Source organism: Trichosurus vulpecula, chromosome 7 (genome assembly GCF_011100635.1).
Source record: "Trichosurus vulpecula isolate mTriVul1 chromosome 7, mTriVul1.pri, whole genome shotgun sequence".
NCBI classification, from domain to species: Eukaryota; Metazoa; Chordata; class Mammalia; order Diprotodontia; family Phalangeridae; genus Trichosurus; species Trichosurus vulpecula.
Genome location: NC_050579.1, coordinates 192,866,195 through 192,938,283, shown reverse-complemented (window position 1 = coordinate 192,938,283; position 72,089 = coordinate 192,866,195). Strand labels below are relative to the sequence as shown.

Genomic DNA, 72,089 nt, shown 5'->3' with positions numbered 1-72,089 from the left:
TTATGTCAAACACCAGGTGCAAGAGATTGGAGAAATTCCTAGGTCATGACAAGTGAGTTAAAAGAATACTTAAGAGAGAGTGGAATATGGGTGTCCCAAAAAGTCTTAGTGCAATTTAAACTGTTAGTAGTGGTCATATGTATGTATGTTTATATACATATACATACACATATACATGCATATGTAATGTGCATGTACATATGCATATTTCTGTATACATGTGTATGTGCTATGTATTTCTTGCTCATTAAGACTTTTGAATACCCCATGTGAATGGGCATATACGTACATATACTCATATATCTAAACACACATATATATACATTTAAATCTATGTAATTATAGATGTCAGTATATATGTATGTATATGTATATGTATATGTGTGTGCATATATTTCTTGCTTATTAAGACTTTTGAGACACTTTGGGTATAGGCAATTGTTGTTTGTCGTTTAGTCATTTTTCATTTTTGTATGGTTGTGACCCCATTTGAGGTTTTCTTGGCAAGGATACTAGAGTGGTTCGCCATTTCTTTCTCCAGCTCATTTTGCAAATGAGGAAACTGAGGCCCAGAGAGGTGAGATGACTTGACTGAGATCACAAAGGAAGTAAATCGCAGAGTTAGCACTACAACCTAGTTCCTCTGGCTCCAAGTACAAGACTTTCCCCACCATGCCACATAACCTCAGAGCCTAACAGAATACGGAATAGAGCAATCATCTATCACCACAAATTTTCTTAAGTGTTTATTGCTTATCTAAACAGTTGATGGATAGACACAAGTAAAAAGTATGAAAAATCAGCAAGCTAATTATTTTTATTTGTGCTCTTTCTTAATAGTCCATTTCTTACTGTCTTCCGCCTTATAGAATTCAGAAGGTGAGTTGAACAAGTCCATGGTGCAACTGGGGAGAAGATTTGATGAGCTTTTCCTATTAGGCAGCATTAGTAACTCTATTGAGTTATATGAAAAGTACACTGAATTGGCTTTTGTGTTTTGATCCCTCCCATGCTTCCATGGGTCATTCCACTCTAACACATCCGGTGCTTTTTCTTAATAAAAATTTCAATGCCCCCTGTATTTCCTTATTAACTGGTTGTGAGGAAAGGAAATTGCTTTGTACATGTGCATGATGAATGATGAAGCCCTTGTCACATCAAGTTAGAAATTTTCAATATGACATTCTCAGCTGTCCATTATTAGATATCCTTCATGAGTGTTTCAGAGCATTCATAATGTATCTGAATACACCAAGAGTAATTCCTGATCCATAAAGCTTTATTTTTTTTAAATGGTGCTTGTTATTTTTTGTAAAGGGAAATGTCAAGTTGTTGGAGATGTTGCCACACACCCCACCCTGACAGTGTGTACTTTGTTTAAAATGGAAACCTCAAATCAAATAAGGAAATTTTAGTTTTGATTGGTGACTAGGGAAAAAAGATGGAATTGATTTGTTAATCTTGCATAAACAGACACTGTAGTGTTGTCAGTCATTTTGATACATGGGCTCATAGTTATTTTACATGCAAATTATTTGTTTTATGTGATTTTCAATTTCTGTCTTCCTGTACTTTGAGGTACTATAGGTCATTGTATACATAAAATGTTTATTTCCCAAATAATTTTGTGTTTGGGAATTTATAGAAAATAGGTTTGCAAAGAAAAACTAATAAAAGTAGCATTGCACATAAGTGAAATCAATATTCATGTCTCAGAGGATCATAAATTTTGAGCAAGAAGAGACTTTTGAGGTCTTCTAGTCCAGAGGGGCCAAACACATGATCTACCAGCAGCAATGCTACTGGCAACACTCCAGAATGTCACAAAAACCAGATTAAAATGTAATTGGGAAACATTTCAAAAAATAAATAAAAATACAATAGAACACAGATAATGTTAGTTTTCTAAATCGGTGTAGAGCTATGTGGATCCTTGTGTACATGTTAGTGGTCCCATTTCTTCTTAAGTTTGACACCACTGATTTAGCCCATCCCTTTCATTTTACAGATTCAGAGACTGAGATCCTCTGAAGTCAAATGACTTCCTAAGGACTCCTGGGTAGCAAAGAGCAGAGTTGGCATTTAAACAAAGTCTGCTTATTTCAGATCCTGCTGCTGTTAACATGGGAGCCTAGGCCATATGCTATAATTTATGTTTCAAAATATATTTCTACAAATGTTGAAATACTTTCCTTCTCTTTCTGTAATCAATCAGTAAGCATTAAATGAAGACCTACTATGTTTCGAGCTGTGAATGAATGATAAAAGTATTTATTAAATATTTACCATATTCCAAGCACTGCACACTAAGCACAGGAAATGCAAAGACAAAAGCTGAGACATGGCTGCCCTCAAGAAACTTATATTATAATGGAGGGGTGGTGAGTGGGGGGGAACCATGAATAAAGATGAGTAGTGGCCAGAGAGGTGTATTTTGATTTGGAAAGTTTCAGGGATGGCAATTGGAACTATTTATGGCTGTGTAGATTGACAGAGCTTTTCCAGTAGCAAAGGTAGTATGTATTTGGACATGATTCCAGAAATGAAAGGGGTTAGGAAGAGAGTGGAAGAATGTTGGAGAACCCATATGGTGTCAAGACAACTTGTGAAAAGCTGACCAGAGTGTAAAGTGAAGCTTAGATATAATGAGCTGTATGAGCCACTAACCTGTCAGAACCAGAGTCTCAGAGCTGAAATTAATTCCTCCATGGTCTCTGACCTGAGGGTACAGTGGCAGAGTTGTTGGTAGGAAGATGGGTGGAATGTAAGGGAAAGTACGGCTGGTGATGCCTATATATAGTAAGTCATATTAAGTACTCACCAATCTAAAGATATAAAAACAAAACTGAGATAATCATTGCCCCCGAGGTACTCTTGTTCTGTATTAAATCTGTTTTGATGTTTAATGAGGTACACGTGCTTCTTTTTACAATCTGTATGATTATTCAACATCATATTCTTTTTCTTTCCACTCACCTACCTACCCCCTGCCACCCTATGATTATAGAGCAAGTTTTGAGCAAGTCCCCAATGACTTCATGAGATGAGTAGAAAGAGAAGGAATCATCTAGTCTTGTATTTGTGTAATCCCTGGACTGTGGTAGCTAGATGGAACAGAGGAAAGAATGCCAGGCCTACAGTTGGAAAGACTCATCTTCCTGCTTTCTTTTGTTTCTTTTTATTTTTTATTTTTATTTTTTTTTCCTTTTTGGAGGGGGGAAAGCAGGGCAATTAGGGTTAAGTGACTTGCCCAAGGTCTCACAACTAGTAAGGGTGTCAAGTGTCTGAGGCCAGATTTGAACTCAGGTCCTTCTGACTTCAGGGCCAACTTACTAGTTGTGTGATCCTGAACAAGTCACTTAACCCTATTTGCCTCCATTCCTCACCTATAAAATGAACCAGAGAAGGAAAAGACAACCACTCAAGTATCTTTGCCAAGAAAATCCCAGATAGAGTCACAAGGAGTCTGACACGCCTGAAATGACCGAACAACATTTCCTCTACTATGCCATATTGAACAAAACATTAAGGTCCTATATCACAGTTTGCAGTAGATCACATAAAAGGCAAGGTGTGCGCGTGTGGGGAGGGGGGCGGGGAATATGGTGGTGGGTAACATGTGAGGAATCTTTATTCAGAATAAGGTAAAGGATGTCACCAAAGAAAAGAAAAGCAGGTGGGCTGGTCATGAATCAAGAGGGTAGGAGAAGCATTGGACAACCCCATGTTCAGTTGAATCCAGAAACGTCAAGAGAACTAGGGAAAGGCCTCAACTACATTGGACATACGGAACCCAGGCTTTGCCAGATTTTGAGGAAGAAATAGACAAGAATGACATGAGAAGAGCAGGTCCTGGTGGGTTGAAGTCTTCAGTGTTGAAGGAAGCATCCAAATTAATGAGGTTAGAAACCCATTGGAGTATTGGAACGCCACTTTCTATAATATAATAGGAAAGAGAAGGGAAAGAAACAAACATTTATTAAGTGCCTACTGCATGCATGCCAGGCACTGCTCTATGAGCTTGATAAATAATACCACATTTAAGCCTCAGGAAAATCCTGTGAGATGAGGGCTATTATATCTCTCATTTTACAGCTGAGGAAACTGAAGTAGACAGAGGTTAAGTGGCTTGGCCAGAGTCCCGTAGCTAGTAAGTTTCTTAGTCTGCATTTGAACTCAGATCTTCTTGACTCTAGGCCGAGCACCCTATCCAATGCATCACCTAGCTGCTTGGTATCCTCCTACATGATAAGAACATGTTAAAGATTTTTAATAGGTATTAAAATGTTATTGGACTGCCACAACTTTTGAAAATTTGAGACATGAAAAACAGTAATTTAGGGTCTTTCCCTCTCCCTTCTTTTCCTCTCTCCTCTCCTCTCTCCTCCTCTCTTCACTCATCAACTTCCTATGTTTCTCTCCCTAGAGATAACTCCCAGATCTACATATTGAGTCCTAGTCTCTTTTTTGAGCTCTGTTAGCACATCACCAACTGCCTAGTAGATGGTTTGAGCTGGATACCCTGAAGGTATTGCAAAACAGTTCCTTATCTCTCCCTCCTTTGTGGCCATAATACATCTACTAGGTCCCTACTACATAGGCTGAGCTAGCACTTTTTTAAAAGGTAGAGAAACCATCCCTGAGACTTGACTAGTCTAGGAGACTAGGGCTTCAGTGGTTAATTCACTTTCCTAGTTGCACAGGGCATAAAAAAGATAGCCTCTTAAGGAATCCCTCAGACATAACAAATTTCTTCATAACCCGAAACACCATCCTGACCAGCTACGCTTCCATATGAATGAGGGGGTGGAGGCTGAGGCCACCTGAATAGCTCTATTCTTGCTCACTATCCTTTCCAAATTATAGTAAACTTATTCTGGTAATTATTTCATGATGTACAGCTGTCACATTTTGTTCCAAACCCAAGCCTAAACCATCAAATGAGCTTTAATATTCGCTCTTCTCTCAAATGCCTATTTCTGTCAAGGACATCATCTTTCTAGTGACCCAAGTTCACAACTTTGATGTCATATTCTTCTCCTCTCTCTCTCTCTCTCTCTCTCTCTCTCTCTCCCTTCCTACATGTCCGATTTGTTACTAAGTTTTTTGTTTTCTACTTCCCAAACATTTCTTATGTGTCACCTTCCCTCTACTTCAGTTCAGGTTCTCATCACCTCTCCACTATACTGATTGGTTTCAGATTCCAAGTCACTCCCCAATATCAGTCTATCTTCCACAGAGCTGCAAAAGTGATTTTCCTAAGCACAGGTCTAACCTGCTCCCTCCTCACACCACCCCCACATACCACCATATACTCAATAAACTCTAGTGACTCTGTATGGCCTCAAGGATCAAGTATAATCTCTATCTGACATTTAAAACACTTCATACCTTTCCAACCTTATTACTCTTACTCTCCATCACCTAATCTAAAAGGCCAAGGTCTCCCACTGCACCGGGGACCATCTCCACTCATCCCGATCTATATCATGTCACTAGTCCCAAATGGCTCAGGAAGAGAGAGTGAGGCCGTGACTGCACAGCCCTGCCTCACTTAAATCCAACTCATTTGTAAGTCATGACATCACCTTCCTGATGTCATGGTCCTCTTTGAGAATGAAGTACAAACAACAATAATATGGTACATTGAAAATGTCTTTATTGCTTCTTATAATTGGCTGTCTATCTCTGCTTAGAATGTACTTCTTTCTCACTTGGTCTTCTTAATATCCTTTGTTTCCTTCAAAACACAGTGCAAGTAGTATTTTCTCCTTAAATTCCTTCTTAAGTTCTGTCTCCTCCAAAATGACTGTGTATCTATATTGTATAATCCTATATACATGTAATAATACCAGCTACTTCAGAGAAAGAATTGTTTCACTTTTGCTTTTGCATCCCCCAGTGCCTAGCACAATGCCTGGCCCATAGAATAGGGAGCCTATGATTTCGTTGTTATAGGGAACTCCCAGTGAGGAAAATCCATTACCAAAGTAGATTAGCACCTTCTCTGCAACAATTCCCTGGGGCACTGACAAATGATATGTTTTGCCCGAGGTCACAGAACCTGTATGTGTCTGAAGCAAGGCTTTAACCAATGTCTTCCTGACTCTGAGGCTGCTTCTTTAGCCACTACTACTAGGAGTTTAATAAAAGCTTGTTCATTAGGGAAAAGAAAAAAAAACAGAAAAAGAAAAAAATAAGATAATAACTTACATTATTAAAGGATTTGTGGCAGTTTTCCCTATTACAATTCCCACATTTTGGATTTTAGATCTGTGTGGAACATATTGTTATTGTAAGGGGTCCATGGAGGCACATAAACACCAACTATCATATTAAGTGACTGAGGATAATAATTAAAAAAACATTCCTTCTATAGACTGAATAATGATTTCCACATGAATATGTATGTATGTATGTATGTATGGATGGATGGATGGATGTATATGTTTCTATACACACATATGTATATAAATATTTTCTTTTTTAATTAAATTTTATTTTTAAGCAACAAAAATATTCTTTCTCTTCCCCATTCATCTCCCAATACAAAATGAAAGAAAAATGAAACTCTTATTACAAATATCTATAGTATAACAAAGCAGATTTCTTCATTGACTATGTCCAAATACAAAATGATAGCTAGGTAGATAGATAGATAGACAGATAGATAAGTGATAGGTGATAGATAGATAGATTTTTATGAACATTTTCAAGTGTATGTATATGCTGTTGTGATTAATAAAATACTAATTCATTTAAAAACAGGATTGAATTCATACCAATTTTTTGTCATCAGGCTTTCTAATATTATGTGTGAGCTTGTGACATTTTTAACATTAAAAAGGTATCTTTCTACCCAAAATGGTTGAAGCTCTGTTTTAGTGAATTTGAAATATTATTTGATTTATTAAACATTAATTTACATGAATTTACTGCACAAAACAACCCTTCCTGAGTTTGCAGCCAGAGAGGCCATATTGGATCCTTCAAGTCTCCAACTTGTTTTTGGAATATTGGCCATTGGTCCCTGAGGCTTTTTTCTTTAAGGTAACTTTATTTCTCGTTTTGCTTTTTGAAGTTTGAGGTAAGAGGAGGGGAAAAGTTTCTTTATTTCATTGGTTTTGATCTGTTTTTACCTTGGAAGACTCCTGAAAAATACTTATCTCCCCTTTTTTAAAGACTTCTGGGACTGTTTGGGTTATTTGGGCTAGGAACAAATCCAAACAACTAAAAAGAGACTTCGATATCTCTGGCCTTACAAGTTATTCTCAATGAAACTCTAAACAAAACCAAAAGAAACACAAAAGAAAGAGATGGGACATTTAGCTTTAAAAACTAAATAAATAAAAAGCAGAAATGCCTTGCCCCCTAGTAAGCACATTATGGATGAAAATTTTAGAGTGGATAGAGACCTCAAAGCCCATCTAGTCTAACCCTTTCATTTTACAAATAAGATAACTGAGACTCAGTGAAATTAAGTGATTTATGTAGGGTAGTAAGTAGTAGAACCAGAATTCAAACCCCACCTGACTTTAACTAAAATATCCTTTTTCACTATATGCCAGGCATGGTCACTTCACTATGGCCATTTCACAGTATTCTAAAATAACTGATGGCTTTAGTCTGGCGTATATCCATCAGAGTGAGCATCCAGGCTATCTCCTGGAGCTCAAGAAAGCAAAGTTGTCTAAGTTTCTACCATGATGGACAAAACAACTTCGGGGAAAATAATTCCCTGCAACTTTCTAATGGAGACTGAGCCCATGTAAATATGAGCATCCTTATTCTAACTGCCATTCCCACTCTCACTGATGAGTTGGGTCCCGAAAGATTGTCTATATCTCACATTCAAACTTCTAGTTAAAACTTTGGGCTAAATCGATAATGTCACAGGCTGAAGTCCCCACCAGTGTGCATTACCCCCAAGATCATCTGTTCAAAGTCTATTTAGGTAGCATTAAGCAGCCTTTAAAAAAGGATATTACTAAAGTGGAATAATAAAAATAGTTGCCACAATACAGTTGACCCTAAAATATTTGTGATATATTCTCCCACTAGTACATATGGAATCTAGAGGAAAGCAGGCTCAAGCTTAGAGAGTACATGTGGCCAAGTGGTAGCACACAGCTTCTGTTTGCTGGAGTCCTTCTTTCCCATTTGTGGGATGCTCAAGCAGTTCTTCCTAAGAGTGTGATAGTCTATTTAAGAGGATCCTTATAGATCCATGAGTCCACTGAAGCCTTGATTCGCTGTAACTAGTTGATCCAGAAAGGTCATTTAGGACACTGATAGAAAGCCCAATATGCTCTAGACCATTTGAAGCTAAAAGGTGGGAGGAAAAGACCTAGTCAAAGGTGAAGGCTCTTCTTTCCTCTTCCCTGCCCCCAGGAAATTCCTCCTTGCTGGTATGCTGGAAAACCATACACTCCAATTTCTTGAAAAGTTTCCAATTCTAAATAATGATGCTTTTAGTCAGGACCAGAAATCAGAGAGTCCATTGGAGCAGATCTCCTGTCTGGCAGTATTTCACTTCGTCAAATGGCTTTCAAAGAACTTTCATACCTAGTCTAAGGTCTTTTGCTTGATTGACTGAAACATGTTCAGCCTAAAATGGAGTGGAGTGGTTTTGATTCCAACCTTACACATTATGGTGTTCACTGAATTGGAAAGATACCCACTGGCAAACTACCATGACTAACTAGCTGCCATAACTAACTAAGTTTTATCTTCAAGGATGTTTGTTGTGATTCCGGTATGCTATTTCCACAGTTGAGTCCTATGAAACAGAGGGTGGATTTCCACTGAGGTTTTTTAGAGTATGTACTAATAAGACATTCCATTTAGAGGCTGATGTTGGTTGTTTCACTTGAGAGGCAGTAGATGACAAGTGTATAGAGCCAGACTTAGGGTCAGGAAAGACCTAATTTCAAATACTGTCTCAGATACTTGCTAGCTGTTTGAGTCACTAGCTAGGCAAGTAACTTAATGTCTCTCAGCCTCAGTGTCCTTATCTGTAAAATGAGAATGATAATAACATCTATTTCACAGGATTGTTGTAAGGATTAAATCATATTGTAAATATGATAAATTATTATAAATTATAAAGCTTTTTGAAAATATTAAAGAGGAATATTAATTTTAGCTATTATTATTTTACTTGAGATTTTAAATTCAGGCTTTACTAAGCTTAAGAAAACTTTTATGTGCAAGAAGGTGCTTTGAGAATTCTGCCTGAAGCCTGATGATTTCCATAGGCTATTTTAAAAAAAAGAAAGAAAGGTATTTGTTACTCGCTAATGGATTTCACCTGAAGAACATACAAATTGAGCATTTTAAATGGAACATTTTCCCATGGAGTTATCACAGGGGCATCGCTTCATTAACTGCTCTGGGGAAGAGATAAGTGTCCACATTTTGTGAACCATGGGTGCATTTTTCAGTAGCACACACACTTCTCATGGATATGATTTTGAATCTGGTGTATTTTTTCCTTCTCAAGACAATGCCCAACAATTAAGCAGATAAAAACAGCTTTTTTTTTTTCCTGAACTCGCACAGCTACTCCCAGGGTACAAAAAGTTTTTCAAGGATAGAAAATTTATCAGATGCAATAAACCTAAGAATTAGAAAAGCTGGCTTTGCAGAAACAAATACAGAGCTTTATTTGACCCACTAGTTCCTGGGAACCATTAGTAAACAACTTTCTGACTCATCTGAGTAAAACAAAGCACACTTTGGAAAGATTGCATGCATTTGTTGTTAAGTTTCAAGGAATGAACCTAGCAAAACAACAGTACAGATTGGATACAGAATTAAGAATATTGAGGTGTTTATTTTTTCCATTATGTCATGAACAAAGCAAACGCGATCACAGTACAGTCAAAAAGAAAATATCTACTAGGATAGCATTTAAGAAACATAAAATGCACTTAAGCAGGTAAATGAAAATGAATAATCCCTACCAAGCATTTCTTTCTAGAATTCTCAATCAGGACCTTGGCTTCTTCTCATTAACAATTACTCAATTAAATCCTTATGAAAGTTGTCAAATTTGAGTGGAAATAATTGTAAGTGTATTCATAAAATTATTGATGTGATTTTGAATCTGATGTATTTTTCCTTCTAGAGGCAATATCCAACAGTTTAAGCAGAAGAAAACAGTGACTAAACAATGTTGCAAGTTCTTCACAAGAATAGCAGTTTGACAATTCATTTAAAGGTACACAGTCAAATTAATAATATTAAATATGTCTATAAAATATTATATTCAAGTCATTTTAAAATAGTTTTAGGAGTCATCGCAATATAGTAAAAAAAAAAATGCTTTGTTTGAAGCTGGATGTCCTGAGTTCAAAACCTAATTCTTGTCATACCAAAGCATAGATTTAGAGTTAGAAGGAACTTCCATGCTCATCTAGTCAACTCCTCTTTTTACAGGTGAAAAAAGTGAGACTCATGGAGGTAAATAACTCACTCAAGGTCAAATAGGGAATAACTATCATCAGTGGAATTTGAAGCCAAGTCCTCTCACTCCAGAGTCAGTGTGCTTGCCACTATACCCTTTATTAGATATGTGATTTAGAATAAGATCTTTAACTTCCTTTAGTCTTAGTTCTTTCATATGTAAAATGAAAGGGAAGTATAATTCTAGGGGGGAGCCATAGTTCCTGCCAACTCCAATTCTATGATGCTAAATCCCGGATAAGTAGATTTTTGAAGAAATGGTCGAGGTACTATTTACTCAGGTGGGAAACCATTAGAGTTTAAGTAGATTCTGATTAAATATTTCCATTGTGTATCTGCTGCCCTGTCTGCAGGGAACAAGAAGTCCCTTCCCTGATAAGGTGGTCACTTCTAATCTCTTCATTGGGCTGCTAACTCAAGCCTTGATTGACACCGCCTCCCCTTCTCCCCTCTGATTACAGAGCTGGAGGGTAGAGTACCAATTGCCTCCCAATGCCTTCCTTGATGGGAGCAGAAATGGGACTCACACCCTTTTTTCATCTGCTTACCCTCCTGGTTTCAGCTACAGAGAAGAGAAGAAGAGGAAACCCCAGGGCTTAGGTAGCCTCTGGTATCCTCTTCCCCCTGCCCTTTCCTCGTTTTCTCCTCCTTTAAATTGTAAACTCCTTGAGGGCAGGGACTGTCTTTTAATTAATTGTATCCCCAGTGCCTAACACAATGCCTATCATATAGCAGGCCTTAATAAATGTTTATTGGATTGGATAAGTATCTTAAATCCAATGCCTCATTGCAATGTGGTGGTGGCCTTAGGTTCTCAAAGACTATGCAAGTAGAATATGAGCTCTGACAAGCTCTCTGCCATGTAGAAGCTTTGAGTCTGGCTGTGGTAACATACTTAGTGTAGCTAACTACAGACAGGGAGGCCCCTGGATCATGAGCTTTTTTTTAACTGTAGCAATTCATGATACATAGCAAAATTGCAAAACGGAGCTTCATCCTGTGTGGTAACCTTCTGTTTCCACAGTGATGGCAAAATTGTAAGAAAAGATGGTAAAGAATGCTAAGAATCAAACCATTTTCAAGCTATTGATGAATTTTAATTGGACTACGGGTACTATAAATGTGAATTGTCTATCTAATGACCAAAGAGGGGACACATTGCTGGAGGAGCTGTCATATCAATTTTTACATTTTCACTATAAACTAAACCTGAGAAAGAAGGAAGCTGCAGCCAAATGGAAGGTTGACTAGCAGGTTCTTCTTGGAGAGGCAAACAAAGAAATTGGAGTGGATTTTATTGCTCATAAAACATTATTTCCTGAAATATTTGGTTATTGACTGTTGCGGAAGTAACAACAGGTGTTAACAAAAATCTACTGTGAATTTTTTTCTTTAAAACTAGCTAAAGTTCTCCTTGTCAGAATTTAAGTCCAGGGCTTGAGCAGAGGAATAGCTGGTCAACTTCTTTTTAAGGCCTTTATGCAGTAAAATCTATCTAAACTGTTAAGAATATAGCTAAGAGTCAGGTATTTTACTCACTAGGTCCAGAAAAGGTTAAGTGACTTGCACAAAATCTCATAGCTAGTTAGTGGCAAAGCTAAGATTTGACTTTAGGCCTCCTTATTCTCAGTCTAGCCCTCCTGCAGTCAGTCATTATCAGGCAGCAATCATTTATTAAGTGGCCACTAAAATCCAGGACTAAGTCATGCTGTTGGAAATTTAATACTAAAGAGCAATCTAGGTTTAAGAGAGTACCACCATATGTAGCATTACATAGACAATTTTCGCCATATTAGAACGCAAATATATTTACATGAAAATCGTAGATAACAATTTCTTCCTTCTTGGATGGTTTAGACACCATTCCAGGAGAGGTAACATGACATAATGGAAAGAGAGTTGACCTCTGAGTAAGGAAGATCTGAGTTCAAGTCCTTCTTCTGACACATATAATGTGACCCTGAACAAGTGACTTATCTTCTCAGTGTCTCCGGAGGGTCTATAAGACTATGAGTTGCAGAGATAGTGCTGCCTTGCATTAGAAGAGTTTCTTCATGCATGAGCTCCCTAAATCAGTGAAATCACAAGTCTAATCCCTAACCCTTCAGGAATTTAGAGCACCCCAGGGTCATTTTGAACATCACTTGGAATTACTAATCACTAGAACATTGAGTGTCAGAGAACTTCATACATTTTCTTGATGTACTCATTAAATCATATCCTCAAAATTCTCTTCTCTCAGGGATAAATAATTCCAATAGTTTTAACTTTCCACATGTAGGTCTTATTTTTCAATCTTTCAATCATCTTTCTTCTACTAATTTAGTCCTACTCAAATATCTCATGTTGGTGACTTGTTGTTGTTGCTTGTCCTTCATTCTAGAAGAGGATCATGACATCAAGAAAATGATGCCATGATGTGCAAGTGAATTGGATTTAAGTGAGCAAAGGCTGTGCAAAGTCACCAGCTTCATTTTCTCCTCCGGAGTCATCTGGTTCCAGCGGCCAGATACACATCAAGATGACTGGAGATGGCCACAGATGTTGGTGACTACTGGGTTCCCTAAAGCTATACCAACAGAGTTCTAGTTGCTTTGGGCATAAGATTGGTGATGAACTATATGCCCCTCTGCCAGAGGTCCATTCTAGTTTAGTTCAGAGAGATTCATTAGCTTGGCTTCAAGGGGAAGATTTCTTTGCTCACAGCAACATTTGAAAAATTACAGAGCTTCAGAAGGGCAGTGATCTAGGTTGGTAGAGGAAGCATCAATACTAGTGATATTTTAGGTCCTTGAATGCATGAAGTCTTTTTCTTCTTTAAGACTGCTTGAAAACTTTTGAAGTTACCTATGAAGAACCCTCGCTTGGCAGATGGGATGCTAAACTTTAAGTCAGGAAGAGCTAGGTTCAAATCTTGCCTCTGGTATTTACAGTTATAACTTAGAATTTAAGGAAATTCTAAGTTATAAGTAACTTACAGTTACTTCTCAGGTTACCACGTGACCTGGAACAAGTCATTTTATCCATCAACCTCAGTTTCCTAACCTAAAATGAAGGAGTAGGACTTCATGGCCTCAAAGACTCCTTCCAGCTCTCAATTTATGATCCTCTCAATTTCTCAATTTGGTCTTCATATGCTAGACTTCAGATTACTCCACTGAATTACAAATAAGTCTGTTAGGTTTCCATTAAAATAAATATCTTTCCTATTCAGGATAGAAATGAGTTCTCAGAAAGCATGACTTCAATGAAAACTACTTAAATCTAAACTGTTTTCCATCAGAAAATGGCATGTATTTCTGCATAATACTATTTGTTCACGATTCATGGAAACTTTTGCTTTAAATTGTCATCACATCAACAGTTAAGTGAATGTCGCAGTTAAAAAAAAATCATGGGTGGCTAGCTGGTGCAGTGAGTAGAGCACCAGCCCTGGAGTCAGGAGGACCTGAGTTCAAATTCGGCCTCAGTCACTTGACATACTTACTAGCTGTGTGACCTTGGGCAAGTCACTTAACCCCAATTGCTCTGCCTCCCCCGCTCCAAAATAAAAAAAAAAATCACAAACAGATATAACAATTTGCTTTATTCCTCCGAAAGGTTGGACCTGCCAATTGTACTCAATGGTTTGCACATTCATTAGTAACACTAAGGAAGCATCTCAATATAGTATAATATGGATCAGATCTGAAGCCTGAAGACCTGATTTCAAATCAGCATACCACCATTTACTAGTTGTGTTGCCATGGGAACCTTACCTAACCCTTCTGAGTCTCAGTTTCCTAATCAGGAAAATGGTGATTAAAAAATAGTAGATAGAGACCTAGCCTCAAAGCCAGGAAGACCTGAGTTCAAGGCTTACCTCTGAGATAGACTGACTGTGTGGTCTTGGACAAGTCAAGTAAATCCTTAGGGTTCTAAGTAACATTCAAAGCTGTAGAAAAAGTGGTAATGTGTAGTTTTAGAGTTTCCTCACATAGGCACGCTCTATTTCAATCAAATCACAGCATCAGTGCTATCCCTACTATATCCCTCAACGATCTGTGTGAGGAAGTACTTTATAGAGTATAAATTTGAGTGAAATTATTATACTATTATATTAATAAAAATTATTAAATTGAGATCCAAGCTTTTCTCCTCAGTTTCCTGATTAAGGCAAGTCAGTCTCTGAAGAACATAGAGATTACCCTTAGCCCTCAAGGAACAACCCCATCCAATTAGAAGACCTAACTTCTGTTTAGAGTATAAACAAAATTCATTCTGGGTGAGTCCTTACCCTGGGGAAAGAAGAACCTATTCCTGAACCCCTCCTTAGCATTTTAGAGTGACTCAGATCACAAAAGAGAAAACCAACTAGAGTGGTCTGGGTAGAGATGGATTTCTTTGTCTAGATTGCTAGGGGCAGCTGAGTTTCACGAAGACTTTCAGCCCATCTTCTCATTAAATGTCCACCAGTCAGGGTTGATTTTCACTTGTAAAGGGAATTCCCTTTCAGAAGGGTTATTTAAGGCTCTCAGGATCATCATTGGGCATCTTGGATTATTGAGAGAAACCACTGACCATAAATTCATTGATTGCTGACTAGTCTAATTAACAAATTGATTAATTACCCCAAAACTCTGTCTCTTGGGGTTTCTTGTTTTCAATACAATGCAAATTATTATTATTATTATCAAGTGAGGTAATATGACATAGTAGATGGAGAGATGGATTTGGAGTCAGGAATATCTGAGTTTGGGGCAAGTGGCACAGAGCACTGGCTTTGGAGTCAGGAGGAACTGAGTTCAAATCTAGCCTTAGATACTTACTAGTTGTGTGACTCCGGGCATGTCACTTGACCTTTATTGCCTCAAAAGAGAAAAAAAAAAGGAAAACCTGAGGTCAAATCCTGCCTCAGGCATATACTAACTCTGTGAACTCTGTGGGGAAAGTCATTTAACTTGTAATTCCCCTAGAACAACTCTCTAAGATAAGGAGGAGTTGCTGATCTATACTGGTGAAAGGAATTTCCTCCCCAGGAGTTACTCAAAATAGTGAAAATACAAATCCATACCAAAAACGAGACAAAATTATTATTATAAGGTTTTAGGAGCATCAATTAAATCCAACAAATTTAAAGTCTTTCTATTTTGTATTTAGAAGATGAAGTTGTAGGTCATTGTCTCTGTTTGTCCTTCATTCTCAAGAGGACCGTGACATCAGGAAAGTGATGCCATGACTTTCAAGTGAATTGTATATGTCATTTGTATTTGTAAAAGTGAATTGTATGTAAGGGATGGTTGTGCAAACTTACCAGCCTCACTTTCTCCTCCAGAAACATCTGGGTCCAGTGGCAAGATATAGATCAGGATGAGTGCAAATGGTCCCTAGTTGTAGGGCACAAAAAGGGCAAAAGAAAGGTATATGGTGGGTGTGAGTAGCCTGAAACATATATCCAAGGAAACAGTTATGTAAGAGAAGTCATTTCGAGAATATTGTCAGAGAAAGAGGAAACTGGAGAAGGAGGTCAGCCAATCATGTAGAGAGAGGAAGGGGTAACGAATACCAGGAATAAACAGCATGTGTACTGCATTAATACTAACGCAATGGCAAGAAATTTAGAGAAAGGGCCCCCAGTATATTGGATAAAAGATTTATGGGAAGATATGGACAAGAGTCAGATAAGATGGACAGGGGTAGATGAATTGTGATCTATATTTTTGGAAGAAGTGCTAAATCAGTGGGATCACAAATCCTTTGAGAATGTACATTCAAAAAAGTATGAAAACAAATACATCATTTATCTGAATGACCTTTGCAAGAGATCATTGCAATAAATTACCCAAGTGTCCTTGGGATAGTACTAATTCATTAGTGAAGTTCAGTATTAATAAGCCATGTGAAGGAGGTTCACCTTTAGTTAAATAGCTTGGGGAAATTTTTGATATTTCATGAACTTAAAAGCTATTTTGTAATATCATAGAAAGAGTGCTGAACAAAGAGTCAGAAGTTCTGGCCACTAATCTCGGCTGTGCCACCTCTTGGCTGATTATTTTCTGCTGGAGGAAGTAGCTTGGTGAAAGTAATTCCCTGACATTATGGAAGAATTTCAGGCAATTGGAGAACTTTAGAGTGAGGAAGGACTTTGGAAGCTATCCAGTCAAACCTCACATGCGATGTATAACTATAACACCTCTATAATTTTAATAAAGATACATTTATCGTCTATAAAATATCTATGTTCATTTTGCAAATAACTTGCTAGTTAAGGTATATATAGTCTATCAAATGACCAGAGATATTCATTTGTAAAATAGAATCATTCAGATTAATTGGTTTTTAGAGATCATAGTGACAAAAAGTTGCAATCAAGATTCCAGGCTTCTAGCATGGGACCTGTGGTGACCTATATGTGTGAATTTAGCAAATCCCTTTGCATTTCTGTTTACCTTAGTTATCTTGTCTGTAAAATGAGGGAGTTGGACTAGAAAATCCCTAGCAGAAGTTCTTAACCTGGTGTCCATGAACATTTTAAAAAAAATATTTTTTAAACTATGTTACAATATAATTTATTTCTTTTGTAATCCTATGTATTTTACTTTATACATTTAAAAGGTTATTCTCAGAAGGGGTCTATAGTTTTCACCAGATTGTCAAAGTGGTCCAGGGCACAAGAAAAAAAAAAAGGTTAAGAACTCTTGCCTTAGGCTCTTTTTCAACTCTAACATACCCTCCCACACCACATTATCCTGTTATTTGCTAAGATTCTACCTCCGCAACATTTTCCCCAATATATTTCATTCTCTTCATTCACACAAGGACCATATTGAACAGGATGCCAGCACCTGTAGAGTATATAAATGCCACAACTTCCTAACTGGTCTTCTTGCCTCTGATCTTGCCCCTCTCTAATCCATAGACCACACAAATGTGATATTTGGAAAGCACAGTTCTGACAATGTCACTCTCCTCCTAGAGAGGCTCCAGAGGCTCCCAATTGCTTAGTAAATAAGGGCACTCAGATAAAATGCAGACTCCTCTGATTGGCTTTTAAAGCCTATCACAATCTGGCTAAAGTTTCCCTTTCCAAATTTATTACATACTGATCTAACTCTTTCACATATTCTATAGTACAGTCAAATTGGCCTAATTGCTCATTCCCCCTATACAATATCCTACTTTCGGTCTCCTTGTCTTTGCCCTGGCTGGAATACATTCACTCCTTGCCTCTGCCTCTTAGAATCTCTAGCTTCCTGCAAACTCATATCCAGTGTCACCTTCTAACATGGTCTGATCCAAGCTGTTAGTTCTATCTCTCATTAAACTTACTTTTATTTATTTTATTTCTTATATTTAATGATATGTGTACATGCTGTGACCTCCCCACCCCACCCCACCCCACCCCAAGTAGTATATAAGTACTTTGAGAGCATGAACTACTATTGGTTTTTTGTACGCACATATTTGTTTTTGTCTATATAAATATGCGTATACTACACACACACACACACACACACACACACAAAGCCCAAAATCACAAATAGGAAAAACCATTTTACTAACCTCTGCTCTTTCCCTAAACAAAATATAAACTCCTAGAGGGCAGGAACCAGGTTTTATCTTCCTTGTACAGTGTCTATCATACTGGTCTTTGCTAAGTGTTGAATTAAATCAAAATACAAGTATGTTCAAAATATTCTGCACTTTTCTAGTAATTGTTTTATTGGTAAAAAAAAAAAGTAGCAATTAAAAATTATTGGAATATTGACCTTTTCAGGTACCAGGGTGCTAAATTTTGTTCTGCTATGACTATTTACAAACCTGCCATTTATCCTTTTCATTCTTCATTCTTGAAAAACGTTATGGACCTAATTCCAATTAAAATGGGGGAGGGGCAAAATAATTAATTGCCTAAATTATTTAATTGATGGGGGGGAGTAGGGAGAGATTGGAGTCCAGCCTTCAAAGTGATCATGTATACCACTCAATTTCCATCTATTTGTGTCATTAAATCTATGCTTCTAGGCATACTAGGCAGCTAGGTGGCATAGTAAATAGAGCACTGGGCTTGGAAACAGGAAGACTCATCTTCCTGAGTTCAAATCTGGCCTCAGACACTTACTAGTTCTGTAATACTGGGCAGGTCACTTAATCCTGTTTGCCTCAGTTTCCCGAAGTGTAACACGAGCTAGAAAAGGAAATGGCAAAATCACTCCAGAATCTTTGCAAGAAAATGTCAGCTGGGTTCATGGACTCCGCAACAACAAAATGTATGTATCATAGAAGAAGTTTGGCAATAGAGAGGAAAAAAAATCTCTGTGAAAGTTTGTGGATAAAATATGGAGAAATTATCAATTAACATTAAGTGTTATGATAGGTATGAAAAGATAGCAAAGCTTGTTGTTCTTGTTTTTTGTCCTTCATTCTGAAAAAGGATGATAACATCAGGGAGGTGATGCCATTGATGAGGGCACAGTCTCTGGGAACCCCTTGAACCCTTGAACTCTCCTTGAATCTTGCCACTGGACCTGGCCTTGGCCTGAGGCTATAACCATTAAGCCCAAATGCCTACCTTGCCCAGTCCTCTATTGTCAACTGTTTCCCACCCTTAATCCTGTTTCCCATCCTTAATCCTGATCAAAATATCTATACCCTAGCTCTGCTACCCCAGCCCTTGATGGGTTGTCATTTCCATATAGCCTTCAGCTATTTCCCCCACCCGGGAGTCTGACCTCATCCTTAAGTCCCTCCCTAGACCCCTCTTCTGGTCACCCCAGACCACCCCTCAATCCCTCCCACAAGCTTTGTGTATATAATCTCCATCTTGCCTCCATGAAGGAGGTCAGAACCAATCTAGCTCAGATGGGTCTGGCCCTTTTTCCTTACAGGCGTCTCAAGGGGTGGGATCTCTCGGGGTAGGCTTATTTGGCTAACTCTTAATAAACTTTATCCTTTCCCTTGGCTGAGAAGGCTTGAGTCGAATTCTTTCGGCAGGACCCGGCGTGTCGGTACTTTGGGGTGTCGAGCACCTCTCACCCCAAACCCTCATCATTTATGGTTCCCTGACCGGGAAGCACTGCTAATCTCAAGTTCTTCTCCAGCCAAGACTGAAGGTATGTGAGCCTCCCCCTCTCCCAATCCCCCTCCTCGCTCTCCAAACATTTTGGATGTGCTTCTCGGGCCTGACCTCAGCAGGTCCCAGTGGGTTGGACAGCTTGGTCCAGTGGTCTCAGTGAGTCGGACAGTCACTCTGTCCTGGTCAACCTGACGCTATCAGGTGGTTCTCGGTCCAGTCGGACAGCTTGGTCCAGTGGTCTCAGTGAGTCGGACAGTCACTCTGTCCTGGTCAACCTGACGCTATCAGGTGGTTCTCGGTCCAGTCGGACAGCTTGGTCCAGTGGTCTCAGTGAGTCGGACAGTCACACTGTCCTGGTCAACCTGACGCTATCAGGTGGTTCTCGGTGGGTCGGACAGCTTGGTCCAGTGGTCTCAGTGAGTCGGACAGTCACACTGTCCTGGTCAACCTGACGCTATCAGGTGGTTCTCGGTGGGTCGGACAGCTTGGTCCAGTGGTCTCAGTGAGTCGGACAGTCACTCTGTCCTGGTCAACCTGACGCTATCAGGTGGTTCTCGGTGGGTCGGACAGCTTGGTCCAGTGGTCTCAGTGAGTCGGACAGTCACTCTGTCCTGGTCAACCTGACGCTATCAGGTGGTTCTCGGTGGGTCGGACAGCTTGGTCCAGTGGTCTCAGTGAGTCGGACAGTCACACTGTCCTGGTCAACCTGACGCTATCAGGTGGTTCTCGGTCCAGTGGTCATGTCGAAGGACATGGACGGATGCCCCATCCGGAAGCATGTGCCAGATTCTTTCAATTGTTTCGGCGCTGGGAATTTGGGAAAGTTTCAGGTACTTTCTGTATATTTTGCTTTCTTGTTTTATTTTGTTTGTCTCCCAACAATTACTCCTAACTTCTCCTTTACTAAGGAGGAAGGAATTTCCAGCCGAAGGGACCCCACGCCCTGCCTCTACTGCAGGCCCTGCAACATCTATCACCATGGGCCCTATCCCCAAGGCAATCCCTACTCAAGTTCCAGCCTCGGGCCCTGCCCCCATGGCAATATCTCCTCCCCTAGTCCCTCTCTCTGAGGTAGCACCCACTTGGGTCTCTGGGGTATCTTCCCCTCTGACCTTTACCCCTCCTCAGGTACTAGCTGATCTCCCTTGCCAGGCAGATGCCCTGGCCTTGCAGTCTAATCTACTTCAGCCCCAAGCTCCAGGTCCCACAGCGCCTTCAAGGCTTTTTCCCCTGAGGGAAATGCCTGCCTCCCCTGCTGGGACAAGGAGATTGCATGTTCCATTCTCCATTTCAGATCTCATCCAAATTAAAAAAAAACTGGGGAGATGCTCAGAAGATCCCACTAAGTTTACTGAGGGTTTCAGGGATCTGTCCCTGCAATTTGAACTTTCTTGGTGTGATTTGCATATCCTCTTCTCTACCTGTTGTACCACTGAGGAGAAGAGGAGAATATGGGAACACGCTCAAAAATTTGGGGACAGTTTGGCTAGCAATAACCCCATAAACTATTCCCCAGGAACAGCTGCTGTTCCAACTAGTAACACAGGATGGAATTATCAAAGGAGTGAGGATAGAGAAAAGAGAGACCATATGGAAATTTGCCTGTTAGAAGGCCTAAGAACGGCATTTCAAAAGCAAATAAATTTTCAAAAAATTAGGGAGATTACTCAGGGAGAAAAAGAAAACCTTGCCCTTTTCCAAGCCCGGCTAGTAGAAGCTATTAAGAAGTATACAAATTTGGATCCTGATTCTATTGAAGGGGCGGCAATACTTAACATGTATTTCATTAATCAGTCTGCCCCAGATATTAGGAGGAAATTGCAGAAATTGGCAATGGGACCCCAAACACCTCAGGCCCAATTACTGGAGACAGCATTCGGAGTGTTCAATAATACAGACTTAGTCCAGGCAGAGGAAAAAGCCAGAGACAGAGAACATGCCCAATTCTTGGCGGCTACCATGGCCAGGAGATTGCCGGAGGGTGCTTCTGGCAACTTTGGCAAAGGGGAAACCTGCTTTCGATGCAACAAGGAGGGTCACTGGTCTAAGGAGTGCCCCTCTAGGGCGCCCCCCTGGAAGAAGCCTCCAGGATCCAGGCCTCTAGGACCGTGTGCAGCATGTAACCAGGAGGGACATTGGAGGTGTCCCCAAGGCTGGAAAAGTGGTAGAGCCTCCTCCCAGCACCCTGTCCTCCAGTCTTCTCAAGACTCGGAAGGAGGGGAAAGCCTGGGGCTTGGCTGTGCTCCCACTTTCTCCACCTCTCTCGAGGAGCCCTGGGCAAAATCGAGGCAGAAGGTAAGGTTACCCACTTTATCACGGCTATGTTCTCTTGTTTTAACTAATTGCTCTGGCCCCACATGCCCCTCGACCCATCAGGTCATGGGCATCAAGGATCTGTTGTCTGAACACTCCTTCTTTGGCCCTGCCCCCTTTTGGGGAAGGGACCTGATGGTGAAATTGGGAAGCCAATTTTCTCTAGTTAAACCTCATAACTCCCTTTTCCCTCTGTTTCCCAGACCTCCCCATGTTCCCCCAGAGGCATGGGAGAGGGTTGAGCCAATTGTCTGGGATCAGGGAATTCCTGGGCAAGCTACTTCTGCCACCCCAGCCATAGTTCCCTTCCATTGCCTTCAATATCCAATTAAGTCCAAGGCTTGGGAGGGGCTGCAACCATTAATTGGCACTCAAGGCCCTGACTCACTCCCTCTAGAGTGGGGCCCCTACCCAGCACAAGCTTTTGGGACTTTGAAAACTAAACTGACCACCACTCCAGCATTAGCCTTACCTAATCTAGAAAAACCCTTCACTCACTCTGCTGAAGGAAGGAGAGGACAGGCTTTGGGAATTCTAATCCAGTCCTTAGGATCTGACCCCTGTTTTCCAAAACAATTAGATTCTCTGGCTGCTACAGCCATTCCAATTGAGGAAGCTTCTAAGCCTCTAGCAGACCAGCCCCTAGAAGCTCTGCCTTGCCAGAGCACCCTGGAAGCAGAGGGCCACCAGTGCCTGGCTAACCACAGGCTCACCAAACATCAAACCTTGCTCTTAGATATCCCTGACCTAATTTGGATGTGCTACACACTCCTGAACCCCAAAGCAGAACAAGTGGTTAGGGGAGCTAGGTATGAAATAGTCATCTTTAATTCCCACCAGGGATATTGTCCTTTCTCTGTACTCCTGTACTGTCTGTTTTGTTGTTTGCTTAACTTCCTTGCCAGGTTTGTCTCCTCCAGGCTCCAAGCCATCAACTTCCAGATGACTGTGCACCCCTTGAACTGGACCCATCAAGCCAGCTCTACTACGCCCCTTGTCAGCAGGAAGCAATTCCAGAAGCTGAGACCTTCGTCCCTGACCCCAAAAGAATTTGGGTCCCATTTGTTTGAGGGGGGAATGATGAGGGCACAGTCTCTGGGAACCCCTTGAACCCTTGAACTCTCCTTGAATCTTGCCACTGGACCTGGCCTTGGCCTGAGGCTATAACCATTAAGCCCAAATGCCTACCTTGCCCAGTCCTCTATTGTCAGCTGTTTCCCACCCTTAATCCTGTTTCCCATCCTTAATCCTGATCAAAATATCTATACCCTAGCTCTGCTACCCCAGCCCTTGATGGGTTGTCATTTCCATATAGCCTTCAGCTATTTCCCCCACCCGGGAGTCTGACCTCATCCTTAAGTCCCTCCCTAGACCCCTCTTCTGGTCACCCCAGACCACCCCTCAATCCCTCCCACAAGCTTTGTGTATATAATCTCCATCTTGCCTCCATGAAGGAGGTCAGAACCAATCTAGCTCAGATGGGTCTGGCCCTTTTTCCTTACAGGCGTCTCAAGGGGTGGGATCTCTCGGGGCAGGCTTATTTGGCTAACTCTTAATAAACTTTATCCTTTCCCTTGGCTGAGAAGGCTTGAGTCGAATTCTTTCGGCAGGACCCGGCGTGTCGGTACTTTGGGGTGTCGAGCACCTCTCACCCCAAACCCTCATCACCATGACATTTAAGTAAATTGCATTTAAGCGAGGGAGGGCTGTACAAAGTCACCAGCCTCACTTTTATCCTCAAGAGCCATCTGGGTCCATTGGCAAGATATAGATCAGAACAATTGGAGACGGCCCTAGATTCATTGGGAGGCCTTGGCTTTTTTTAAGCTAAGGTCATTAACAGTTCTCAGTTTGAGGGAAGCAATACACATTCAGTGATTAAGGAAGGGTAAGAAACGAGGCAGAGACTGGCCAAGTCAAAAAAAAAAAAAAAAAGAATCAATCTGGAAGGAGAAGGCCCTCAGGGTTTCTGGCCAAAACAGAAACAACCACTACATACGTTCACTGTGAGCCAATCAGGCTCCAAACAAAGACCAAGTGGGGCTTGGCCTAGAACCTATTGTTGACCAATCAAGGAGCACCAGAATAATAGATTCCCCCTGGCCTTCAGCAATTCTGCTTGAGGGTGGGGTGTCATGATGACCTGGATGAAAGTATTCCTTCTAACTCATACTGAATCAATGACCTTGAACAAGTCAAAAACTTTCAGTGCCCCTAAGCAACTCTCTAGGACTATAAAATAGAAGCAGTTGCAGATCTGCATTAAAAGACAAAGTTTACTCAACCAGGAGCTCCTTACAGCAATCAAATTATAGCTCCAGTAAAAAAAAAAAAAAGTATCTAAGTACATACTTTAAAAATGCTATTTATTGCTATACTATGATTATTCCCCATGAAATGTCTCAAGCATTGAATCTATAATAAGTATGTAATTATTGTTAGTACACCTCGAAGGAATATGATCCTTAAGAAAAGTCCTGTGTTTGGATACACTTAAAAATCACTTAATCTTGTACTTTTTCATGACATGGAAAGTCTTTCACATTTGCTAGCAGAATGCACCTTCTAGGCAGTTCTACCAAAGCTTTTGAAAGGTTGATATACTGACTAAAAACTTTTGAGTCATCTCTCAACCAAGTTACTTTGAAAAATCTACTTTGTTTTCTATTTTGGGTGTCCCTCCTCTCCAATCTGTTCTCCACAAACATGGAAATTATTTTCCTAAACATAGATATATGTTGCTCACCTGCTCAGGAACCTTCAGTGGCTCCATGCTGCTACTAAGTTAATATAAAAACTCTTAATATTTAAAGCCCTTCAGAATCAAGTATCAGCATTCCTTTCTACACTTATTTCACATTTTTCCCTTACTCCCTCTCTCTTCATCTTCATTCAAAAAATCCTTAGTTTTCTTCAAAACTCAACTTGGTTGTTTCTGAAACCATTTAAATAAGCTATTGATGGAAAATAAAGAAACAGATAATAGACAATGACACAGATTATGGTTTATGATAATTTCTTAAGGAAATCAAATGGATTCAAATTAATAAAACTTTGGAAACTACTTGGATATGTGAAATGAGAAAGAAGAGTCAAAAATGATCCCCAAATCACAAACCTTGCAGACTGGAAGAGTAGTGGTACCTTAGATGGAACAGGGAGTTTACAAAGAAGTAGTACCCCACTTCTTTGTTTTGATATCTCTCATTTTCTTTTCTCCAGGATCTTCAGTGGTTTATCCATTTTTTAGCATGATTACTTCCTTTTGGTGATCTTTTAATTTGCATTGTATTCATTGTGTGTAGTGCTCTAATGATCCTGATTATTTCATTCTGCATCATTTTCTATAAATCTTCGTAGGTTTTTCTGGTTTACTTACACTCATCATTTCTTACTGCGCAATAATACTTTATTACATTCATATACCATCTTTTTATTCTTGATATCCATTTGGGACTTTGCTACCACAAAAACTGCTATGAATATTTTGATATATATTGGGATTTGATTTTTGTCTTTGCCTTCTTTGGGATTCAGAAAGACATCTCATAGGAGGAGGCAACCAGGCTTATCCCTGAAGAAAGCTAAGGATTTTTAGAACAAAGATGAGGGAGGAAGTAAGAGAATAATGTGAAATAAGTATAGAAAGTATGTTGGTACCTGATTCTGAAAGGCTTTAAATATCAAGGTGGAGTTTTTATGTTAACCTAAAGTCAGTAGGGAGCCACTAGGTTCTTGAGCAGGTGAATGACATAGGTCTATGCTTTAGGAAGATCATTTCCATAGCTTTGTGGAAAATGGATCGGAGAGGAGAGACACTCAAAATAGAAAATGAAAGTAGGTTTTTCAAAATAATTTGTTGTGAGATAATGGCTACATGAGGTAGGATAATGGTTATGTGAATAGAGAGAACTGAATGAGCTAAATTCTGCCAACACTTAAGTAACGATTTAATCTACAAGGTGTCCCAAAAGTCTTGATACAGTTTTAAGCCACTTTTAAAGCTTTTACAGCTTAAAACTGCACCAAGACTTTTGGGACATGCTAAATTAGACAAAGTTAACCACCACATTTGGATTCAGCTGCATAGTAACAGATACACTACATAAGAAAACTGGAAAATCACTTAAGAAGATGAAATAGAAAGCATCACGGAGTAGTAGAAAGAGTATCTGATTCAGAATCAGAGGATCTAGGTTCAAATTCCAGCTCTGACATTTACTACTTGTGCAATCTTGGTCACAACCTCTTTGGGCCTCAGTTTCCTCATATGTCCACTAAAGTCCTTCTGGTTCTAAATCTCTGATCCTATAAGTAAAGAAGAGTGGCTGGACTTGATCAAATATATACAGAAGAAACTGTGCAGGAGATAATAGCATTTTAAGGAAAATCAATCTAAAATTATTATGCCTGGCTGCTTTATACTTTCTAGTAAGTTGTATGTCTGTGAGGATATGAAAATAGCAAATAAAACCCTGGCTGTTCCCTTTTCACATTTTCCTCAAGAATATACAAAAGAATGGAAAAAATAAAAGGCATTACTTAACTTTTTTTATATCCCCCCCTGAAAAAAAAAGAAGACTGAGAAAGGCATTATGAGTAGTAAAATGAGAAAGTGGGGTTTGGACTGGAAATTAGGAAAATCTAAATTCAAACCTGGTCTCAGACACTTATTAGCTGTTTGGCCTTGGGCAAGTCATTTTCCTTTTGCATGCCTCTGTTTACTCTTCTGCAAAACTAGGGATAATAGCAGCACATGCTTTCCAAAGTTATTGCAAGGAATAAATAAGAGATTATTTAAGCCCTTCAAAAATTTTAAAGTGCTATGCAAATGCCAATTATTATCAGCAACTACTAATACATATGGCTATCTTCTAATCTCTGTATAATTGTTATATATGATCTGTGCATCTGTGGAAACAAAGAGGTTTTTCACTGACCTGAGTTCACTGCATGAAGGAATTATTTCATTCTTTGTACTTGTATCCTTAGCAAGTATCTGGCACATAGTAGGTGCTAAACAAATATTTGTTGACTGACTTTGACTGATAAAATATACCTCAACCTAATGGGTAATGATGGAATACTACTGCACTATTAGAAATGATGAGCTCTATGATCTTAGAAAAACATGAAAAGACTTGCACGAAATAATGAAGAGCAAAATGAGCAGAACCAAGAGAACACTGTATACAATTAGTAAGAGCAATATTGTTTAAAGAATGACTTTGAGCAAATAAGTCATTTTGACTATTATAAATACCTAAATTAACCATAAAGGACATATGAAGAAAGATACTATCAACACCCAAAAAAGAACTGATAAATAGGGGTATGTATAGAATAATTTGTGTGTGTGTGTGTGTGTGTGTGTGTACACATACCTATTTGTGTCTAATGGTAGCCATCTCTAGGGCAATGGGGGGGGGGTTGGGAGGGAAGAAAAAAAAGAAAAATGAAATTTACATGATAACTTTTTTATATATTTAAAAGGAATAGCAAGTTGTACATAACAGATTTGCAGTTCCATGTGCAATCATCTTTTTTATTATGCTATGTTATAAAATGGCATGTTTTATTCCATAAATTAAAAATAAAATAAATGTTTCAAAAAGTGTCTGAGGCTAGATTTGAATTTAGGGCTTCCTGACTCCAGGCCCAGGGCTCTATTCACTGTGCTATCTAAAGATTGAATATGAATCTGTCTGTCTACTGACCCTGAATCTATAATTCTTTCACTATATCAGGCTAAGGTGTTTTATGTCTATGACTTTGAAGATAGATACTTCAATAGATGCATATTTGTTGGTGCCCAGCCTCTTTGATTCTTTGTCCACTGCATTTCCTTCATTTGTCCCCTTCTCCCTACTCAAGTGACCATCAGCCTGGTTCAAGTCTCATCACTTCTCACCCAGACTATTGCTATGCCTAAACTGTCTCTTTGCCTCTGGTCTTTGCCCACTCTAATCCAACCTCAGCAGAATGTGATAAAGCACAATTCTGGACATTTCACTCCTTTTCTTAATGAACCCTTGTGCTTAATAAATACTTGTTGACTGACTGACTGACTGATAAAACGCAGGACAACTTAACAGGTGAATGACTTTCCCATATTACCTTCATAATCAAACCAAATCTCTCTATTTGCCACTAAAAGTCCTTCCCAACCTGGCTCTGCCTATTTTTCCAGCCTTGTTATTCATTACTGCTCTCTACACACTCTACCTTATAACCAAATTTGTCTAGCTTTTCCTCATACAAAACATTCCATCTTCCATTTCTGTGACTTTTCAGACTGTACACTATGAGAAAATGCACACCCTTCTCACTTCTATTTCCCAGAATCCTTAATTTCCTTCAAAACTCAACTCATATTTTACCTCCTATATCCTTTTCTGATACCTTTCCCCAGCTACTAGCACTCTCTTTTTCAAAACTAATTATATACACGCAATGTATATTATGCTACATATAACGTACATACACATCTATGTACATACATAGTCTCCCTCAATAGAATGCAAGTTCCTTGAGGGCAAGGGATGTTTCATTTGTGTCTTTGTATTCTCAGAAACCAGAACAATTACTGACACATAGTAGATACATGATAAGTGCCTACTGATGGATTGCTATGTTCTGCTGTCTAAGATTTCTGGTGAAAGAATGCCTAACCTCTTATTTTTTTTCATCATATACCTTTGATATTTGCCTATAACATTCGCGTGTGGATTTCACAAAAATATGAACATAGCCAAATATCAATAACTACTAGTGTCTTTTGAGTTGTTCCTTCCCCCCTCCAAAAAAAAGTACCTTTGAGACACCTTTGGAATGTCCCTTTCTTTAAGATAGCTTAAAAATCTATCTCTGAGTTCCTTTGAAATAGAGTAACCTCCAACCCAATTTCTTTTGAATGAATTACATTAGGTTCAAGTGTTCTTCCTGATTTCATCTTTTCAATTGCTGGCGCCACCTTCTCATATAGCATATTCTTTATTGAGATCCAATTGTGCCTCCAATAGCTATAGTAGCTCAATTACATCAATATAAGGAAAATGCTATAGAAATGCTGAAATATATTCCATTTTATTTCTATTTGTTTCTTTTCTTGCAGTTTCATCTAGAAATATTCTCTGCCATATGTCAAGCTTCTGGTAGTCTCCATCTTCTCCCAAGTGATTTTTGCTCTTTTGTGAGGAGATGATGTTCATAAATTTTGCATCCTCCTCCACAAAGGTTTATGGGTCACCTTGGGCTTTAAATCAGCATTGTCTTGGTTATCATGCATGTTTGCTAAAATATATATAATATATATGGATTTGTATATATGTATATACACATACATATGTGTATATGTACCTATATACATATGTACACACATACAGAGAGAGAGAGAGAGAGAAAGAGGGAGAGAGAGAGAGAGAGGGAGAGAGAGAGAGAGAGAGCATTTGCTGGCTGATGTGGTTTCTAGGCTCTTTAGGCTTCTGTTGGGATCAGTGATTGAATTTGTCAAAGAAGAAGAAGAATTAAAGTCAATGTCCTCACTTCTATTCATTTTCCATTTTTTCAGAGTTGACAGCTTATTGAAATAGGTCAGATTAAAGCTACTGTAATAGAATGCAGCAACAGCATCTATCTATATCTCATCATTATCCTTTCGTATAATTTGGTATTTACTGTGATGATAGATTTAGTCACTCAGTGGTCTGACTGCACACAGACAGGTACCTTTTCCTGTCTTTGAAGATATAGTCAACTTTATGTTTTGTGGTTTTCAATAACCCAGCTACATGTCTGGATCTCTGAGACTTGGTGGGTGTCTAAGACCATATGAGTAGCCGTATGCTAATGATTTACTGACTAGATACATTTCCAGATGGACACAAGGTGGAGGAAGGGTGGTCAATGCTATCTCCAGACTAACTGTGTGACCTTACCAATGTTTCATAATCTTTCTCTGTTAGGACTAAGTAAACCTCTAGGTCCTCAAGTGTGGCCTTTTTGACCTAATCCAAACTTCACAGAACAAATCCCTTTAATAAAAGGATTTGTTCTGTAAAACTTGGGATTCAGTCAAAAAGCCTCACCCGAGGACCTAGGAGGCCACATGTAGCCTTGAGACTCCAAGTTCCCCACCCCTGGTTTAGACTGACCTGATTTGGAGGGATCTTGTAAGGTCTTTCATAGAATTTCTCTATTAAATTCTCTTCATTCTCTATAATAAAGATTGACACATGAATTGAAAATATCTCCATGGTGGTTTCTTTCTTATGCTTATGATGAACATTGCAAAGCAAAAAGACCAGATAACCCAGGAAATTTGGTTTCCTCTTTCCTTGCAGGACACAATGAAGGCAACTTAACAGTTTTTCTCACTTTTCCTAGGAACACTTGTGAGACTGCTTCCACATAGTTTACAGCTTCTTCTGGAAGAGTGAAGATCACTTCTACCAGTAGAGTGTTGATTTATTGGTGGTAGCAAAATGATTTCAACATTAAAAGTGCCAACAATTGAATTAGCAAGTTAAACTGTGGCTTTCTCTGGATCTGCTTTTAACAAGGAGAAAAAACAATAAATGCTATTCCATGAACATAACAATCCATCTCCAGACTCCATGCTTTTCCGCCAGCGGTCCCCCATGCCTTGAGAACTCTCTCTCTTCGTCTCTGCCTCCTGGCTTCCCTAGTCTTTTTTCTCAAGACTCAGATCAAATTCCACATTTTGCAAGAGGCCTTTACCTGTCTTCTCCACTGTTTGTGTTTTCCCTCTAAGATTACTCCCAATTGACCCTGTATATATCTTATGCGTACATTGTTATCTTCATGCTGTGTCTCCTATTATGGGAGTTCTTATTGGGCAGGGACTGTTTCAGCCTGTCCTTCTTTGTATTCCTAGCACTTAGCACAGTGCCTGGCCCAGAGCAAGCATTACATAAATGCTTGTTTATTAATAAAGATGGTGAAGACATCTAAAATTATAGTCATTTCAACTATGACAGCTAACTAGTCATAGTTACATAAGAAACCTTCAGTTGCAAAGTGCTACAACAAACATGATTATTATTGGGCAATGATGGGTCAGGGAACACAGTGATGGAATCATAAAAGATTCATTTAGCAGACCTTTTAAAAAATTCATACGCATGGACTCAAGTATTGCTAGGTGATTTTTTTTCTGGGTGACCGTCCCTGCCCAAATATCACAAAAGAATCCCTTTATACTTTCATAACAGCAAAACAAAAATGTTTCCAGCACCTGCCAATAGTAACAGAGCATTAGAGCTGGAGAGGGACTTTGTTGTTGCTATTGAGTCAATTTTCAGCTATGTCCTATTCTTTGTGAACCTATTTGGGATTTTCTTGGCAAAGATACTGGAGTGGTTTGCCATTTCCTTCTCCAGCACTTTTCACAGATGAGGAAACTGAGGCAAACAGGGTTAAGTGACTTGTTCAGGGTCACAGAGCTAGTACATGTCTTAGACCATATTTGAATGAAGGAAGATGAGTCTTCCTAACTATAGGGATGGCACTCGATCTACTAAGCCACCTAGTTCCCCAGAAGGGCACTTAAGAGTCATGAAATGCAATCCTCCTTTTTCTACAAACGAAGAAATTGAATCTAACATGTTAAGTGATATATCCAAAGACAAACTAGTAATGAGTTAAGGACCAAATATAGAATTTGAACTCAGGTCCTGAGACTCCCAGGTGAGCACACTTTCTACCACCACTACATTGTCTCCCAGCTGGCTACAACTTTCTCCCTTACCTAGTCAAGCTTGCTCTCCTCTGTCTCTTAGTTCCCTAGGGCTGTAGAGAAGTATGGATATTCAAGTGGCTGAGTAACCTGTTCAGCTGGTAGGTACCATATGCAAATTGTTTGTAAACCTCTTGAGGGAAGGAATCCAGTCTTCTTACTCTTTATTGTGCTCAGAGAACATTGTGTACAATGCTAAGCATCCAGAAAGTACAGGATAAATATTTGCTGAATTAAGTTTAGAAATTTTAGCTCTGAAGGTCGGTGTGTATTAACATATCATACGTGTATTTTATAGAGCTTATAAGGGTCCTTATGAACATTCTGTAAACCATACTTGGTGGTACCAATAGAACCTTCAGGTGAGTAAAGTACTACACTAAGTCTTTGAACTCTGGTTTGGCTTTCAGGGGATGCCTGAGTGGTCAAATATCTGACAAACTCTGCCCATTACACTACCCTCTTTCACCCCAAACAGGTTCCCCTTCTTCGCTGTAATGAACTCTTAAAATCCAATGTTTTCCTAGTCATTTGGCACCCTATGTGTAACGGAGGGGCATGTAAATTTTGTTTTGTTCTTCCCAGACTTTTCCATAGCAGTATATATAATTCAGTGCTAACACATAACATGGCATTATCCACAGTGTCCTATGTAGCCAAAGGTATTGAATTTTCCTAAAAGAAGGGGAAAAAGAGAATAGGGTTTCAGCCGTTTTCTGATTACATGACCAGATGATGCCACAAACTCTTGGCACAGGCGATAAGTACACACTGTGCTGGAAAATCAATAGTTTGTGAAGGGGATCCTGAAGGGAACTTTCCGTTATTGAGGTTTGAAATAACTTAGCCCCATACTCATAAATTCCTGCAGTGCAGGGTGCACTGTGTCCCAAAGCAAGGAAACACAAGTCTTTCCCTAGACCTACAAAGCAGAGAGTTGTTATTTCTACTTTTAAAATAGTCAAGTTCTCATTTGCAAAAATCTCACTGGGTCTTCCTTTCTTAGATGGTATTTGGGGCTGTAAAGAACAATGGAAAGAACAACCAGGTGTTCAGAAGACCTGGGTTTAAATCCCAATGTGGGGCCTTGGGCCAGTCTTAAACTTAAACTCTTCTCATCAGTAAAAAGTGAGGGGTTAGACTAGATAACATCACAGGTCCTCTTCAACTATAAATCTAGTAGACAAATAGTAGGCAACAGCGTAAATAGTAGGAGGGGATGCATGCAGGCTTGTGGAGATACTTACTATAATTTGATTTTAAGAAAACAAGATGTACCAACAACAAACCTCTGAAGTGGAAGAATTAAAATCACTAAAACTGTCCTGGGTTTTGTTTTGTTTTGTTTTTTTAATAGCAAGCTCTCCTGTTGTTTAATATATGATCCTTTTAAAAAAAACACATTGATTTATAGCCAACTTCTCATACATATGTGTATAAAATGAAGCATGGCTATGTGTGCTGGTCACTCAAGCCATGAGGATAATCCTTCCTCCTTTCCTGGGTGATTTTTTCACATGAACCTTTATAAGTATTGTAGTGACTCATTTGGGCACTAGGTGGCGCAGCGGATAGAGTTCCAGGCCTGGAGTCAGAAAGACTCATCTTTCTGAGTTCAAATCTGGCCTCAGACACTCACCACCTGTGTGACCCTGGGCAAGTCACTTAACCTTGTTGGTCTCAGTTCCCTCGTCTGTAAAATGAGCTGGAGAAGGAAGTAGCAAACCCCTCTATAATCTCTGCCAAGAAAATCCCATACGAGGTCACTAAGAGTTGGACACGACTAAACCAGTGACTCATTTTGCACATTGCTCCAAATTCCTTGCATATGTTTTGAAGTGTATAGTTGTTTCCATTTTGTCCCCCCTTCTTAGAATGTGAGTTCCTTAAGGAAGACAGGAAATAAGACATTTATTAAGTACTTTCTGTGTGCCAGGCGCTATGCTAAAACACTTTACAGAGATTTCATTTGGTCCTCCCAACAACCCTAGGAAATGGGTGCTAAAATTATCATCATTTTGCAGATGAAGAAACTGAGGCAGCCAGATATTAAATGACTTTCCCAGGGCCATACAGCTAGTAAATGATGGAGGCTGAATTTGAAGTCAGGTCTTCCCTGATTCCAGGCCCAGCTCTCTATCCACATGACATCTAGCTACCTCTGAAGATAAGGACCATTGTTCTCTTTCTTTGTATCCTCATCATTTAGAACTGTTTGGTACACAGCAAGCACTCAATAAATGCTCATTGACTGAGACAGACAACGACTAGACTATCTAATTGCCATTACTCTGTATGCTCCTAAAGTATTAACTTTAAAACTTACCTACCAACGGAACTATCCTGTTGTTGTCATTTCAGTCATGTCTCACTCGGTGACCCCATTTGGGGTTTTCTTGGTAAAGATACAAGAGTAGTTTGTCATTTTGCTCTCTAGCTCATTTTATAGATGAGGAAACTGAGGGTGAAGTGACTTACCCAGGCTCACACAGCTAGTAAGTGTCGGAGGCCAGATTTCAACTCAGGAAAATGAATTTTCCTTACTTCAGATCTGGCATTCTATGTCCACTGATATCTATATGTGTGTGTGTGTCTGTGTGTGTATATGTATGTATACATTCTTTTTTTCCTTCTAAACATATGAAATTAAAGCATCTTTAAGCTTCAGTTTCTTTATATGGTGAGAACACTAAATTTAGAGCCAGAGTACTTGAGTGGTGATCCTATAGCTCTGATTCACTACACGTGTGACCCTTGTCAAATCTTTTCACTCCTCTGGACCTCAGTTTCTTCATCTGTAAAATGGGGAGGGGGGAGGCTAGATGTGATGATGAGTCAGTGTAATACAATAAAAAAAAAAGCGCCAGCTCGAGTCAAAGGGCCTATGTTCAAATCTCAACTCCACAACTCCCTGTGACTTTAAGCAAGTAAGTCACTTAACCTGGGGTGGGTGGTGGGGGGTTCAGTTTCCTCACCTGTAAAACAATGAGAGAGGGGGAAAAATTAATGAGGAGACAGTATAAACCAGTGAAAAGAATACTGGTTCTGGAATCAGAGGGTCTGGGTTCAAATCTCAGTTAGCACTTCTTGTATGACTACGCAAGTCCTTTATATTCAGTGGTCCTCTGTAAACTGATGTGATTGGACTTCAGACTGGTAGTACTTATGGGTCCCTTCTCAAAATAGTGTTTTTATATGCATAAAATGGAGCAGCTAGCCACGTGTCCCTGGGCAAATCACTTAACCCTGTTTTGCCTTGGTTTCCTCATCTGTAAGGTGAGCTAGAGAAGGAAATGGCAAACCACTCTGTTATCTTTGCCAAGAGATAAATCCCAAATGGAGTCACAAAGAGTCAGACATGACTGAGATGACTCAACAATAAAAAAATGCATAAAATACATAGGATTACAAAGAAAACCAAATAACATTGAAATACAGTTATAAAAAAAAATTTTTTTAAGTTCGTAGATCCCAAGTTGAGAATTACTGGACTAGATGGCCTCTGAAGAACTTTTCAGCTCTAGGCCTATAATTCTATGACCTCTAAGATCCCTTGTAGTTATTAATCCTATGATCTTTTAAAAGATATCATTAATATCATTTTTAATATATATTAATATGTTTTATAAGATATATATTCTACAGGATATTATTGAAGAAAAATCTAGAACGCAATTCTCATAGGGCTCCAAGATCACTGTTTCATCTTCTAGCTGAATATTACTATACTTTGACTTTTCCTTCCTTGTTCTTTGATGAGTGGTTTAGGAGACATTTGTTTGTACACTAGAGAAAACAAAAGTATTTTTGAAAAAGAATTCTCAGAAAAAAGGAATAAAGACATCACTTCTCTCTTGGCTAAAGGGGTACCTGATAACTCAAAATGAAACTTCACAACATAGCAGATGCTCAAAGTACCTTAATATACAATGCCCTCATTCAATCCTTGTTTGAAAAGAACTTTGAGTGATACAGAAGAGCAAGGGTCTAAATGCTTGAAAAGGGGGGCGGGGAGGGGAGATACTAGATGTTCATCCCAACCCTAAGCCTCAATAGGAACAGAAAAACCTATCATCATAAAGTTAAATAACTTTATATGTTATGGGATGTACTGTAGGGAAACCAGAATTCGGTGTCAGAAGTGGTTTGTTTGTAAGCCCAAGAGAAAGTAATCATCCTTTTTAATGTATCTGGGCTTTAAAGGAGAGCTCTTCCCAAATTTTAATATGCCAACCAAAGAGACACTGTTTGGCACCAATTTCAAAAAGGTTTCAGACATATCCCCCCTTTCTCTATTATATCCTTGGACACTTACCTCCCAAACCTTTGTTAACATTTATATCTGAGTGTGGTGTCCAGGAAAAGAGCTCTGGATTTAGAATCTGAAAAATTGGATCTTGGGTCAATTATCACCTCTTTAAGCCTTCCTTCATCTGTTAAAGGAGGGGATTAGATGAGATGACTTTGAATATCCCTTCTATCTCTAAGATCCTAACACATCCCGCAAAAAAGGCCCAGAAAATGCATACAGATGATGACGAATGAATCCTATTGTCTTCATGAAAAAGAAGGCCTGCACTCCTTTTTAATGGGTGGAATGTGCGGAAGACTCTGAACATTGAGACTCAGGGGTCTCCTTTGCCAGTTCAAAACAGACCTGATTTTAAAGTCATTTACTGCTGAGTCAATACTGAGCCAAGAATTTTTGGCACCTACTAGCTAGGTTCTTTGGGAGCTGACTGAGCCAGTCAGAGATCAGCTGGCAGCAAGCAGGGCATTTTAAATTTATTGTGCTCCAATCAGAAAGCTGCTGAATACTGTGCTTCTTAGAAAAGTGCTGCCCTTGTCCTTTTTAATGAAAAGCGCATTGGTATTCATTAGCAAACAGCTTTTAACCAGTGCAGACACCGAAGACAGTAGACACCAATCAATAGAAAAAAATAACTTCTTTTTATTTACAAAAAAAAAAATCCAAATATTGGATGCTGTAAACAAAATTCACAATCTGTTCCCTCTAGTACTGATGCAAACATGTCAGTTCTTGAGTCTGTTTTCCATCAACTCTCTTTCTGCCTGTGACAGAGCCTATTGTCAAAATATTCCAAGAGCAATCCATGGATCAGTTTGTTGCAACAGGATGCCCTGAGAAGGCCATGGTAGGGTAGGGGTTGGAGGGATAACCCATCGGCACCATCACTTCCATACTGCAAGATTCTGCAGCAGCCTAGCCAAACTATCTCGAAATTGTCACTTTCACTGTTCACTTTGTTAGCAAGCCATTATTACAACAGCAAAACATTACAGAGATTTCCTTCCTTCACCCTGAAAGGGCTCTACTCAAAGGAAACCTTATCAAATGAGTATATTGAAATAGGTGCTGGATACGGAATTATACTTTTTTTTTGCCTTTTGGTTTCATCTCACACACTTCATCTTCAAAAAAAAAAAAGCTTATTTTTGAGCTACTGGGAGCTCTCAACAAAATACATTTCATTTACAAAATATTCCACAATAGTCATTACAAGTTATGCATTTAAAGGATTTGATGCATTGTAAAAGCAACAAACAATATAAGCTAACAAAAAGGGCTGGTAGAAATTGTATGATGTTCTCTAAATGTGTCATGCTTAATTGAAATTGGCAACATTCTTCAATTATTACATTTGAGGGAAACATTAAAATAGTTCATCTAACTGAAGTTTTCATGTGCTAAATCTGTTTTATGAGAAAAAAAAATAGTCTCTCTCCATATACAAATATCAATATATCCTCAGTGTAAAGTCCTTGAGGCAGCTGGGTTTATTACCAATGAGATAAACTTTTAACTGGAAATGGTCTCTTTTACTAATTTGTTTTCCTGATTATCCAATCCGATGAGGAGACCCTCTAGTAGATTAAATCTCCTCAGCAGTCTAAATCAGACAGAGGCAAAGGAGAGCAAATCACAAGCATGATCCAACAACTGGTTCAGTGTAAAGAGTGAGGGCTCTGAAGTCAGGGAACCTGGGTTCAAATCCCATGTTGGATGGACCTCCCTTCCCTCAGCTGTAAACTGAAAGGGTTGAACTAGGTGAGGTCCCTTGGAGTTCTAGATTGATAGCAATCCTATCATGTCCTGGTACACATGGGGTTGTTCTCTTTCTGAAGCCAGATATCCAAAATCATTTGCAGCAGATTATATGAAGTGGGGGGGGGGGAAACATACATACATTCCACCATTTGTTCAGATACATATGCATAGAGGACTATAGTATATACATAATAGAAATAAATTATATCGTTCAAAATGCAAAGACTGAAGATTGTGTGAAGCACAGCTAAAGGACCTAAAGGTAAGACGCTATCATTTAAAACTATGCAACCAACATTTTATCAAGCAGGAAGAGAACACAAATATGAAAAGATTATAAAGGGAAAAATGTCTATGCTATAAAATCAGGCTCCTCCAGACAAATCGACTATGTCATAAATTAACAGCATATTTGTGGTTGCCACACAGATAGAGAGCACCGCCCCCCAAACTCTTTTAAAATAGTGAATGACTCATCTGCAAATAGTTGTGCTTCGCAGGGATGTCCCAAATCACCAGCTGCTCCTATTTCCCCTGTATTCCCATGATTTTTTTTCCTAGAAAATCCTCCCAAGGGTTAATAAGAGCAGATTTCTGGTAAGTGGATCTCAGGCTCTATCTGGAGGTGAAGCATGAGTTGGCCCTGGGAAACAAACTTTGCCTCTTCACTGTTAATTTGAAGACCCTTTCACCGGCAGAAAGGGAAGGGGAGAGTGAGGAGGAGAAGATGGGAACCAAGACAGGGGCAAGTAAGAAGAGGATCTCTAGTAAACACAGTAAAACGGCAGTGCAATAGCTTTATGGTTCCTGCAGAAATCACAGGGAAGGCGCTATAGTAAACAAACCGGGTTCCTTTTACAACTTCAAAGAAAGGAGTACAAAAGGCAGTAAAAATGGATGTATTCAGTCTTATATGTCTTAATAACTCCAAGAAAGCAAACCAAAACCATTAAAATACACTGCCAACAGGATGACGGGTTCTTCCTTGATCCCCTTTAACTTTTCTTAATGCTAAAACTGCTGCTCTTGTCAGCTCTTAAGATGAAATGCCATTGTAAGTAGTCTTTCTCTAGGGTCTGAGTTTGTTTTGTTTCTTGCTGGTTTTTTTAAAAAGTTTTTATGTATTATGTATTTTTGTTCTTAATTATTTAGTTGAAGAGACCGGAATTTGGCGGAATTCAAGGAGGGGTGGAAGTGTCATTTAAGTCGAAATCATAATGTATGATCTTTTTACAAATGTAGAACTAATTGGTTTCTTGGGAAAGAGGAAATGAAAGTGAATTGTTTTAATGCAAAGTGATTTAAAGTACAGTACTGAACATTTAAATGCAGTGTGACACCCAGATTAGAGATGTTTCATGTTTGCATGAATTTATAAATTTTATATTATATATATCTATATATTTCATATATAAATTTAAGCCATTGTGCAACACTCTTAAAAGGGTCATTTCACATTTACTAAATTCTAGTGGTCCTGGAATGCAGAGTGCATTCTGTAAAAATATTAATTTAACTATTAACAAGTAATGTTCCAATCACCAACTAAGACAATCTCCTTTTAGCAGTCAGGGATTAAATAGTCTATCTTTGATCCACGTTTCACTGATTTATACATTGCAGAGGTATGCAGTCAAGAAGAAATTGTGGGTTGGGAACTGTCAAAATGACAGTGTGGTATACAACACTAAGAGGGAACCATTAATCAAATAGTCTTCTACTTGTGGCAGACCGTGGCTCAGAGATAACTCACTAAATCATGTCTTCTCTGTTCTTGTTCTCATATTGTTTACCTTCTTCCAAATGGGTTATTTACTTCAGAAATTTAGATATGTTATAAATTCATCACTGCAATGTGCCCACGTCTCGTGACATCCTGCTGGAAACTGGAAAACACACAGTACTTTATTTAAACACTCCCTAATTGCTACATTGTCCTAGACCATATTCAATGTATTGTGTGTATATATACATATATCACATACACATATATACACACACACACATAATATACACACATACACACAGCAACTATAACATCACACTGACAATAATATTAACTTTATGCAAGTATTTGCCAAGAAAAATAGGGCATTTCCTCCGCCATTTATTCACAAGCTTATGTTGGGTTATGTTTTCTTCTTGTGTCCCTGATAAAACAAAATACATGGTTAAACCACAAAATTGTGTTGTTGTTTTACTTCAAATTTTCTGAAGGCAACAGGCACTTTGATCCATATTGGTGTATACAAATATAGTATTTTTTTTTTAAATATTATACTACCCTTTCTCTACTTGGGTATTTTGTCTGTGAAATCTTTGGTCCTTGAGCATACTTTCTTTGCTACAGCTGTTTTTGTTTGCATTTTCACATTTAAAAAAAAACCGTGAACTATGCACTCAGCTGGAAATAATGTAATATGTCATTGTAAGATCTGCTGTTTTTCCATGATAACTACACCAATCTACTACTGTTCATTTGGAGCAAGCTGTTCAGTTAGAGTATTCTATTCAAGCAAGCAATACATTCTATGGGATCATTCCACAGACAGCATCTGTTTGCAAGCTCCAGAGACAGCCATTCCAATATATTTGAGATCAACTTTTCTCTGCATTATGCCTCTACATTTTTTTTATTAAACTCCAAAGTATATAGTAGTAAATTGGGTAAAATTATTTTTTTTCACATTCTCCCATTTTCAAATACCATTCTAGAAAAAGCTTTCCAACTTTGTCTATGCCAACGCTATGGGAGCAGGTACTGCAAAACCCATATTGTCATCAAGCACTCCTTCCCTTTTTATTTCAGGAGAAGCTAGTTGCTTTTAATGACAGGTCTCTTGTGCTCCAGGGTAGAATCCAATTTTTTTCTTTTTTTTTTCTTTTTTGTTTTTTTTTTTGTTTTGTTTTGTTTTGGTTTTTTTTGGTTCATTTCTAGATCATGCTCCCATATCTATTAAAAGACCCATAAGCTTTGTCAAGCTTGAACACTGGAGCAGACCATCATTGCACAAAACACACCCCATTCTACAGACAGGGTCACTCTTTTTTTTTTTTTAACTTCTTAGGAAAAAAAATTTCCCAGTGGACATTTTGGAAATGGTCCTTAATTGCAGGGCAACCAAGTAGAGTATGTATGCTGCTGGCATGTGAACACTGGCTGAACTTGAGCAATATAGTAATTGCTAAAGTTGGCATCTGCTACATATGGGGCTGGCTGGTAGTAACAGGTGACATTGGCCACATTGGGGATAATATTTTGCTCAGCCAGCACACGGATAGCCAGCATGGTAATGAGATTCAAAGTCTGTCTTCTCTCATGTCCCATCAAACACACCGTACTTTCATTTACCACACCGTGAAGGGTCATGAGATAGTCATACTTGCGGTCTTCCAATCCCACAAAGTGGTTCTGCAAGTAGGATTCCAACTTTCTCTGCTGTTCACCAATGTCTGAGAAGTCGATGAAAAATCTGGAACACATATACCTCTGGAGGGACTTAATTTCCGCTTCAGAAGCAGCCCTAAAGCCCCTAACCAAAAGGTTACAGTATTTGAGAAGCCCACCTCCTCTGATTTCTTCTGGATTTCTGGTAGCAATGACCTTGTTGCAAAGGTGATCAAAGGCTTCTTGGAAATCCCCATAGACACTTTCCCCAATTATAGTGGGGTGAAAAGTTTCAGTCATTGGATTCTCTGAGCATTCATAAAAAAGGAGGAGAGAGTCTAACTTGATTTGGAAAGAGTCTACACTGAACTCAAACTGGCGCCGCAGGGAATCCACAAATTTCAGTTCCACATTTTTGCCACTGTTGTTTGACAAGGAGATGAGACTCCAGCGGTCTGAGTCATTGCATACTTTTACCATTTTCTGCACATAAGCTTCCTAAAACATGAAAGACAAAGCATACAGATGAACACGACTACTAATTTAAATCAACCTCCCTTCACAAGTTAGAATGCAGCTGGCTCCTTCCTTTCACATTTTACTCAAACGCCTTAGGTTACCTACAGGTTTGATACCCCTCCGAGAGGTTCCCCTCCCCCACAACAAGCTCATCCCCTAGGTAAATGTGACTTTTGCAGCCTGGGATAGAGAAAAGAAGAAAAGTAGAAGTTTGATGTTCCCAGTAGATAGGGCTCAGTACTAACAGGTTCCGGGACAATGTCGGTAGTATATCTTGCAAAGACTGACTGCTCACACAATTTTAACCAATTGCAAAAATGTTGCCAAAAAGGCTGACTCTGTAAGCCTTAAAGCATGCGGGCTTCCAGAATCCAGAGCCCACAACCGATTCATATTTTCCAATACAACAGCACTCAACTCATTGTCTCAGTCTTACTTGAATGCATTCTCACTAAGCTTGCTAGTGGGACTCAAAGAAATTTAAATGTTCAAATAAATACAGAAATTAAAATAAGCGACTTTTCAAAGAGTCACTACTTTTTAGTTCCTGAAATCCGTTCCAAGAGAAACTTTCTTAGGTAATGCATGCAAGGCTTCTTAAGATAAAATAAAATAAAAAAAGGGGTTGTATGCATAGAAAGAAGGAAGGAAACAAAATATTTAGTAATCGCCTACTACGTGGGCACTGGACACATTTTTACAAATGCTTGAAATTATGTGAGCGACCAAACTTAGTAGATTCCAAGATTTATTCTTCAAACCAACGCTAGGCTGCACACACTTTACAGAGCCTCTAGTTGGGGGAGGGTGGGAGGTGGGTATAGAGAGCTTGAAAGGGACTAAGGAAACTAAGTGACTTAAAGTAATACATAACTCCTTTATGGCACGACTACATTGCGGACGACTGGTAAGGGAAATGGGAGCAGGGGATAGGGGGAAATGGAACACTTTAAAGCACCATTAGTCAAAGCTAACTTTTCCGGCACCATTCCTAGATCAAGCAAGTCCTACTTAACTTACTACCATTCCAATCCCTGACTTCCTTTGCAAGTCAATTCATTAGGAAGATTGGCTTTACCTTAAGAGTCAGGGGCGTGATCTTCTCCTTATTCACTCCTTCGGGCAAGAAATCCAAAAGACAGTCCAGGACCACGTCCTTGACAGTCTGAAACTCCTCTTCCCCCTGGAGATCCGCGCAGAAGATGAGGTCCAGGTCCTTGTAGCCCAGGCCACTGTCCTGGTGCAGGACGTGGCTGGCTGCGGAGCCGTTGAGCCGCACATCCCGGACCCCAATGCGCTTCTCCTCTAGGCGGCTTCTTACCACCTTCACGATCTGACGAGGCTGCATCTCCAGGGTGGGAAAGTTGCCCCGGCCGTGAATCGGGATCGTCTCGCTCAAGATGTCGTCCAGCCGCTGCACTTGCTCCCAGCTCAGGACGTTACAATGCATGGTGGGGTTCTCACAGCAGCTAACACAGCAGTTATTTCCACCAAAGCTGCTGTTGGTGCAGCTGCAGCCGCACCAATCGCTGCCGCTACCAGTACAGATGCGGGTGCTTTTGGCACTTTCGTCATCAGCCATGGTAAAGAGCCGTTTTCCCTCCGTTGCGAAATGCCCAGTGAATGCCAGGTTTTGCCCTAGGAGATAAGAAAGCAAAAGAAAAGAAGATAAGTTAGAGCCATTAAGCGGGCGGCCGGCTGCTAGGAGTCAGAGCCCCGTGACAGCCTGAAGATCCCAACCTAGGAGTTGCTGGGATGGTTTTCCACTCCAAATCTAAGATTTTCGCTTTCCTCCCCAGCCTAAACCTGGACCTCTCCCTCCCTCCCCTCTCCCCCACATACTCAGACCAGAAACTCCCACAGCCTAACCCAAAATGCACAGAGTAGTCTCAGCTGCAAAAGGATGAAATGGGACTGATCCCGGATTCCCGTCCCGCTTCTGTCACACCTGGGCTCAGTCGCAGTCTCCTGGTCCGAAGAGCTGTGAATGTGTGAACACAAGAGCGAAGGAGAGAAACCCTGGGACAAAGTGCAGACGAGCCGATGGTGGTTGGAAGTGCGCAGGGTCGGGCAAAGGGGCTTCTTTTTCTGAATCCCAGCCAATTAACCTCTTTCGTACTTTCACTCTGTGCCCTCCTGGCTGGCTGGCACAGAGTGGGGGTTCTCTGTGTGCGCGAAGTCTTTACTCTTTTTCCTCCACCTCCTCTTCTTAAGCGCTGCACTTTCCCTGCAGGAGACTGGGGCAGCTGCCGTCGGGGCTACTCTATCCTGGGCTGCCACTTGCTTCCGGGCGCTGCTGCTGCTGCTGCTGCTGCAGCTGCTGTCCCGCCACCGCCTTCGCCTAAGCTTCTGTCTCTAGAGCTTTAGCAGTTCTGCTTGGGAAATGTCTTCTGTACTTTTTTATATGGGATTTCTCCGCGCTTCCGGGGCTCCTAGTCGCTGCACTTTAGCCACACCCACCTCATCTACATAGAGAGCGGCCTTCGGACCCTGCTCTGTTCCCCCGCCCACCTCATTTACATAGAAAACTGCTCCTGCCCTCCCAACCCAGAGGACTAGAACCATCTTTTGACGGAGAACACCACCCTTTTCTTTTTTCCTACGCCACCTCTTTCTTTTCCCTAAGAAGCAGCATTGAAAATAGCTTTTAAAAAAAGAGAAAAGCTACTGAAATCGGATCACCACTTCTGAACTACTGAAACGTCCTGGAAAAAAATTGAATTTATTTTGCAAGGTATTGCTGCTTCTCACTTCATTAATTGTTCTCAAGTAAACGAGTGGAAATCCCAAGAGGTTCCTTTAATAAAGTGTTTTAGACAAGCGTGTGAATGAATGCGGGGTTATTCATAAAGTCTAAATGGGTTTTTTTTTTTTTTAGATTTCTCCCTCAACAACCTTGATTTAAATGTAAGTCTACACTTTTCCGACTAACGATACTACAGTATGGAAAAAAGGAAAGAGTTCGGGGTAATTGAGATTCAGCTCCAGCAACAAGTATATATGCCAATGAATACACCCAAGGAGATAGTTCCTGAGATTCTAGCAGGGGGCACCAGGGGAGCATGCGGATGACTCATGCACCCACGTAAAAAGCGTTTCTCCTGGGGCTGGATTAAAACTAGAAGAACAACAGCAGCCTGATGCACAGCTGGAGTCACAACAGCTCGACTGGACCAAACGTCACTGAGACCTGCGCTCCAGCCCCAGCTGCCAGGCGATTCCTGGAGGCTTTGATGGCGGAAAGGCTAGACCAATCACCGAAGCCTCCGCGATGACGCTTATGCCTCTCCCTTGTCTAGTGGAAGGGAGAGTAGCGGGGGTGGGGGGGGAGAGGGAAAAAGCCAATGGGCGAGTTGAGTGGGCGGAGCTGTGCTTGCTGTCAAAACTGTCTGAATGAGCTCGGTGAGCGCAAGAAGACGGGAGGGGGGAGGGGGAAAGGAGGAGGGGAGGAAGGGGAGAGGAGGGAAGAGGAGTGAAGACGTTGCCCTGAAAGGGACCAATCCGCCTACACAGGGCAGCTTCGCTGAGCCTCTCTCCTGTCACGTTTTCTAGAAAAGACTAGGAGGAAAAGGCACTTTTTGTGCTTTTTTCCCTGTCGCACCCTACTAAAGCTTTCTTTCTTCTTTTTAAAAAGAAAGCATGTAATAAATGATTATTTTAAAGTGTTTGTGTCTATCTCTGTCTCTGTCTCTCTCTCCCCTCCTCCCCCCTCTCCCCGGCTTCGGATCATAAAAGTGAAAGGGTTTCTTTCCCAGAAGCAGGGTATGAATGGGTGACAATCACCTTCAGAACTCCGTTTCGATACCCGTAACTTGGCTCTTTGAAGAGTACCAAGATTCAACATTTGTAGTTCAGAAGGGTACCTTTTACACCATCACTACGGCAAGATAACTCTGTGCTTTGATAGAACGCATTGTTTCTGACAAAAGTGTAAAAAAAAAACCCATTCTTGAAACCTACATGTGTGTTTGCTTTGAGTGATACGTGTGGTGGTAGGAAGAGATAAATGGAAGTAACAGCTGGGGAATGCTAGGAGCCCACAATATACACTAGATTTTCGGGGGCTAAAGGAGCATTTACCACAGCCCCTTTGGCACCCTCATGCCCCCAGGAGAATCTCTAGACACTGCGTACTCGCCTGAGTGGCTCTAAATGGAGAATGGAGAAGCCTTGCGACTGAAACAGATAGCTGGATTTTTGCTGCTGTGAGCGGGGTGCCAGGGGAGCACACAGCTGTGTGACAAGGCCTCCCCCTGCCGGAGTGAGGAAGAACTACAAACAAACCCAAACCAAACTCCATTAACTGCGGGGGCTGGGGGTGTCGGTGGGGGAAACATCTCATCACCGTCACAAGTACTTGGAAATTAGTCTAGAACTAGGGAACATTCCATTAGGCCAGGTAAAAGTAGAATGAATGATCGCTCCCCAACTTATCTAAACAATTCAAACACATTCAGCCACTTTTATATACACCCTGTCGTCAGAGCCAACACTTGAAAACTCTAAATTGAAAGGAGAGTAAGCTGGTAGAAGAAAACGGTTCAGTGACTTTAAAGTTCCGGTTTTTAAAAAGGTCTGCTGTATTCTGAGCAGGTTTAGGTCCACCAGAGAGAACAAAACAGAAAATCAAATATTTTTCCCTGTTTAGGTTTATAACAATTAATTTTTGGCAATTCACGTCATTAGGTAAAAAGAAAATCTAGTCATAGGACAAATAGGAACCATATTCAATCTTACAGATTGGGTCTCATTTCTCTGTCAGACAAATCACTCCTGATCTCTCATATACCTTCAAGGATCGTAGTTCTAGAATTTGAAGGGACTTTCACAGAGGACATCTATTCCAAACTTTTCATTTTGCTGGTGAGGGAACTGAGGTCAGGGGAAGTCAGAAAAGAATCAGGAGATCTGGGTTCCAAAGACCTTATTGAATGAATGAATGAATGAATGAATGACTACCACCTAGCAGATGCTTGTTTAATGGTTGATTGACTTAATGGCTATGGTTAATTAATGGTTAATGACTGGCTATGTGCACATAAACAAGGCGGTTAATTTTTCTGTCCTTCATATTTTTTATCTGCAAAATAAGGGAGATGGCCATAACAAAAAGGAGGAAGAGGAAGAGGAAGAATAGGAAATGGAAGATGATTCAGTGCTTTAAGTTTTACAAAGGTCTTTGCTTGCAAAAGTCCTGTAAGGTAGACATTGCAAGCGTGAATTAGTTTCTACTAATGGTCTCTTCCAGCTCTAAAATCTAAAGTTTCTCTAGTATAGTACACATAACCATTGACTCTTCATGCCTACAACTTATGAACTAGCTAACAGTTACATCCAAATATTCTAGAGAAGGTAACAAAAAAGTTTAAGTTACAGGATTGAGAGTTTGTTCATAGCAAAGATGGAAGAAGCCACTCTAGAGAACAGGACCATGACTTATTCTATTCTTAGTTACCTAGCTAGGTTTCAATCAATCAATATTTATAAAGCACCTACTATATGTTAGGCACAGCGCTAAGTGATAGGGATACAAAAAGAGGCAAAAGACAGTGCCTGCTCTCAAAGAGCTTACACTCTAATGGGGAAAAAAATATGTAAAAAAGTTGTACGTATGTATATATTAACATTATATATACATCCATCCATCTATACATATACATACACACACACACACACATATATATATATATTTATATATGCACACACACACACACTCATTTATGTAGATAGATTGTTTTCAGAAAAGAAATGGACTACTTGGTTTCTTAGAAAGTACTTAACGCCAAGCTATGTCTCTTCTGGGACAGAGTTGGGTGAAAACATAACATATGTTAAGAACATTTCACATCTGTGAAAATCACAGTGTGGAGATTAGTATTGATTCAGCAAAACTGGTGTTAAAGTTTAAAAAATAATTTTTTTCAGCACACTTACTCTTCAAAGGATTGGCAGAGTACTAACCTGAACAAATAAATTTACCTCACTCTGCTTAAGAATTTAGAACATCAAAAACATATATGAGGGGAAAACTGGCACACAATGCCAAGAAGTGATGTGGTAATTGAAGTAGGAGTCGGTTTATGGAGGGCAATCTAAACTCAGGAACATGACCTCTCTGGAAGATGTTGGGATATCTTCTGATTTACCCAATACTTTTTTGGGTGGGGGCGGAAAGGCAGGGCAATTGGGGTTCAGTGACTTGCCCAAGGTCACACAGCTAGTAAATATATCAAGTGTCTGAGGCCTAATTTGAACTCAGGTCTTCCTCACTCCAGGGCCAGTGCTCTACTTACTGTGCCACCTAGCTGTCCCATAGCCATTACTTTTACAGGAATGAACACAACAGTGGAATTTTAAATGTATTTAATGATAAAGGCTGGTGAGATTGAGACATAGAGAGACAGAGACAGAGAGACAGAGAGAGAGAGAGACAGAGAGACAGAAACAGAGAGGGAGGAAGGAAGTTAGAGGTGACAGGGAGCTGACAGAGTAATAGGATCATATATTCAGAGAAATAAGGGACCTCAGAGTCCATCTGATCCTACTGCCTCATTTTATTAATGAGGAAACAGAATTCTGGGGAGGTTAAGGGATTTGCTCAAGATCATATGGGTAGTAAATATCAAAAAAGGTAGGGCTTGAGACCAACTTCTCTGGCTCTGGAGTAAGTTTTCCTCCCATAGTCCCAAGCTGCTTCCAAAGGTATTACAAAGAAGGCCAGTCATTACAAAATAAGGGTAGGATAATAAATCTTATAGGCCATCTATTGCAAGGCCCTCATTTTTGTGAGTGAGGAAACTGAGGTATAGACAAGTTAATTAAGTTGGCTTGTCCAAGGTCACAGAGTTACTAAGGGACTGGACTGGGATGCAAACTAAAATTTCTGACTAAATCTAGAACTCTTTCTGAAGAGGTCAGGGAACCAATATGAAGAGATCAAGGAACTATATGTTTTTTAGGGGTGATTGAGACTCTAAAATACCAGCATGCCAGGTCCTGCTTGAAAGAATTCAACTCAAGCCTTCTCACAGCCAAAGAGAGACAAGGTTTATTACAGATTCGCCATAATGGGTTGTCTTAAGAGATCTCACCCTTTGTGACACTTTCACAAGCAGGACATCTAAGGTAGATGAGCACCTTCATGGAAGCAAGATGAAACTTATATACACAAAGATGGTGGTCCTGGGGTGATGGGAGAAGGGGTTTAGGGAGGGTCTTGAGGAGGAGTCTAAGGAGGAGCTTGATAGGACTGGGATGAGGTCAGACTCCAGGAACTAAGAGAAGGGATTAAGGGTGGGAAGTGGCTGAAGGCTACCTGTAGATAATAGACAATGTAGGGGTAGGCTAGTTTAAGGGTAACAGATTTAGGCATGGACACTTTGACAAAATCAAGGGTGGAAACTAGCCAGACAATGGAGGGCTAGGCTAGATTAGAGTAACGTAGCCTAGAGATTTGGGCCTGGCAATAATGAAAGGCCTATGGCCTCACGCAAATGCCTCACCTAGAGGGAAGATTCAAGGGGAGTTCAAGGGGGCTCCCACAATCTAAAACTCATCATTTCCACTGCCCTGCAGAGGTGTGTTCACAGGGATTACTGGGTAAATTCTCTTAAACATAAACCGCTATGGACTGACAAGCCATTGGTCACTTAGGGTTGAGCAAGATGACTTCTGGTGTCAGTTCTATAATTTGTCTCCTATACACTCCTGCTTTTTAATGCTGTTTATGAGAGGGAATCTTATATGAGTGTTTTTGGTAAACATCACAATTTTTCCTGGATTTTTGGCCCCTTTTGGTCAAGGAGAGTAGTTTTTATTTTCCTAGACCCTCTGCATAGCAGCCAAGCTAACAATTAGTCACTTTTCCTATGGTGCTGTGGTTTTGTTATACAGAATCCCCCAAAGAATCTAAAGCTAGAAGGGGCCTCAGAGGTCATCTGATGGAACTCCTATCTGATTGAGTATCTCTCCTATATCATCACAACTTCCTATCTCCTACTCTCCTCCTAGTGTCACTTTTGTCTAGGCTCCCTATTCCAGTCTCTGGATGCTGTCTTGTCATTGGTCTCAAATTGCTCCCCTAGGGGCAACTGGCACCAACATAGGCCCCATCAGGAAGAAGAGAGTAAGAGAATGCAGAAGTGGGATAAAGCACCTTCTCTGGATCTGCATGGACCTTCTAGATGGGACCTTTTCCATCTTTCACCAGCTAGACCTTGAGCACATCTACCATCCGAAAAAGTACCTTCACTTAAACATGCTCTCCTCATTTGCCTATTATTTTTAGTTTCTCCAACTCTATATTCTTTTTCTTGGGGTGCTAAGGTCCCCAGTGCCTAAACTCAACTCTGTTGAAAGTATCAGAAAATGCCAGTTTAATCTCATGCAGTCGTGGGTGGGTGGGATGGAGGAGAATGATAAATACTGAACAATGGAGTTAGGAGGCCTGGGTTTTTAGTACCCACTGATTGACTGCCCACCACTGAGCAAACACTTAATAAGTACCTTTCCATTGGTTGATTGATTGGCAGTGTACACATGGAAAAGTCATTTAATTTTCCTACATCTTAGATTCCTCATCTGCAAAATAAGTGGATAAAGGGGGATGTCAATGATGATGATGACAGCGGTGGTGATGATGATGATGATGCAATACTTTGAGGTTCACAGAGGGCTTTTCTCACAGAAACAACGTGAGGCAGACATTGCAAGTACGAACTTTGTTCAGTTATATTTCAGTCATGTCCAACTCTTCATGACTCCATTTGGGGTTTTCTTGACGAAGATATTGGACTGGTTTGCCATTTCCTTCTCCAGCTCACTTTACAGATGAGGAAACTGAGGCCAATAGGGTTAAATGACTTGCCTAGGGTCACTCAGCTAGTAAGCATCTGAGGTCAGATTTGAACTCAGGAAGAGGCATCTTCATGACTCCAGACACAGCAGTCTATCCACTGAGCCATCAAGCTGCCCCAAGTTTGAATTATATACCATCAAAGGTCTTTTCCAGAGCTAAAGTTTAATATTCCTCTAGTATGTTAGAGTTGAACACTGACTCTCTTCATGCCTTTGATCTGTGAACAAATTTACATCCAAGTATTCTAGAGAAGTTAACATAAAATTTAATTTACAGGACTTGATGGATGGAGGAAGGCTTCTAAAAACGAATAGGGCCAGGACCTATTCCATTCTTAGCTACCTACCTCAGTTTCCAGAGAAACAGACTGTTCACTTCTTAGAGAGTACTTAGAGTTCAGCCCCATCTCTTTAAGGGCAGTTGATTGAAAATCCAACATGTGTTAGGCAAATTTCACAACTGTGAAATTTAGAGTATAGAAATTTGTACTGTTTCTGCAAAACTGGATTTAGGTAAGTGTTTCTGTGTGTGTGTGTGTGTGTGTGCATGTGTGTGTGAGAAAGAGAGAGAGAGAGAATCATATACAAATATACTGTGCTATATGCCAGAAACATAAATACAAGCAAAAAAGTAATACAGTTTCTACCCTCAAGGAGCTTATTACATTTTAATGGGGGAAGGCAACACATAAAAAGAAGCTAGAAAGTAGGGGATGGGAGGAGGAAGCTAGGAGAGAAGTGAACATGACTGATCTCATCTATCACTTCCTCAAATGGAGGCTCTTGAAGGAAGTTTCCAATTGGAGGAGAGGACACAGGCAGTGGTTAATTGCTTGATTAAAAAGCTCTGTGCACATGGACCATTCACTTAATTTTTCTGCATCATAGTTTTTTCATCTGCAAAATAAGGGAGATAGCCACATTCTTGATGATGGTGTTTGTGGTGGTAGCAGCAGTGACAAAGTGCTTTAAGGTTTGGGAAGTACTTTGCTTATAAAAGCCCTATGAGGCAGATAGTGCAAATGTGAACTAGATGCTATTAAAGGTCTCTTCCAGATCTAAAGTCTAAAATTTCTCTAGTATGATACACATGATCACTAAACTCTTCATGCCTATGACATGAACTAGCTAACATTTATTTTTAAGTTTGTCCACAGTAAGGATGAAGGACTCTAGTAAAGAGGGCCATGACCTATTCCATTCCGAGCTTCTCAACTCAGTTTCTAGAGAAATAGACAATATCGCTTCTTCGAAAGTACTCATAGCTCACTGTTTTCTCTTCAAGCACCAAGCTGAACAACCTATAAGTAAATATCACATCTGTAGAAATCAGAGTGTAGAAATTTGTAGAGTTAGAGTTGACCACTCTTTAAAGTCCTGGAAGAATATTCACCTCAACCTCATGTCTCTATTAAATTTATATCACTCTGCTTAAGATTTAGACAATGAAAAAACATATGTAAAAGAGAAGAAAATCATTGTCTTGTGCCAGGGAGTGAGGTGGTGAGTAATAAAGAGTGGAATTAGGAGGGACAATCCAGATTCAAGAACTCAAACTCCTTTGGGGATGAGTTTAGGAGGAAGTCCTGTTAAAGTACTATAAAAATGAAGGTTGTAAAATGGATGAAGAGCTAAAGGTAAACTTAAACCATCCATTCTATAGATGAGGCATCTCTGGGCAAGGAAGAGCAAGTAAGTTGTCTAAAATCATGCAGGCAGTGTCAGGTTTGAAGCCAAGTCTTCAAATCCAAGCCAGTACTCTTTCCAGTATGGTGTAAGACTGATTTCACTTACAATTTTTGTACTGAAGTACTTGGAGTTCATTCATTTCTGTAGTATGTTTCAAAAGAAATTCCTTTACATATATGATATATATATAATATATATACACACACATATACATATACATATACATATATATATACATATACATATATACACGCACACGTATATATTGTTATTCAATCATTTCAATCATGTCTGACTCTGTGACCCCTTTTGGAGTTTTCTTGGCAAAGATAATAGAGTGGTTTGCCATTTCTTTTTTCAGCTCATTTGACATGTGAGGAAACTGAGGCAAATAGAGTTAAGTGACTTGCCCAAGGTCACATAGCCAGTAAGCGTCTGAGGCTGGATTTGAACTCAGATCTCCCTTACTCCAGGCCCAGTGCTCCATCTATACATGTATGCATATATATATATAATATGTATGTATATGTATACATATGTATATATGTGTGTATGTGTATATATATGTGTGTATATATATATATATATATGTATAAACTATTTATACTCTACATATCTCGGCAGGCCACCTACTTATATATTTTATTTTAGATTACTTGTCGAAGGAATTATTCTTATTATTCAGGCAATACTGCCTAAATATTTTTGGTTAAGTGATATGCTTTGTGCCTCGATGGTTCTTTTCTCTCCTGTTAAAAAATTCAAAAACCAAAATAAAATAAAATAAAATTTCATTCAGTGATTTTCAAATTTTATTCAATATAATAGGAATAAGGATCCAGTAAAGCATTTTCAATGCTAGGAATATTTTCCCTCCAAAATACTAATTATGAAACCATTTCAACGTAAAATGTATTTATCATATGTAAGACTTTTTCACTATAGAAAAATATTCATTTTACCTATTTTGCTCCAAAATATTTATACCCCATCCCTTTATCCCACATTTAAAAGGTAGCTGTAGTATTCTGGAAGGAGTATAGGATTTTGAACCAGTTGATATGAGTTGTAACCCAGCTACATCCTCTTACTACCTGTGTGAATTGGAGCATATCACTTATTTAATTTCATTGTGCCTCAGGTTCTTAATTTCTAAAATGGGAATAACCACACCTGTGCTACCTACTTCACAAAGTTTTGGTGGTGATCAAAGGAAATTATGTATATAAAGCATCAGCAAACCACAAAGCATTTTTAAAAATGTCAATTGCAAAAACCGTCATCATTATTCCCTCCTCTTGCACCCCCAGAGCAACATTAACAGGTTCTGTAAAGAAAGCTTAAGCCAACAAATGGTCTTTGTCCAAATGAGGTTGGGAAACACAGATCCAGCTAATGTTACATTACTTTTTTTTTGCTGATTTTTTTTGATGGGAATTGCTGCCACCAGATGAAATCATCTCAATTTTGCCTTCTACATGGACTATGGGAGTCATTATTTGAAGTTTTTAAATGACATTTTTTCATTCATATTAAAAGGCACCACATTTATAGTCAACTTAGGTGCAAAGTTGTGACAATTATAAATCTGGAATAAGAAGATTAAAGAGATAATTATTCCCTTATCTTATCTGAAATTTTACTCATATTATTTCCCCATATTCCTTTCAAATTCATATCCCTACTCACAACTCATCCTCTCCTCCAAACCCTTAATCATTGTAACTCACTTTCTAGAGTGTTTTAAGGTGAGGTAGGTAGTTTCCCATGAGGAAACTGTTGCTCAAAAAAGGTTAAATGACTTAACCAAGGCTATCATATTAGCTAATAAGTGCTGGAGTTGAAAGTCAAACTTAGGTCTCCTAGTTCTGAGACCAAGGGCTCATTCCAGAGGAGTTAACTATAAGAGAACTGTAACTTGGGTGGGACAACTAGGATGTTGTCTCAGGTCATCCAAATTTAGAGGGTGCTGACAGTGCTTGTACTTCCTCAGCAGGTAAAAATAACTTAAACTAGTACTTCAATAGAAAAAATAACTAACCCCAGGAGGTGTACCCTCCCCCTCCCCCCTTTTATGATATCCTTCTTAATGTCCTGGTATCTCTGTATCTCCCATCTCTGTCAAGCCCTACTCTCTCTCTTTCTCCTTCTCTCTCTGTCTCTGTGTCTGTCTCTCTCTCTCTGTCTCTCTCTGTCTCTCCCTCTCTCCCTCTCTGTCTCTGTCTCTGTCTCTCTGTCTCTCTGTCTCTGTCTCTCTCTCAGTGGTGTCCTTGTAGGCCTTTCTGCCTGGGGGTACAGTATCTCTACCCATGATCTCTCCCTTCTCTCTCAGACAAACTGATCTGCCTCAAGTGCATTTTGTGATATTTACCCCAAGGGCAAGAATAACTATTTACAGCTCTACTTGACAAATCATTTAGGATCAAGCAACTCTATCCAAAAACAATTGTTGTGAAGACAAGAGGTAAAATGAATTCAGTTGACTATTTATAGAGTGATCATTCCCCTGGCAAAGAATGAGATCTGAGATTAGTTAGGGAACATAATATGCTATCCTAGCAGGCATAAAAAGAATTTTCAGGAATATTTACTTTTATGAATCTGTGAATTGGGTGCGAATTGGGGTCAAGTGCTTTCCTGAGGCCACAGATGGCCTTCTAGCTCCTCCAGTGCAGCCTTTTGACTGAATCCAAGTTTTACAGAACAAATTCTTTTGTTAAGGGGATTTCTTCTGTGAAGTACGGATTCAAAGGGCTGCACCTGAGAACCTAGAGGGCCACATGTGGCCTCAAGGCCGCAGGTTCCCCACCCCTGCTGTGGATCATCTATGTAGCTATTTCCACCATCCCCAGAGATCACAGCCCCTTCTCTCTTTATCCTGTGTGATTATTGTTCCTATATTTCCATAGCTCTCATTACATTCAGGGAAATTCAATTTGGCCTCCAAAACATGCATTACTCCCAGCCTTGCTCATCAATATCAATGCCCTTCTCTCCCCATTATCCTCACTCCTCTCTACTGCTTCCCATTTACCAAGATAACACAATATAAGCAGCAAATGCCATGTGCAAAGTGCTTTGTAAACCTTAAATGTCATAAATATCTACAACAAATGTCAAATTCCCTCAGCAATAGATATTCCCATGAAAATCAAAATGAAAGGGAACAGGAAGAAGAGGCAGACTGCTTAGGTCCATTGAATCATCCATTCCAGTGGCCCTCACTGAATCCTCAGGATAATCTTTTTCATTCTTCTACTGTGCTTTCCACACAAAACAGCCCCCAAACCCCTCTTGCTCTTGCCACTTCTATAAATGCTATATCTCTCACTATTTTCACAGTGAAAAATGGGCCTATAGAAGAGCCATGAAGAAAGAAGGCAGTGACAATTCAAGGCACCAAATTATCCCCCGTGATTCTTGGGTGCCCTACCATTCCTTGAAATGGGGTTGTGGCCTTGCAGAGTTTCCAGTCATCTTTAGAGGCCCTATTGTTTACAGGCTTAGGTTGTCTAAGCAGGCTTCTCTAGGTAGGTCAAAATTCTTTACTGATATAAATTGGTATTTATGCCCTCAAGGAGCTTACCATCTAACAGGGGAGGATAATATGCAAACAAATACATACAAAGCAAGCTATATACTGGGTAAACAGGAGATACTTATAGGAGGGAAAACACTGGAATTAAAAGAGGTTAAGGAAGACTGTGGATAGAATGCTGGACTTGGAATCCAGAGACCAGAGTTCATCATTTTATCTTAGGAATGAACTACCTAGGTGACCCTAGGCAAGTCAGTTCCCCTTGGGCTTCATTTTTCTTCTCTATGAAATGAGGGAGATGAATAAGATGACCTCTAAGGTCCCTTCCAGCTCTTAGTCTAAGATCTTATGATCTCTGTTTATCTTACATCATTGTGAGTTATTTTAAATTTTTTTTAACAAGGTTCAGCTTCCTCTGATTAGATGGAGAAGCTTTACATATATTATTGAGGTCATTTGAATGGTGAAAACTATTGAAGCACTGCTACTAGGAGTGTTTACATGATTTGTAAATCTCCAAAGGATCATTTCTTAGGATATCTAGTTGAGGTTTTTTTGTCAGCATACAATTAATCACACCTACAGTCATGCATGAGTACTGTAATTATAATACGAAAATGACAAATGGGACCAATCAGTCTAAAACTTACATTAACAGTAAGATGAAAGACAGTGTGATATAACGGAAAGAGAGCTGACATTAGAGTCAGGAAAAACATGGGTTCAAATTCTACCCCTGATGTCTCCTAGCTCTGTGAGGGGCAAATCATTTAACTTCTCTGGGCCTCAGTTTTTGTTTTTGTTTAATCTGTAAAATAGGAGCTAATAATATTTGAAGTACCTATCTCACAGGGTTGTCATGAGGCTCAAAGAAATAATTTATGTAAAGTGCTTTGCCAATTTGAAAATGGTATCTAAATGTCAGTTATTATCATCACCAATAAACATCAGATTGTCCATTGATATGTCTTCAGTGGGAAGAATAGTTGATATTTTCTTCTCCTATCAGTTACTGATTATGCCAGAAGTTTTTCCTCTTTTAATATCTCTGAAATGAGATGCTAGTTGAGTTTGGTATTAGAAGGATCTCTCAACTCACAATCTTCCCTTGAGACAAATCAAAAAGCCACTTGTTTGTAAATTACATGTGTTTGGGAAAATGTAAACTAGGAACATATGTATGTGTATACACACATATGTATGTATACTTGCATAATCTATAAAAATAGTTATTTACATATATATACATATAAAATCTAACAAATATGAATAAGTAAACTGTTCTACCAAAATGTAATGTTTGTATTAGGTTTTTTTTCCATCTACCAGTTTGTGCTAGAAAGGTGTTTAACCTCTCCTGAGAGAAATGTCAATGTTTGCTTTTGAAGCTGTGTTCTTTCAAAAGAGTACAAGGAAGAATAAGATGAATTATTTAATTTCCTACTGAGTTGGCCAAAAGATTTTTGTAAGAACTAGACTTTTATTTTGCATATGTATATTTGTGTGTGTGTGTGTGTGTTTGTGTGTGTGTATGTGTGTGTGTGTGTACTTGTAGCTCAGCTGGTGCATCTATATAACCAGCAGATTGGCATGAAGGAAGCATAGAGGAGCAAAAGGTCAGGCAGGCACAGAAAACAGCCTGTACAAAGGTATTGGAGATGGGGGGTGAAATATTATGTGCAAGAAATAGTAAGAAGTCCAGTGTGTGAAGCATAGGAATGCATAAAAAGCCTGAAAAGGTGGTTTGAAGCCCAATTAGGGCTTCAAAATGTCAAACAGAGGAGACTATATTTGATTCTAGAGCCAGTAGGGAGCCACTGGGTATTCTTGAGAAGGGCAGTAACATGATTGGAATGGAGCTTTGAGATAATCAGATAAAATTCTAGTCAGTTTTATTGCTAAAAACAACAACCCAGTCCTAAGTGACAAAAAACCAAGAACAATCACCTTAGAGCAGTCTTAAGCTTTAATAACGTTACCTTACATTTACACTTACACTTACAACTTTACACTTAGTTTTAATAGCTTAAAACTACACTAAGATTTTTAAGACACCCTGCATAAGTTCCATTCAGTAGAAATTGTTTCATTCTTTTTTACTTGCATTCCCACCACCTAGAATGGTGCCTAGAACACAGTAGGCTCTTAATTTGACTGTTTGTCATCAAGGGTTTCCTATTTGAAAATGTGAGAAGGGAATAGCTATGATTTTCTGTGGTATCCCATATCTCTAGAGCTTGGCATGTAGTAGATACCTGATAAATGCTTTTTCACTGATTAGTAAAATCGACTGAAAGATTTAAAAATATAGCATCTCTTGGGCATTTATTGTTTGTTGATGCTAAAAATGAGCATTTGCTTTGGTAGAGAATAATATTGTGAAATTATAGATTATTTGACAGAGATAAATTTGTTCACTGATCCTGTGATTATTAACATTAAGCAAGACAGACAATTCCAAAAGATTTTTGGTGAAAAAAAAAATACTATCCACCTTCAGAGAGAGAACCGATAAATTCTGAGTGCAAATTGAAGTGTAGTTTTCTCACTTTATTTTTCTTGCTGTTTAAAAATATGGTTAATATGGAAATATGTTTTGAATAATTTCATATTTATAATTGATATAATATTACTTACCTTCTTGGTGGGTGGAGGAGGAGTAAAAGGGAGAGAATATGGAACTCAAAATTTAAAAATAAAAGAATGTTAAAGATAAACAGATAGTAAATTAGCAATATTCTTTTAAAAAGTAATAAGGAAGCTGGAAAGAGAGAAGGGTTTAGAAGAAAAGATAATGAGATAATAAAGATAAAAAATTAAGCAAGATATAAAATAGGGAAGTGTGTGTTCAGCAAAATATGTTCATCACTACCGTATAGGATATCCATGTAGAATCCAAATGGGATGACAATTGCTGATGTTTCTATAACACTTCAAGGTTTATAAAGTGCTTTATGTGCTATCTCTTGATTCTAACATCAATACCGTGAAATAAGTGCTACTATTATCTATACTTTACAGATAAGAAAAATGAGGCTGAGAAATTTTAAGTGACGTGACCAGGGTCCCACAATGTTATGAGGTTATAAAACAGGATTCAAAGTCCAACATGCTCCATCATATCATGTAGCTGTCTATGGTGCAAGAGGGATTCCCTCCTTATAGATAATGAGGTCCTATAAAAGCCCCAGAAAATTGAATAACCCCTTCAGTGAGATCCACAACTAATTAAAAGTAATTGGTTTGATAATCCCCATATTAGGGACCAAACAGATGAAGAATGTCAATTGTCCAAACTGAGGCATGTAGCTGGTTGGGCAGCTCACTAGATTTAGCATATCATTTCATTATGTTCTAGACCAAAACAAAAGCAAGACGAACATCACAATGATTCTGATTAGAAGAGGGAAATTGTAATCTTACAAATGCCGGATGATACCATACCTGAACAAGGTGTTGAAGATTAAAGGAAAAGTTGGATTAAAGAAAGATTAAGAGATTTATCACCTATTTTCCAGACTATTGCAAAGGCTTCCTAAATGTTATTTCTTCCAACATTCTCTTTCTTCCTCAATGTATCCTTCATGCAGTTATAAAATTGATATTTTTAAAGCACTGATCTAATCGTAGCCCTTCTATGTCCAAGAAGCCCCCTGGATTCCTATTGCCCCTAGGATAAAATCCAAAATTATTTGTTTTTTTTTAAACCCTCCACCATCTAGTGCCTATCTATCTTCCCAGTTTATTTCATATCATTTTGTTTGTTTTTTCATTTAACCTTCCACAGTCTAGCTCCTATCTTCTCAGTTCATTTCATGTCATTTTGGGGTTTTTTTGTTTGTTTTAAACCCTCCACAATCTATCTCCTATCTATCTTCCCAAGTTTATTTCATATCATTTTGCTTGGGGTTTTGTTTGTTTTTAAGCCTTCCACAATCTAGATCCTATCTATCTTGCCAGTTTATTTCATATCGTTCCCTTCAGGCATTCTCCTTTCCAGTCATATTGGCCTATTAGTGTTCCTTATAGCTGGCAATCCTTTCCCACCTCTATTCCTTCACACAGATATTCCCCATGTTTGGAAGGAACCCTCAACTCCCCTTTGCTCTTCTCTTAGAATCCTTACCTTCCTTCAGAGCTTGGCTCAGGCGCCACCTACTGTAGAAAGCCCTTCTTGGTTCCCCAGATTCCTAGTTCCTCCTTGATTTTTTCCCATTAATTAGCACATGTTTTGTATTTACTTTCTTGTGCCTGTGTTGTATCCCTCTGGTAGAACAGAAGTTTCTTCATGGCAAGGGGATATTTTATTATTATCTTTGAATCCAAGGTGCCTAGCATGACCAACCTTGTACATAGAAGACCTATATATAACAAGTGTTGGTTGAATTGAAGAGAATCTGGAAGTGACCTGAGGGATCATTTCATCTAACCTATATTTGAACTGCATCCCTTTTACAAGCTTTTCCATAACTGGCCATAAAGCCTCTTTTTTTACTTTTATTTATTCTATTTTTAATGATGAAATAAAAGAAGCATTTCCACAACATAGTAGAATAATAAAAAGATAATTGCATAGGAAACTGTAAATCTATGCATACAACTTGCTATTCCTTTCAAAATATAATAAATTTATCAAGCGAATTTCTTTTTTTTCTTCCTTCTCCCCACCCTAGAGATTGCTAGCATTAGACACAAATATGCATATATGTACAATCATTCTATACATACTTCTATTTGTCAGTTCTTTCTCTGGATGCAGACAGTATCTTCCTTCATACATCCTTTGTAGTTAATTTGAGTATAATAGCCAAAATGACTTAGTTGCTCAAAGTTGTTCTTAAAACAATATTGCTGTTACTGTGTACAATGTTATCTCGGTTCTGTTCATCTAGTCTCTTTTTGAAGACCCCCAGAAGTGGGGAACTCACTACGTCCTTGTCAAACAAATAGATGATTTTCTTAGCAGTGTCTGGCGCATGCTACTTGCTTAATAAGTTATTCCAGACCAAATGAAAGAAAATGAGGGAAAGAAAATTATCTGGTATAAAAGTAAATAAATAACAGTTGTATCTTGTATTGAAGAAACTTTTTAAGCAGTAGCTTTCCAAGTTTTTCTTGAACCAATTAAATCTAGTTTCTATGGCTGATTCTTTACATAGGCCATGCCTAGACATGACAAATATTTTGGTAAAAGATTATAGGGATCTTAGAGACCTTTTAAGGCAATAGCTTTATTTTACAGAAGAAGAAATCAAGGTCCATAGGACTGAAGTGACTTCCCTAAGCAACAGAGGCAGTATTGGAACCCAATTCCCCTGATTTTTTTTTCATTTGATACAATCTTCAGTCAGTCTTGCAGATGCTTTACCTACATTTCTGTCAAGCTTAGCACAGTGCCTGGAACATAGTAGATGCTTAATAAGTGCTAGTTGACTGGATATCTGGAAACAGCTACAGGACAAATATAATCTCTCATATTTTACAGTGTAAATCAGAGTGAAGGATCTGGCCATAGGAGCAGAGTAGGGAGGGGAGCTGTTTATTCCATGAAAGGTATCAGTGGAAAGAACCAGACTTGATCCCAGGTTCAAATTTCTCCTATGACATTTGCTAGCTATATGACTCTAGGCAAGCGACTACTTCTTTGAGACTCAGTTTCCTTATCTGTAAATCAAGATAACAATACCTATAGTACTTACCTCATAATTGTTTTGGGGATCAAATGAAAGAGCTTTGCACAATTTAACACACTCCTGATACTAATAACAGGAATAGGGCCTGGTCCTGTGATTTAATTAGTTTGGAGAATTCCCGGAGAAGGAATTTTCCTCTATTAATGCAGAAAAGTAACCCTTTGTTACTTGCCCAAGGTCTTTGAACCAGTATGTTTTAGGAGCACGACTTGAACCCAGGCCAATGAGGGCAGTTCATTATCATTACTCCATATTACTTCTCACTCAATACCAAAAACAAGATCTAATTTGATTTTTTAAAGTTTTGCTTTCGGAATTTGATCTTACATATTGGATGCTACATTTATCAAATTAGCCAGATAAATGATAAATGCCCTCTTCATTTTTTAAATGGTGTAAAAGAAGCCTTGGGTTCTCTTAGCCCCATAGACTCTAAATTATCTCAGAGTGGATTAGCTAGAGTGGGGATTTTCTATGCCAGTTTGGGACAACCAACAATCACCTAAATCTGGACAGAGGCCTGAGCAGAGTGGGAGGTGATTTGAAGTATGAATAGTTGAGTGTGTTCTTCTTCCTGCATTTCAGAGTGGAGAAAATTATCTTTGGACCACTTGTTTGGTATTTTCCCCATCTCATTTCCTATTCATTAATACAGATAAACAAGAGCTGATTGTACTATAAAGGATTGTACCTGGTGCCATCGGGCTGTACAATCCCTTTCCTTCTTTGTTCATCTTTTCATTTCAGTTACCATGGTGACCTAAAATAAAACCTGGCACCAAATTTGAATTAAGTGACCTAAATATTTTTTCTGGGTATCTCTGGGGAATATAATCCATTTCCTTAGAAAGGTAACATTTTTAGTTGGTATGCAATGAACTTTAAAGTTTCTGTAAATATCCAAATAGAAAGACAGACCTTCATTATTTCATGCTTTTTCATGACTCACCCTTCTCAAATATGATTGATAGGGATTTTACTGCATATTTTAATGTTCTCCTCTTTTGTTTATTTTAAAATTTGTCAAGCTCATTTGGAAGTACTCTCATAGATTTTGATGCTTTTCTGTTTCTTTTTTTTTTTTAAATCAAGGGAGAGACCATCAGTTTTAGATTTAAAAGTTGTCACGTGGAATTCAAAAGACAAACAGGCCACTGGCTTCATAAGAGTTTTATATTACCCCTAATTAAAATTATGTTTATATATGCATATGTGTAAATTCATTAAGAATAGAGATTATTTCATTTTTAGATTTTTATCTCTCATGTATAGTCATTTAATAGTTAGTTAACAAGAATTTATTAAGCACTTATTATGAATCAGCAACTGAGCTAAGTATCCAAGATACAAAAAAGACAAAATACAGTCCCTGTTTTCAAGGAGCTCTCATACTAATGAGAAAGAAAACATGAAAACAACCATGTATAAACAAGTTATATAACAGGGTAAATTGGAGATAATCCACATAGGGAAGGCACTAACATTGAGGGGGATTGAGAAAGGTCTCTTGTAGATGATGGGATTTTAGCTGGAACTTGAAGGAAGCTACGAGGCAGAGATGAGAAGGGAAAATATTCTAAGGCATAGGAGGCAGTTCATGAAAATGCCCTGAGTTGGGATATGGAGAATCTTCTCCAAGGAGCAGCAAAGAGGCCGGTGTCACAGATCACAAAGTACGTGGCAGAGGTATAAGGTATAAGAAGAATGGAGGTAGAAAGAATGGGGGCATGTTATAAAGAGCATTGAAGGCCAAACAATGGCTTTTATATTTGACCTTGGAGATGTCAGGGAGCCATTGGAATTTATTAAATAAAAGACTGATCTAGTCAGGCCTACACTTTAGGGGAATGAATTTGACAGCTGAGTGGAGGATGGAGTGGAGAAAGGAGAGACCTGAATCGGTGAAACCAATAAAAGCATAGAGCCTGACAGTTAAATTCTTAATCAATACTTGTTGATTGATTGGATGGATTTATAGTTACGGTTTAGGTACCAGATCCTTTCAGCAGACCCCTTCTGAATTTCTCCAACTTTTGAATTTATTTTGTATTTACTTGGTACACATATTATTTTTATCTGTGCACATGGGAAGCAACATACAAAATCATTTCTCTACCTCAGAATCTGAAGATTTTAAAAAGTATTTATATTCTTAAACTCATAGTGAAAATTATTGTCTTTTGTTTCTCTTTCCTGAGAGAAGCAGGATTTTCCATTTTTGCATGATGATTATGTGAAATGGTTTGTTCAGTTGGAACATCCAAAATCTCCTCCAATAGTCTCTCAAAGAAAATCCTTTCCTGCCTTAGTATACTTAGTATGCTCTCAGTTTTGGAATATTATTTGTATTCTACATCAGCCACACACCCATCTTCATCTCTCTGCATCTGGCCCATTTCATTGTGAATTCATTTGGGGGGAGAGAGAGCAGATGGTATTATCCTGTCATTTTAGGCAAATAAACACCAATGATATATTTTATTGTATTTAAATTGCTTTGGGATATTGAACCTTTATTACAATTAAGAAACACATGTCTGGGATAACATTATTATAGCAGACATTGGTCCTATGTCTGTGTTCAATTATGTCATCCAAGCAAGTGAAGCAGTCAGATTTCCCACCCAACTATCCCCTGAAGGCAAAATAACTTGCTTCTTTGTACCAGCTTAAGCTCTGGTTTTTTATAACTCTTGTCACTCAGTAGCCCATCTTCCCATTCCTTTTATTGAACTCACTGTGGTTTTCTATATTTCAACTTGGGATACTTTCCTAGGATAAAATAGCCTTTAAAATTTTGCTCTTTGCAGACACACAAAGATTTAGATCAATTACAGTTACTCAGTATCAAAACCAGAATTGAGGTAATAGGTCAAGTACCATCCTGGAAATGATTAAGACACTTTGACTATAATAGACTGAAATCCCAAGCCTATTTGGCTTTATGAAGGTACTGGACCTCTTTCAAATGGCAGCATAGACAGAAAACAGTGATGCATTTCCTGCTGTCCTGATACTGAGGCTGCCCCAGGTTTAAACAGTATCTTCCTCATTATTGACTGCTGGAAAAGTAACAAATCCAGATGAGATTAGCTGGGTGCATTACAATAAAATTAGGTGACCGAATCAAGGGACCGGGGTGTCCTTATAGTGCTCCCTCAGGGTAGGTATCATTTTTGTAACTCTCTTGCTTCAGAATTCTTTTACACTTCTGTTTCCTTTACAATCATACCAAATCATGGTACTTTGTACGGCCATATTAAACCTACATCCATAAAATTGGGTATGGTTGAAAGAAATGTCATGATTATTGAAGACTGCACATGGAGCACTAATCAAAAAAAATTTTATTAAAAACAAAAAAAAAACCTTTCACCATTTACCTTTCCATTTTTTCTCCCATTTTAACCAGTATAATAAATCTGATCCTGGTAATTAATTCAACAAATATTTGTTTTTCTTTAAATTTTTAAATAATTGTTTTCAATTAATGCAACTTTTTTCCTCTCATGCATGTGCATGTATATCTACATCTGAAGTCCATCATCTCTCTATTGAAAGGTGGGCAGTAGGCTGCAACATCTGTCTTCTTGACCATGTTTTGTCATTATATTTATCAGCATCCTTAGATTTTTCAAATAAGCATTTTTATTAAGAGTGTCTTATACTGAGTGCTAGGTAGTGTGCTAGGTGTTTAAATACAATGACAAGATGATGCAATCTACAGCTTTTAAGAGCTTACTAATCAATTAAGGATGAGTATTATCAATGTCTAAATTAGAGAAAAGAATGTCTCCATAAGTCGTCATTCACCCATTTAATGATGTTATGTCTAACATGTTTTAAGTCATTTTTTATGGTTATATTGTGTCATATGACAAACTCTGCATATTTCTTAATATATTCATATTTTACCACTTCTAACTCACTAGCAAAAAACATATTGTACCCTTGAAATATAAGCTAGTTTGACTAAATCACAAATTGGTTCAAATTAAATTGTATTCATCTTATTTTTTCCTCTGCTTTTTCATTTAAGCTATGTCTTTGCCCAATATATAAGACCAGGGTATCTCTGTCTGACTTTATATAATAAGTGATAATATGTCCTGTCTACCTAGGAAATGACTTCCAAGAAACTTGCATAGATAGATATGAGATACTTATAGATTCTGGAGGTAAGCAGACGGTATGACTTTTTAAAGATGGAGACCAAAACTGTGTACAAGGTAGTAGACAACATACTAACTTCAGTAACAGTATTTAGAATAAAATATAGATCTGCAACTTCATCAATTACTTATTCCTCCAAAGCTATTGTATATCATGCAAAGCTTGATTAATATTTAATTCTAAAGAAGAATTTTATATGGGATAATAATACAAGTTAATAGCAATGTCAGATTTATTTCTTCTAGGAGTGAGATAATGAAATATAGTCATTAACCCAGATGGAGTCTTCTTCTTGGTTGATTTGTGCCATGCCATGCACACTCAGGAGAGGAAGCTGAAAAAAGCTCATTCTTTGAGAGAAGTGTTCTTCTAAGAAATGCACTAGAAATTAGACCTAGAAGCAATACCAGATGACCTATTCTTCAATGCCTTCATTTTAGGAAACTTCTACTTAGAAAGGAGGAATCACTTGCCTGGTGTCACAAAGGTGATATTAGCAGTGGGAATTTAAATTCAGGTCCTCCAACTCTGTTAATCATTCTTTCTACTGTTGAAGTCCATCCAACAGACACTGAACAAGCTCCAACTATGTGTGAAGCATTAGGTTGCAACATGCTTGCCTCCTCATGTCAGGTTGAATGTTGTCCATTGTATCATCCCATCATCTCAAGGATACGAAATCCTTCAAATGTTCTATAGTGTACTAGAAAGAGTTCTGCTTGTTCTTCAAGGCCAGTGAGTGTTATGGATTTTGGTTCATATCTTCCTTACTAGCCTTGTGATCTTGGGTACAAACCCTTCTGAGGTACAGAGATATGGAGCTAGAAGATTACCCAAGAGGTAATCCAGTCCAACTCCCTCAAGTAAAATATGAGGAAATTGAAGTCCAGAGAGATGATATAATTTACCTAAGATTACACAGGTCAACAAGTGGCCAAACTGAGGCTTTAGGCCAGGTCCTTGTCCTTCAGAACCCTTCCCATTAGAAAAATAATAGCAATAATTGATGTTTATCCAGTGCATCTGATTTACTGATGAACCACACTCCACCTAATATATATTTTGTCTCCTCAGTTAGAATGTGAGCTCCTTAAGGATGGAGACCATCTCACTTTCCTTCCTATTTGTATCCCCAGTGCTTAACATATTGTGCTAAATGCTCAATAAGTGTTTTTCTGTATATTCATTTATTCACTACCTCACACTGGCTCCCATGATATTTTTAAAACACTCACTTTTTAATAAAATATATTTTCTGTAAAATATTAATAAAAAACACCACAAACTATGACCCTTAGGGATCTGTAATCTATGTAATGTGGCATTATGTTTAGTGATTTTGCACAAGTTATTATGTATAAAACAGTTGTCCCTTTCACATAGCATTCAGCAATACCTCTCATGATATAGATAGATAGATATAGATATAAATATAGATATGGATATATGAAACTACAAGTAGGCGAAATGTGACTCCAACACCCAATCTCCTTCCTTTCTTTGTCTCCTCCCTTTTGGCACCACTCTTCTCCATTGGCTGCTTAGTGTTCCCTATGATATATGGAATCATACCCGGGCCTATTATGTTGAATCCTCTGGTAGGCTGGAATGGAATTATGCACAGTGCAATTGGCAAGAGTTGGATGAAAATTTCCCCTGGGGACAGAGCATAGATGGTGGAGTAAAGACAGGGACTAGCCTAAGTTCTTTCAAACTTCCCTCCAAACGGCTTTAAGACAACACCTCAAAATGAATTATGAAGTGGCAGAACCAACAGAACAGAAGACAATTTAGAAGGTCAGCAAGAAAAGCCTATCTCACCCGGGTGGGAGTAGAACATAGTCCAGCACAGGCCACTATAGCTCCCTGCCCCAGCAAGCCAGCAACAGGCCTTGGGGAGCAACTGAATTGGGTGGCTTCCAGAGCTCTCAGTCCAGAGACAGTTAGGGGCTTGGAAAACTGGTGAGAAGGAGAAGAGTACTACAGGGTACTCTTTGCTGGCACTGGGTGGAGGATTCTGTTGCATCCCTGTGTTGGCAATTTCATCTTGCCCACCTGGCACATGATATTGCCTCAAAGTAATTATTTTAGAAGGTTCGGGCAAAGTGATTGGATCCATCTTGATTTTCCCCACTAAGACTGCATTAATGCCCATTTTCCTCACAGCAAATTGGTATTTCCCTTCGGGTAAATTTAAGGTCATACCCTTCAATATGTCTATTCCAATGATGTATTCGGGAATAGGCACAATAACCACACTATATTCTTTCTTGGGCAACTGTCCAATTTTCATCATTAATTTAACTTGCCTGGCTGATATTTCAGTCCCTCCTAGTCCTGTAATGGTAATAGGAGTTCCATGGCTGAACTTGTCTGGATTTCCATAAATAAGGGTGGCCTCGGCCCCAGTATCTATTAATGCCTCAGTTACCGTACTTGACCCATTTTTCCAATATATGGTCAAGTTAATGTGAGGTCTTCAATCCAGCCTGTGTATTTCCTTAATTTGGACTGGGGCTCCACCCGTTCCCTAGTATTCCCTTTCATGTGATTCACTTGGGTATGAAGGTTCAATGTCTGTAGCATTTGCAGGAACAGTTCTTATTTCCCTATCTCTCCTGTTATCAAGTCCTTTATCCTGGTACATTCTGTACAATTCATTGGTTGGAATGCCATCTATCATTTCAAAACCTACCCCTGCTCTCAATAGAGCAGTAAACATTTCTCTCCTTGTTGCTCTCTTTTGGTGCCAAGTTTGCTGGTTATTCACCCTTCTCTCTCGAGAAGATCTATCCCTTCCCCAGTCACCGAAGTCATGTAACTGTAAAATCTTATTTACCACTGTTGTAAGACGGCTTCCTACTTCCCCAAATAATAAATTCAAAATTAGTTGTTTATAAGCAGGGGGAGCTGTCCTAATTATTAAATTCCTATGAGGCAGTCCCATTGGATCATTGTAATATTTGTCTGCAGTTCCTATCATGATAGCAGTCTTCATTACCTCCTCCTTTAGTCTCATGATACAATCTCTAAGTGAATACCAGGGTCTGTGCTCAGTGCGTCACATAGAATCAGTAGCATATCTCTTATTGCATCCCACAGCGGCTAACGCCAACAGAGTAGTCCTGCTATCACCATCTCCTTGCTGATGATGTTCCCTAAAAGCTTGTTGAACTAGAGGATCATGGCTGATACCTATGAATCTCATACAGTCTGTCCTATCTACTGATATTCCACTGGTCCCTTGATCACTGAGTCTTACCATCCAAGATATTAATGGTTCTCCTATTCTTTGGCTGAATCTACTCAAAATATCTGTGACCTCTTGAGGTAAGAAATCTTCCTGAATTTCCCTTGTAACTGAATCTTCACCTTGGGTTTCTGTCTTCCTCCTTTGTATGGGTCGAGCCCTTGTCTGATCATTTAACCATCTCCCATTCTCTGTGTGAGGGATGTCCTGAACCCTAGTAGTGTTTTGTGCCTCAGCCCCTAACGTTGTCTCATTTTCCCCCCACTCACTTCCCCTGCCACCATGGCAAGGACGAAGCAGGCAGTCAGGCTCTGTCTGGGCTGGGTTGGAATGCACTCTTGGCTTATTTGGTCTCCTGTTGCTCCTAGCCACATTAATAGAAAAGTTCTCATTTGAGTCAGTTTGTTCTCCTGCTATCTGAGATTCCCCTTCTTGCCGTGGGGTAGGAGTGCCCCCATCTCTTTCACTTAACCTCAATCTTTCGTATACTAGCCGGTAGGCTGATAACACTATCCAGCTTTGCCTAGATAGTGATGCCCCTGACTGAATCCCAACTTCTTGTAAATACCTTTCCAAATCCCTAGGATCTCCTCTCTGTAGCCTTGGTTCCCAGTTTTCACAGGGTCCAGCTTTTTTAGCCAATTCTTTTGCTAGGGAGGAATAAAATGGATCCTCCCACCCTGGGATATTCATCTCTTCCTCTGAAATTCTTCTGCTTCTAAATAGAGATCTTATACCTAGCGATCCCATCCTCATCGCCAAATGTATTAGGACGGCAGAGTTTATAATCTCAAAGAGGATCTTATATATGTCTGAAAGGTTCGGAACCACTGAATATAAGAAACTCTCAAAGTAGGAAGCAGAAGAATCAAAGCATATATTTAGGCTCCACAGTAACCAACCCATGAACCAGCATCCCCATTTTGACATATTAATCAAAAGCTTCCAGGCCCAATAAGTACGCCTCACAAGAGTAACCAGGAGCCTACAGAGAAGCATGATGGTGTAAAACAAAATCATGCTTCCCCCTCTATGGTAAAAAGATTACCCACTGGCCTCAAGTCCTTGTTCAGCTTCCTCCCATAGGTCAGCTCTGCTACTGGCAGCTCCTGCTTCAGCTTCGGCTGTAGCTGTAGCTATAGCAGCCTCTGGCTCCAACGGAAGCTGTTTTTAACCATCCAGCTTCTGCAGGGGTGTAAGGTATGCGGGGAAAGCACAGGTTCTTTCGATCAGCTTAAGCAAGGTGAAGGGGTTGACCGGGAAAGCACAGGTTCTTTCCATCAGCTTAAGCAAGGGAAGCATGGTGAAGGGGCCAACAAGCTTACTCCAGTCCAACATACAAACAGCATTCAGTTCAGGGGAAAAAGCCAAACTAGTCAAGGGCACTTGTTGACTAAGTGCTAAGGAGCCCATTTTTGGTTGCCAACACAATCCCCCATATGTGCTTCCAGGTTGTTCAAGGGCAAGGAGGAGCACTAGCAGGAGTGGGGACATAGGATGCAGTTCTAGGGTAGAAAAGAGTGCTTGTGATTGTTCACAAATCAGAGCATAGGCCAGGAGAACAGTGACCACACCTTTGCTTAGATCATACCACCTTTGAAGAACTAAAAACTTCAGACCCCCAGAACTACTAATCTGAAAAGAGCAGCATGAAAAACTTGAAGCTTGGGGACAGTACCCTTCTTCCACCCTAGATGCAGATCCCACTTTAACATAAATTTAAAAGTCAAGAAATAGGCTGGGAAAATAAGCAACAAACAAAGAAACAAATAACTTGACCAAAAAAAGTTACTTTGGTTACAGAGAAGATCAAAACACAAACTCAGAAGACAACAAATTAAAAACTCCTACATCTAAAGCCTCAAAGAAAATTATGTGAAATGGTCTCAGGCCCCCCAAAAAGAATTCCTGGAAGAGCTCAAAAATTTTTTTAAAATCCAATAAGGGAGGTAGAAGAAAAAATTAGAAAAGAAATAAAGAGTGTTGAAAGAAAACAACAAAAAAAGAGTCAACCTCTTGGTAAAGGAAGGACAAAAAAATACTGAAGAAAAATACTTTAAAAAACAGAATAGGCCAAATGGTAAAAAAAAAGCACAAAAATCCACTGAATAGAAGTGTTCCTTAAAAGGTAGGACTGACCAAATGGAAAAGAAGGTCTGTGTTGTTATTGCTGTTGTCATTCATCCTTCATTCTCTAAGAGGATCAATGATATCATAAGGGTGATGTTTTTACTTGTGCATGAATTGGGTTTAAGTGAGGTAGAGCTGTGCAAAGTCATCAGCCTTCTTCTGTCTTCCAAAGTCATCAAAGTCCAGTGGCAAGATAATAAGTCAAGACAAAAGAAAGTGCACAAGCTCACTGAAGAAAATACTTTCTTAAAAATTAGAATTGGGCAAGTGGGAACTTGCATATCCATGAGACTTCAAGAAACAATAAAACAAAATCAAAAGAATGGAAAAAATAGAAGAAAATGTGAGCTATCTCATTGGAAAAACAACTGACCTAGAAAATTGATTGAGGAGAAATAATTTAAAAATTATTGGAATACCTGAAAGCCATTCAAAAAAAAGAGTGTAGACATCATCCTTCAAGAAATGATCAAGGAAAACTGCCCTGATATCTTAGAACCAGAGGTCAAAATAGAAATTGAAAGAATCTATCACCTCCTGAAAGAGATTCTAAAATGAAAACTCCCAGGAATATTATAGTCAAATTCCAGATCTCCCAAGTCAAAAAGAAAATATTGCAAGCAGCTGGAAAGAAATAATTCAAACATTGAGGAGCTGCAGTCAGAATAACAGAAGATTTAGCAGTTTCTACATTAAAGGATCAGAGAGTTTGGAATATGATATTCTGGAAAACAAAGGATCTAGGAATACAATCAAGAATCATTTACCCATAAAAATGAATATAATCCTTCAGGGGGAAAATGGATATTCAATGAAATAGAGGACTTTCAAGCATTCCTGATGAAAAGACCAGAGCTGAATAGAAAAGTTGTCTTTGACTGTGTCTTGACCCATACTAGCCCAGGCACTGGCAAATGCTTCAGCTTTGTCTTTTTGTTTTGTTTTCTTTTTTTTTCTTTTTTTTTCAGCTTTGTCTTGACTGAGATGAACATTCTCTAATTGTTGTTGTAGAACTACCAGTTTCATATTGTGATAAACAGCCTGCTCCAAAATAAATGATATTGTTTCAAGAACCAAGTGAAGATCTTGTTTCTCTAGTGAAAATGCAGCTTGGAGTTTTTCTTCTTCCTCGTCACTGAAACTGTTCTCAGTCTTCAAGTGAAGTTTCTGAAGCATTCGGGTGAGCAATCG

At 39.1% G+C, this 72,089-nt stretch overlaps 1 protein-coding gene across 1 annotated transcript; it reads right to left on the bottom strand.

The window, feature by feature from the left end:
* Positions 1-36,519: 36,519 nt before the first annotated feature.
* On the bottom strand, positions 36,520-43,672 carry TENT5A (terminal nucleotidyltransferase 5A). Its single transcript, XM_036767297.1, has 3 exons — positions 43,516-43,672; positions 42,648-43,207; positions 36,520-41,548 (listed from the first exon to the last, which is right to left on the bottom strand). The coding sequence occupies exons 2-3, from the start codon at positions 43,149-43,151 to the stop codon at positions 40,769-40,771; spliced, it is 1,284 nt and encodes a 427-aa protein (XP_036623192.1). The 5' UTR covers positions 43,152-43,207; positions 43,516-43,672; the 3' UTR covers positions 36,520-40,768.
* Between the last annotated feature and the right edge of the window lie 28,417 nt (positions 43,673-72,089).

Coding starts and splice junctions, on each gene's coding strand:
- TENT5A (XM_036767297.1), bottom strand. CDS start 43,151: ATGGCTGATGACGAAAGTGCCAAAAGCACCCGCATCTGTACTGGTAGC. Junction 41,549..42,647: donor TCACGCCCCTGACTCTTAAG/GTAAAGCCAATC, acceptor TTCATGTTTTAG/GAAGCTTATGTGCAGAAAAT.